This window comes from Sciurus vulgaris (genome assembly GCF_902686455.1).
Source record: "Sciurus vulgaris genome assembly, chromosome: 10".
NCBI classification, from domain to species: Eukaryota; Metazoa; Chordata; class Mammalia; order Rodentia; family Sciuridae; genus Sciurus; species Sciurus vulgaris.
The window spans coordinates 79,255,266-79,316,213 of NC_136470.1; the positions used below are offsets into that span (position 1 = coordinate 79,255,266).

Below are 60,948 nucleotides of genomic sequence, written 5' to 3' on the forward strand. Positions count from 1 at the left end.
TTTATAAGGAGTTGTTTTTAAATATAATTTAAACTATCAAAGCTACCAATTTCTCAGGGTTTTATATGCTAGAGTTACATATCTTATTAACATTGGATACATCTCTGCAGCCCCAGACCTTCCCTCTCTGGAACATTCTTTTCTCAGGACATTCCCACAGATTGCTCAGAACCCTTTCATGTGATGTCTGATACCCTGCCTCCTTTAGGGTAAGGTGTATCTATGCCATCATGTGGTTGGCCACTGCGGTTTGCAAAGCCAACTTAATAGCATGGGGACATCTGTTTTATCCTGTGTGCTTATGTAATAAAAGGCCCCACCAGGGTGAGCAATGCGCTTGGGATCAACGCGAACAGCACCTCACATCTGGGGCAGCTTGGAGGCTGGGCCAGCATTAATAAGTATAATAAAGGTCTTCTCCTCCCTAATGAGAGATTAGGATCTTATCCCAGATCAACCCACTGGATTACAGGCACAACTAAGACACAGTAAGTGGCATGAGCATTCAGAAACAGGGAAATAAAAGGCAGGCTGGCTACCCTGTCTGGAAACAGATGAATATATAGTAAATACTTTTCTAATATTACATTATAATGCATGACAATATAATATCTATGTTTGCAGACTTCATGGTCACTCTGTAGCAAAAGCTATTATTATATTGAGTAATCACTGAACGTCAGGAGGCACTGTTCTTAACGTTTCATCTGAATGAACTAAATTTAATTGTCAACCCTATGAGATGGGGACTATTATCCTTTCCATGGTAATAGAGCAGGAAACTGAGGCATAAAGGGATTTAGCATCTGGCCCAAGATCCACTGTTAGTAAGTGGTAGAGCTGAGCTTCCAACCCAGGGAGCCTCACTTGAGCTCACCACACTACCGCTACCTCTACAGGAGTACCAAAAGTCCTCTGACCACGAATAGCAGTTAGTAAGCAGGGATTTAGGGTTTTCTATTTTGCCTTTAATTTGTGGAACCACAGGTGGTATTGTAATAATCATTATAATTAGCATCTGGACACCCTTGGTACCTGAGGGGGATTGGGTCCAGGAATTCCCCCACCCCCCTAAGAACATTAAAATCTGAGGATGCTTAGGCCTCTTACATAAAATGGTGTAATATTTGCATATAACCCTACACACATCCTCTTGTGTACTTTAAATTATCTTGAAATGACTTGTAGTACCTAATACTATGTAAATGCTATGTAAATAGTTGTTACACTGTGTTTAGGAAATAATGACAAGAAAAAAGTCTGTACTATGTTCACTATAGACACAAAGTTTTTCAAATACTTTCCATTGGTGATTGGCTGGATCCATGGATGCAGAAATTAACTATGGAGGGTTGACTGTGCTGTTTTGGCAGCTTAGTCCTTACCACAGCCTAGGACAGCAAACCAAGTATTATGGTTTGGACATAGAATGTCCTGCCAAATCTCATGTTGAAAGCATGGTTCCCAATGCAGCAAGATTGAGGTAGGGCTCTGGGGCAATGATTGGATCATGAAATCTCTGACTGCATCAGTGAGATCAATCCACAATTCATTTGATGGATTAATCCATTAGTTGCTGAATGGACTACTATGGAGGTAGGACCTAGTTGAAAGAAATAAGTCACTGGAGCCATGCCCTGGAAGGGTTCATCTTCTCCCCAGCCCCTTTATCTTTCTCTGCTTCCTGGCTGCCCTAGCTGAGCAGTTTTCCTCCACCACACCCTCTGCCATGATGCTTTGCCTCAATTCAGGCCCAGAGCAATGGGACAGTCCAACCATGGAGTGAATCTTCAGAAACCATGAGCAAAACTAAATCTTTTCTTCCTTCAAGTTCTTGTCGAGCATTTTGGTCACAATGATAAAAAGCTACCTATCACACCAGGCAGGGACTATAAGCCCATTTTACAGATGAGTAAGCAGAGATTTTCATAGGATCACTACCTACCTAAGGACTGAACCACGTTCTTTGACTTCAAGAATCATGTGATTTTGCTAGGCCTGGTGGCACATGCAAATAATCCTAGTGGTTCGGGAGGCTGAGGCAGGAGGATTATGAGTTCAAGGACAGCCTCATCAACTTAGCAGGGCCCTAAGCATTTTAGCAAGACCCTGTCTCAAAATAAAAAAAAAAAAAAATTAAGAAGTCTGGGGAAGAGTCTCAGTGGTAAAGTGCTCCTGGGTTCAATCCCCTGTACCAAAACAAAAAAACAAAAAAACATGTGATTTTAACTCATTACTTGTTGGGTTATATGGTAGCCAGAATTCAAGATGGTGCCCGGTGATCTCTGAGTCTCTTGTTATTTCCTCCCATGCTAAATCAGACTCTCCAGTCTAACCACTGTGAGACGGTGGAAATGCTGATGTGTGACTTCTGAAGCCAGGTAATGAAAGACACAACAGCATCTGCCATGACAGAGATCTCCTGTATCACTCCCTCAGGAGGAAGTCAGCTGCTATATGGTAAGGACACACAGGCAGACATGTGGAGAGGCCCTCCTAGTGAGGAATAGAAAGAAACCTCTGGCCAACAGCCAGTGAGGGGAATTTCACAATAGGCATCAATTTGCCAACCACACGAGTGAGCCCCATTAGAAACAGGTCCTCCAGCCCTAGTTAGATGACCACAGCCCATCTGAGGCCTTGACTGCAATTGCACGAGAGAACTTAGGCCACTTCCACCAGACTAAGTCACTCCTGAGTGCCTGGCTCACAGAAATCATGAGCTAATAAGTGTGTATGCTATTGTCTCACGCCACTTTGACATTTTTAACTTCAAAAAATGTTCAGGAATGCCAGGTGCAGGGGTGTGCACCTATAATCCCAGCAACTCAGAAGGCTGAGACAGGAGGATTGCAAGTTCAGTACTGACAAAAAATTTTTTAAAAGAAGAGGAAATTTGTCATGCAGCTACAGATTACAAGTTCCAACTTCAATAATGCTGACTCTGAGTAAGGTCATTAACTGGCTATGACCAGAAAACCTTTGAAGTACTCTCTTGGACTCAGTTTCTTCCCCAGCTTAATAATAATCTAGTTCATTTTGTGAGTCATTCTTGAGGTAAATAATTTACAACTGGGTTCAGAGAATGCTCTTCTGGCACACATAGGCTACTTTAGGCCAAACCTGCATTAAGCACCTATATTTGAGGGGCATTTCATTTGTGTATTATCCACTGTATCAACTCATGAAGATCTGATTGAGAACCCTCGTAACAATAGCCCACAAATGCTCACTGAACTTCACTATGTTCCCTGCTCTGTGCCAAGATACCCAAAGAAGGAGAGCCTTTGCTAACGCTGAATGGCTCACCAGAAATACCTTTCCTTACTCCACACCTACCATACCTGTGCCCTGTCCAAGGCCCATATCACTTGCCCCTGAAACTTTCCCAGGCAATTTCATGTGACACTGCCCTCCAGGTCACCCAGGCAGGAGAAGTCTCAGGTATTTGGCAGAGGTGTGGTGGTACATGTGTAACAACCAACTCTCTGGGAGGAAAAAGCCTGTCTTGATATTTGTGATGTCGACCTTTCTACCATTGCTGATGGAATGCTACCAACATCACATCCCTAAGTGCAGATTTGGGAAAAGATGTACACAGTCAGTCTTCTAAGCCAGTGCCAGCTGTTCCCAGACACCCCTGCATTTCTGACACCTTCCTCTTCCTGCCTATTACTTTGAAATATCCTTAGGACAAATCTCTTCATTCCCAGCATCTCTCCCTCAGTCCAGATCTGGGCTCACCTCTTGCCTGGGCTATCTCGAGAGCTTCTTCCCGGTTCTCTCTACCTCTAGACTCTACCCACCCCTCTATCCTCTAATCTGCCACTGGGCGAGGGCTCCTACATCATCATCTCATGGCACCATACCATCCATCCTGTGTGTCCTACAAGTCCAAGGTTTTCAATGAAAAGCTCAAAAATGTTGGATCTACAAGCTCTTAGTGACTGACCCCTGTCTACCTCTCATTTACACACACACCTCACATCCCTCGCCCCAAGGAGAACTCTGAATAACCTAGCGCTATTCATGTGAGTTTCCTACAGCCTGAAATGCCTTCTCTCCAATCACAAATCTCACTCCTCTCCTCCTTCTGGGCTCATTAGCACGATCCTCTTCCCTCTAAGCGCCTCCCTGAAGCCCCCTTATCTCCTCATTCCAGTGGCGTTTTATTGGAAGCCCAGGTTTACTGAAAGCTCGCTTACCATGGGGAATCTTGGCCAGTTCTTTGTACCTCTGACTTTCTCTCCCTTCCCAAAGCCACAGGCTCCTTGGAGGCCAGACCTATGACGAATTTCCTACTCTTCAGTGCCTAGCACCGTGGCCTGGCTTTGGGAGGATCTAGAGAGGGAAGAGGTGGTATCAGGAGGAGATCAGCGGGGTGAGGTAGTGGAAAGGGGCAGAGCCAGAGACCTCGCCTACCTAGGAAGGCTCCTGGCAGAGAGGACACAGTTCACCGAGGCGGAGGTGTGGAAGGAGAAGAGTGAGGAGCAGGAGCCCTTCCAGAACCCTCTATGGTGACAGCAGCTCCCAGAACTGCCAACACCTTCCATCTGTCTTCCATGTCCCTTTTTCCTGAGACTGAATGTCCTACTCTCAGGAGTTAAAACCCCACCCCTTAGGTTCTGTGTCTTTTATATTGCTTCAAATTAGATAATTAAGGGCTCAAAACAGGCCACAACTTAATCACGTGTTAAAGGCTCTGGTCCAAGCCCTAACCCTGAACATTCAAACTGAAGTCACTGATCACATGCATTGTGTCTAGAATTTCAGGTAACTTCCTTAAAATAACTGCAAGAAAATGCCCTTGGCATGTTAACTCTGCTCCAGTTACAAGGAGACCTGGGCAAGCCTCTTGGTTCTAGTTCATTTAGCCATCTGAAAAAGGAAGTTTGTGACCAGATGATCACGAATACCTTTGACTGTGATTCTGAGCCAATCCCCCACTCTATGCCCTAATTTCCTCACCTATAAGTGAGAATAATAATCTATTTCCATTTCAAAAAGCTGTTTAAGATTAAATTAAGTAATGGCTATAAAAATACCATTGTAAGCCAACCCTAAAATAATAGTTTTAATTTTTAAATCCCATTAGTTCGTTAAAAATATTTTATAAACATTCTTGGATAATTTAAGTCATTGCAATACAATTGTGGGTATCATGGTGAATGTTAATTTAGGAGGAAAGCAAGAATTTATTAGAGGTAGGTAGAGGACTTGGGCACTTTTCCCATGGTTGAGCAAACTCAAGAATCAGACCACATCTAGCTGGGTGTGGTGGCTTGGTTCTGTAATCCTAGTGACTTGGGAGGCTGAGGCAGGAGTATGGCAAGTTCAAGGCCAGCCTTGGCCATTTAACAAAACCCTAAGCAACTTGGTGAACCCAGTCTCAAAATAAAAAATAAAAGGGCTGGAGGTGCGGCTCCGTGGTAAAGCATCCCTGAGTTCAATCTTCAGTACCAAAAAATAAAAAGAAACCAGACCACATCTACTGGGTGCATTGGGGATGGACACTGTAGATCAGGCCTGTGTTGATAGGTTTTTTTTTTATTGCTTTCTTATTCCCAAGTTCTACACAAAGGACTAGTCATTTAAATCCAGGGATGCCTGCTTATTCTAAAGCTTATCCTGAATGTTCAGTCGTCCTTTTAACAAATGTACTGAAGGGAATTAAAGTAAGTCATGCCTGTTTGCCTTTCCCAGGTAGAGCATAACTGGGCCACTCTAGTACTGCAAAGTCTCCTCTTTCCATCTTGGTTATTATTATTCAGCTCTTCAAAAGCAAGGTCAGGATTCTGAAGTAAGCCAGGTCTCACTTTGATCTTCAAGAACACGGCCACACTCTGCCCAGCAGCCTTCATCCCCATGTCTCCAAGCACAATAAAAGTATAATTAGGAAATCTTTTGAGTGTCCTTGAGAATAGGCACACCCGGAGTGATTGAAGCCAGGGACAGCCTGAGGAGTCCAAGCCACTGCACAGCTTTGGCCTGAAAATGATTGCCAACCACTACTCTGAACTGCCAGCCAAAGAATGAGACCTCCTTTACCTTCACTTCATAGGGGAGCAGAGACACAGAGACAGACCAACTAACACAGCAGCTTTTGTAAATGATGTTGGAAGTGCAGTTTCTGTTTCAGTCCCTCCATGTGAGGTTTAGAACGAAAGGTCCAATCCTAAGTAACTCACTTTTTCATCAACACTCAGTTGCTTATACTACACAGGTGGACAGCAGCAGATGAGCAGATGGCCTATCTCCAGGCAACTGTCTCTGGCAACCATGTAAAAACCCCTGCTGATGAAAGATACGGAGTAAGAAAGAATAACTTACATCTCCCACCACCCCAAATGCAAGAGTTAGGAAATGCACCCAGTCCACCAACCAGCAAATCAAGGAAATCTTTATTTCTGAAACACATCCCATTAGAAAATAGGCATGCAAGAAAAGCCCAATGGTGCTTTTGTGAAGGGACTAAATTATATTAATAGCATATTATTCTTATTATAAAATCCTTTATATTTATACCTTATTTACAAATAAAGAAGTATTTTTCTCAAGATTGACAACTGCTGGTACAGTCACACTTACTGGTATAACATTGAATTATTTCTATATCTGTTAGTAAATAGCCACTGGCCCAAGCTCCCTAGGGTGCACCTTCTTGTATCACCCAGCTGGCATGTTGCTCCTCTAGGAACCCTCCCCACAACACATGCATACCTGTCCACAATCCTGGAGTCAGAGTTAGCACCTAGCTGAGTAGGGGCCCCAGGACCAATGGCAGGCCCCCGTCGGGGCTGATTTCATTCACACTAGGGGGCACGTGAGTACCTCCCTATCGCCCCGCCTCTCCGCACTGAGGTGCTGGGGTGGAACACTCAGCCAGGTGCCTAGGCTTTGCACCCCACAATCAACTCTCTGGCTCGGCACTGGCCCTAGTGTGGGAACACAAGCCAGGCTGCCCCAGAACAGCCACGAGGCAAACGCTGAGCGCCTGGCCAGGCCCTTCTTTAACTGAGGGAGGAGTGGGAGACATCCTCGGGGACTAGCATTTAAACGTGGCCTCTTTCCCCTCGGCTTGGCCCCAAAGCCCCAGGTTAGGTACCTCTTAAAAACTAGAAATAATGACACATAACAGACAAATGGGCAAGTCCTTAACCTGCTGTCTGCATCCCTTTCCCTCTGTTCAATCCAATGGAGAGAGATAATGACCTATCTTAGGTTTAATTAACATCTGGGCTCTGCTGCTGGGAGATTCCCAAACCCACGTCTCTCTGTAATTGCAAACCTTTATTTATTCGGCCACTTTGATGACAGCCACATAATGGAGCAATGGCCCCAACCCCACCCACTGCCTCATACCTGCCAGTTGTCAACCTCCCCTCCTTCCCCCACCTGCTCCTCCTGATTACTCTCCTGCCCATCTACCCCCCATTCCCAGTGCCTTTACCTACAGTCCCTTCTGCCTGGCCATTCTGTACTCACAGAACACTCAGAATCAGGAGACCTGGACCCTGGACCCAACTCTGCCCATTACTTACTCTACCACACTTGAAGTCCCCAGCAGTTTGCTTGCATACAGTAAATGCTAAACATTTGTGCGTTGCCTAGTTTTTTGCTCCTTTCTACTCTTTAATCCCTAGGTCTCTTCTAAAAATTGAGTTACTACTCCTGCTCTGTTTGCCTCACTAGGTGGTTATCAGGAGAGAAACTGAAAGCATCCTTTATTAGTTCAAAGATGCCACATACACAGAAGAGTGACTTCCTCAAGAGAGAGGCTTGGAGCCAGCATCACAGGCAGCCCCAGTGCCTAGTGAGGCCACCCCAGTCCATGGTCTGGCCTTCAGTAATGCAGGTCCTAAGGAAATGTTGGGTCTCCATCCTCAAGATGTTTTGGGGGAATCCCAGGAAGCCATTAACAAAGGACGCAGCAGGCTGTGCTGCAATGTGCAGGCCCGAATCCACTTCTGGAGCTTCCCCACCCTGCTCAGGCACAACCCAAGCTTGGCCTCCAGGTACCTCCAGGACCACAGGGATAATAACTTCTCACAATTGGTACCACACTTTTCCATAAAAAGTGGCTTATATTCATAAACTCCTTTGAATTGTGAAATGTGAAAAGGTAGCATAAATGTCCCTATTTACAAATGAGAACATCAGACCTCAGAGAATTGCACCACTTTGTGCAACACCACCTTGGAGCTCTGTTGAATTCGTGCAAGCCCCACCTCTGAGTCGGAGCCCAGGGATTCTCTTCCGGGTGGAGTCAGCCTCTGAAAGAGATGCGACTAGGTCCCTTTGCTTTCCTTTTTTTTTTTTCCCCCCCTCCCTTTCTTCTTTCCTTTGATGGTATTATCTTTATTTCAATCATTTACAGATTTATCACTAAAGTTATCAAAGGATAATAATTATAATAAAGTAGTGTTGCATTCCATTAATACCCTTACTAGAAAATTTCCCATCATTAGGTACCCACAGGCCTTTTAAAACATGCCATTTTAAATGAAAATATTCTTAAAATGTGCTATACAGTTGTTGATTTATTTTTAAATTAGATTAGTTTATTGCAAATTTAACATGCTAACAAAAATCCAACAAGAGCCCTATAGTGCCAGGAGTGGTGGTTGCACACCTGTAATCCCAGCAGTTTGAGAGGCTGAGGCAGGAGGATCCTGAGTTCAAAGCCAGCCTCAGCAAAAGTGAGGCTCTAAGCAACTCAATGAGAGTTGCTCTCTAAATAAAATACAAAATAGGGTTGGGGATGTGGCTTAGTGGTCCAGTGTCCCTGAGTTCAATCCCCATTACCAAAAAAACAAAACAAAAAAACACAAAGAACCATGTAGTATAGTCACATGCATCACATAACAATGTTCTAGTCAACAAGCAACCACACATCAGTGGTGGTCCTTCAGGATGGATCACCTAGTAATGTCCCAGTATTCTTAGTTTGTGTAAGTACACTCTATGATGTTCATACAATGATGAAATCACCCCCCAAAATTACTTGTCAGAATATTTCCCCATCATTAAGTGGCACATGGCTGTATAATGTAAAAGTCCACCTACCCTCACACCCCACACCAGTGTGAAGATTCAATAAGTCAGTAGAGGTGCTTCTGACAGGGAACTGTGAGGCTCTGTCAGACATCTTGTGTGGCCACAGCAGGGGATGAAATTCACCTTGGGCCTTCCCAGAGCACAAAATGACCACTCTCCCATCTGTCAAGGGCCCTCTCTTATCTAGGGGAAAAAAAAAAAAAAAAAAAAAAAGTCTTTACTTTTCTTAGGTGTCTGGGCTTCCAGGACTGGGGCAGTTGGATCCTCCATGGAAGAGAACATGGGCCTCCCCTCAAGGGGCTAGTTCTGATCAAAGAAGTGGAGCAAGGGAACTATCCTGGAGGCTTCTGTCTGCCCTGCACACTGAGAAGAACCAACCAGCTTGTTCCCCACATCCTTGCAGGGCTGAGGGAGGACCAAAGTGACAAGGCACAGGAAGAGAAATCTCATAACAACTTTCCAGGAATGAGGGCTGCCCTTCCAGGATCTGGTCAGGGGGAGAAGAAATCTGCTTCCAAGGTCTGCAGGAATTAAGGGATTTCCCTAGTGAAGATGGCCCACTTGGAACATTCCTTCTGGTCTTGAACTAATCTTTTCAACATTTTTTTTTTCATTAGAAGTTACTTGAACCCTGGGGTCCTATTCCAAATTGCCTTTAGGACCAAGTGCAAACTAGATGAGGAATGTTTCACAAACCCTTATAAATAACCAATTTCCATGATCTTCCCAAAGTCTTAGCTCATAGGACCCTGGGCCAGTGGTCATAAAATTAAAACAGGATTAAAGACTAGTTATTTTTATGTTGGACTAATTCAAGTTGTTGCTTTCAAGATCATGCAGATGTCCAGTGTATAAGCAGACTTGGTATGACCAGGAATGGCCCCTCCACCATGTTGCAGAGCTCCTGTCCCTTTCCTCCAAGCCCATTTCCCGTTCCTTCTGAGAGCATGGCTAGACTACATTTTCCAGCTTCCCTTGCAGTGACATGTATCCATGAAATGCGTTCTGACCAAGAGAATGTAGGCAGAAGTTATCTAAAGCACTTCTAGACCTGTCCCAGTAAAGCCCCCTAAATGGTCATGTACACCCCTCTCACTGTCCATTGGAGGACATGTCTTTGGCTAGATGCAGGGAGACCCAGAGAGAATTCTGAGATCTTAGGGTAGGGTCAGGACATTTTTTTCTTTAAAAGGTCAGATAATAAATACTTCAAGCTTTGGGCTATATAGTTGTGTTAGGCAGCTTTCTGTCACTATGATAAAAATTCTAAAATAACTAATTTGGGCTGGGGAGATAGCTCAGTTGGTAGAGTGCTTGCCTTGCAAGCACAAAGCCCTAGGTTTGATCCCCAGCACCGAAAAAAAAAAAAAAAAAAAACTAATTTATAAAGAGAAAAGGTGGACTGGAGGTATAGTTTAGTGGCAGAGTGATTGCCTAGCATGTGTGAGGCCCTGGGTTCAATACCCAGTACCACAAAGTGCAGGGATGGGGCACAGAGAAAAGGTTTATTTTGATTCACAGTTTTGGAAGTTCTAGAACATGATCGATTAGCCCCATCACTCTGGGCCTGTGGTGAGGCAGTACATTATGGCAAGAGCCATGGTAAAGCAAGGCAAAGAAAAAAGGAGGAGGCTGGATCCATGATCCCCTTGGAGAGCACGCCCCACCAATGACCTGAGGACCTCTCACTAGGGCCTGCCTCCTAAAGGTTCACCAGCTCCCAGTGGCTTCCCACCCTGGAGACCAAGACTTCATATGTGGGCCTTTGGGGGACACTTACCTGAAACATAGCAACAGTCTTTGTTGCAACTGCAGTTGGCCCTCCACATCCTCAGTCTTTGCACCCAGGAATTCAACCAGCCAGAGATCGAAAATGTTTAAAAACAAACGAGCAATAAAAGATAATAATGCAACAATTAAAAAAATACAAATAAAAACAACATAGTACAACTATTTGCATAGCACTTGCATTGTATTAGGTATTAAAAGGAACTAGAGATGATTTAAAGTATGCTGGAAGATGTATGTAAGTTATTTTTGAACTAACTACATCATCGTATATAAGGGACCTGAGCATCCTGAGATTTTGGTAGCCATGGGCAGGGAGGGTCCCCTGGAAACAATTTCCCTTGGATACCAAAGGACAGGGACAACTGTATTAAGCACTGCTATTGTAGGGCATAAGCAGCTGTAGGCAATATGTAAATGAATGGGTGTAACTGTTCTAATAAAACTTCATATACAAAAACAGCTGAAGGCCCAATTCGTTTGAGAACTCTTGCCCTAGAAAATGGTGGAACCACAATATAAAAGGTGCTTGAGTCCCTGACAGAACTGAGAGTATTCACATTTAATATTGCATAGGAAAAAATAAACCTTCATTATGTCAAGCCAGTTAAGAGTATGGGATTTGTTAAAGCAACTACTATTCTTGACCCTATTTAATTATATCCACCATACTCTATCCTTCTGCCAAGTTTTTGGATCAGGAAATGGACCAAAGAGAAAAAAAACTCAAATGTTCTTATGAAATGCACTTGAGGAGTACAGGACTGGAGTAAAGTTAGAGGTAGGAGATTTTCCAAAATAATACCACCCTCCCCCGCTGACACACACACATGCAAACCCTCTGGAGAACTGTGCTTCTTCTAGAACATGGTCAGGCAATTTTGTGACTCTGCTTAGAGCCTTGGAGAAGACCCATATTATGGTCCAAAAGGATGACCATCTTCGTGAAGACCTCTGTGACCACCCAGCCCCATGGGTGAGGTGGCTGTCCTTCTGCTGTGTGCCCTGATACTCTATGCACTTACTGATTATACTTTTTTTTTCAATGTTGGGAATGAAACTAAGCTTGGTAGGTAAGCACTTTAAGCTACACCAGCAGCCCTTGATTATACCTCTTTTTATGTTGCATAGGTATTATATGTTTTGGCCTTTTCCACTCTATTATGAGCTCATGAGAGCAACCTCTGCTTGTCTCCCCAGGTCTGTGCATTTCCCACCACACTGGCCTGCTTCCTCCCCCAACCAGGATAGTACTTGGCCCACAGCAGATACATTATAAATGTGTCTTCATTCAAAAAGAATAAAGATTTATATAGGTTAAGGTCAAAATTGCCTAGGTTACAGGTAGACAACTATATCAGTTATCATCCACACTAGAGATCCTCCTGGCTGTTTTATAATTACATGAGGACATCAGACAGCAACCATGACTGTCTTGAACAAGCTGGAACCCATTATCACCACAGCCATAGACCTCTTTGGGTCATTGTCTTCAGCAATATAAAGTATTCCCAGAGGGATATGGTGGTTGTGATTAGTTTAAGGACCCTTTAAAATCAAGAACAAAGAAAACTCAGAGCACAATGGAAAGGAAAGAGTGATGTGCTTTGAAGTTTTTCTTGGCAGAAATCTGGGAAGATCAGCATAGCTCTCTTACCACACAGAGTTTTCACCGATCACTTCATGCTAATGCCAATCACAACAGCCTGAGTTTACAATACAGCTCATATTCATCCCTCAGCCCTGTCCCAGGCCTACACATGGGACAGACAGACAGACAGACACACACACACACACACACATGCACATTCCATCAGCACAAGAGAATACTCAGTGGACTACACATAATGTCGCCAAGAAACGTCCACAGAACTTCCACATTTCTAGAAAAAAATTGATCTAGAGAATTACATTAAGATCTGTATGCTTTTCATGGACATCTATTTGAGAGGTAAATGAAATCACAATTGCAAATATTTGTGGAAGGTTTTGGGGTGTGCATGTGTGTGTGTAGAGCATTAATTACTCTAGTAATACTGATCTCAGCTGATAATCAAAGGCTGACATAATGAATCCATTACGTGGAACAAATAAAATTTCAGCCAGAGAGAACAAGACAGTGACCATCCTCCTCTGCCACAGTGATGGACAAGATTGGTCTGGAGATGGCCACAGAGCCCATATGGATACCCTTTTATATTTATTTATTTATTTATTTTTGTACCAAGGGACTGAACCCAGGGGCACTTAACCACTGAGCCACATCCCTAGCTTTTTTTAGTTTTTTATTTTGAGACAGGGTCTTGTTCAGTTACCTAGGGCCTCACTAGGTTGCTGAGGCTAGTTTTGAACTTGTGATCCTCCTGCCTCAGCCTCCCAAGCATCTGGGATTACAGGCATGTGCCACCACACTCAGCAATACCTAACATTTCAGAAATTTCAACCAGTCTTCCACCTACAGTTTCCTACTCTTAGTTGATTATTTCCTCATTTTTGCATGTTTTTCCATGTTGGGCTCTGGAATATGTTTCATGGAAAATGTCCCTGCCCAAGGACACATTAGAGCTACAGGGGAGTCCCTCTGAAGCTCACCAAGCCCATTATGTTACTTCAGTCTGAATGTTCCAGCAGCAGCCTCTCCTTTCCTGTACTGCATTTTATACAACAGTTATTCATCCAGCAGTGTTTAGATTTTGACCCTCAGAACAACAGAGAGATAGTTTGGTCAGGCATTAGAATCTTTATTCAACAGAAAGAACTGACCCCAAAAGGAAATTTGTAGAAGAGTAAAAAGTTACTATGTGTGGAAACCAGGACAGAACTAAAAATGGGTCTCAAGTTCATTTCTCCTTCGGTTGGACCTTACAGCCTCACCTGCAGAAATACTGACGACCACCCCACATCTGTTGATTAACATTGGACATTTGCCAGAACATGGGTCAGAGGAATGGAGTAGCAGATTTAGGGCACACAACTGCCAGGCCTAGTGTCATATGCTTTTAATGGCAGAAACTGGGGAAGCTCAGGAAGGAGGATCTCAAGCTCAAAGTCAGTCTTTGCAACTTATGAGACCCTGTCTCAAAATAAAAAATAAGAAGAAGATCTGGGGATGCAGATCAGTGGTAAAGTGCCCTTGGGTTCAATCCCTAGTTCAAGAAAACAAAAACATTATTAAGCATGTAGACTGAAATTTGCTTTGATCTCATCCATATGAATGCCTCCAAAAGGCATTCATTCTAGAAGCTTCTTTCATTGCACTAACTGCTGCAGATGTGAGAGAGGGAGGGTCCCACTTTCCATGATGTGTCTGTACATTTCTTTCAGACAAGCAGCGTGGTTTGGTCCAAATGCTACATACAAACTATAGCACCTTTTAAAGAGATGAGCTCCTCTACTCGACACCAGTGAACATTTATTCCTGGGAAGCAGGACTATGGGGACAAGTTGGCACAAAGACTAGAACAGATTTCTCTGCAGAGGAAGCCTTGGGGGAGGACAGGCAGCAACAGAGGATAAGAAACTCCTGGTGGTTTTGTAGATCTGTAGGTGGTACCTGGGAATCATTCACAAGCCCTGAACTAGAACATGAAGCTAAGAGTCTGCTAATGCAGGACCTGGTGGCCTTATCTACCCTCCTCCTAGAATTCATGTGACCTTGGGAACATCACTTTCTCTCCAAGCAGGAGTTCAACTGCAAGGTCGGAACTTTTAGGAATGTAGCTTATGGTGCTAGAAAAACATCTGTAATGTTATGAGAAGTACTCCCCAAACTGAAATGTTTCTTGCTGCCTACACTAGCTTCCTCCCACCATGGTGCCTGAAATACCCTTTTTATTTGGCTTTTACATCCTAGAGGCTTATAATATTCAAGAGTACCCTTATTTAAATGTCAATTCCCTGGATAGGTCATTTAGATTATCTTAGATATCCACTATAAACTTGAGGAGACAAAAAGGGGGATTTCACCAGTCGTGGGAGGGAAGAAAACACTGATCTTCACACACATACAACTGGCCCATGTACAGCAAGGCAATGGGGCTCCCTGCATTACTGTGGAGGAGATTCTGGAAGAGACTAGGGGGAATCAGATGTAATTATTATGTTCATATAGGAATACACCATGGTGAATCTCACCATCATGTACATCCATAAGAGTGGAATTCTAATTAGAATAAGTTATACTCCATGTATGTATAATATGTCAAAGTGCACTCTAAAAGAACAAATAAAAAACAACAAACAAAAAAGATAGGAGAGATTATTCAAGAGAAAGAGAGAGAAAGAAAGAGGGAGTAGGGGAAATTTTACACCTGAGTTCAGTTAGGTGTGGTGGCACATGCCTGAATCCCAACCACTCCAAAGCCTGAAGCAGGAGGATTGCAAGTTTGAGGACAAGCTGGGCATCTTAGCATGACCCTGTCTCAAAATAAAATAAAAAGGAACATTATATTGAGCAAAATAAGCCAAACTCAAAAGGTCAAGGGTCACATTTTCTCCCATATATGGAAGCTAGAGAGGAAAAAGGACAAGAAAGGTGGATGGAGGGAGTGATATCATGAAAACTGAAAGGAGATCAGTAGAGTAGAGAAAAGGGACTAGGGGAGGGAGGAGAAGAAGGAAATGCTAAATAGTGAAGATTGATATTGGCCAAATTATATTGTTATATTGAATACACGTATGACTATGTAACAACAATTCTCAACATGGTGTACAACTACAATGCACCAATAAAAATATGGAAAAAAGAACTAAGCATAAAAATATAAAATAAAATTAAAAAGGTTGGGGAGGTAGCTCAGTAGTAGAGTGCTTGTCTACCACCTCCAAGGCCCTGAGTTTCATTCTCAATTCTGAAAATAATAATTTTTTTAAAACCCGAGTCCTAACATAGGTTCTGCTATAAGCTTCCTGTGGCAATGTGCCTAAACCCTTTCTCTTCTCTGGGCCTCAGTTTCCCTAGCTGTAAAATAAAGGAATTGGACCTGAAGCTCTGAGGTTCTATCTGGTTCCCAGGTTCTGAGAACGCACAGGGAGAAGAACTCTCAGTGAGCTAATGAGGAAACAGAGGAAGGGAGACTCGAGACCCAGAATTAAATAGAGATGGGTCCTGGAGAGGGTCCTGTTGCAAGGTGCTGAGGAAGTGTTCCCAAGATTAGCAGCTCCTTCTTTGTCCAGACTTGCCTCAGGCAGGTTTTGGTCTCTGTTGTCAAGAGACCAAAACACACCACAGCCAGATGCCCCATGGCCTTTGATCATACACTTGGACTCTGCCAAGTTTTCTTGGACAGAAATTGGGCTACATCCAAACTAACATATATCCAGCCCAAAGTATACAGGAAAGAGTATGGAACCTGGAGTCAGGAGACTCAAGTTCTTACTGAGTGGTCCTAGGCAAATAATTTCACCTTTCTGGACCCTAACATGACCCCTAAGTTCAGCGATAGTCTCCATTTCAGAACGCACCATGGCCTCCAAGTGAAAAAGTTACCTAACAGGGGTCTCCTGCTCTGACTTGGCCAAGGGAACGTTATTTCCAAACCAGGTCTTTGTGAGGGTTCAGATATAAAAGGTCCTAGAGATAAGAATTGTTGGGCTGGGGTGTGGCTCAGTGGTAGAGCACTTGCCTAGCATGTGTGAGGCACTGGGTTCGATTCTCAGCACCACATATAAATAAATGAATAAAATAAAGGCATGCTGCCCATCTACAACTAAAAAAAAATTAAAAAAAAAAAATTGTTCCCAGAGTTCTGGAAAATTTCCAGCCCCTGGTCAGTTTCTTCTGTTCTGTCCCACTTGGGAATAGGGACAGACAAACACACTTGACTTCAATTTTCACTTTATTGAAAGCTTGCTATTGTCTAACCCAGTCCACCCATTATACCTATGGGAACCTGAGGTTGGAGAGAAGTGACTTAACTGGCTTACCTACTAAGAGAGTTCTGGACATTTTAGGGCCTAGACCCAAGTCCCTTTCCCTGGCAGACTTTGCACCATACCAAATTGTTTGGATCATTGGCACAAATTGGCTGGATTTAAGCAATAACCTCAGGGTTGGAATGAGCAGAAATAAAATTCTGAATCCACTCAAAGCCAATTCCAAATAAAATATGTGTCTCCAAACCAGGACCTTTTCCCCAGGTCAGAGAATTCCAAGGAAAGTGTTGGGACTTGAATCTACCTCATGTAGAGAAGTTGAATGAATCCCTATCATTCCTCCTCACCAGCTACACGTCCTTAGGACCTTACTTCCTCCATTTGGTGATGCCCTTGATGTGTATCAGACCTGTTCTCCTCGCCTGGATGGGATCACTTCTGGACTCCTTCCATAGCATTTTCCGAGTACCTACTAAGTGCCAGGTTCTGTGTTAAGTGGGTGAATCTGAGATGCCTAAGACACATGCCTGTCCTTGAAGAAGGTAGCCAAGCAGGAAGGTTACAGATGACTAATAATCATGATGCAATGGCAAGAGCTCCCCCACCCTCGATCTAGACCTGCTCTTCTAAGGCAGAGTCTGGCTAGACCAGATCTCAAGGGTGGAAGCAATAGGAGACCAAGTTCCTCTGGGGGTTCCACCCCACCCATCAGCAGGGTTCTCCCCCAGGAAGACGGAAGCCTAACCTTTCTACCCCCCCAGCATCCTACATCTAGTATATACTCATTCATACATGGTTGAGGGAGTGGAGTGCTAACAGCATCATAAATACTTATCATCAAACATCTACTGTATATAAAGCCTAGGAATATGAAAGAATAGGGGAAAGAAAGAACAACTCAACAGCCAGTTCCTGATATCCCGAAGTTTAACACTTGGTTATAAGTCCTAAAAACTAGAGGAATGTGGAAAAAAAAAAAACAAAAAACAAACAAACAAAAAAAACACATTAGTTTAAGAGTTAGACCTCTGGGTCTTGGTCCTTCCTATATGACCTTGTACAGGATACCACCCCTTTGCCAGTTCCTTCATGTCTAGGTGGCCAGGCAGGTTCAAAGCATGCATTACAGAATTGGTGTTGGCTAATGTCAGTGTGCATGGTTTGTTTTTTCCTTGAAAGTTTGGGCTTTCAGCAGGGCACAGTGGTGCACACCTGTAATCCCAGAGACTGGGAAGTCTGAAGCTGAAGGATCATGAGTTCAGGGTCAGCTTCTGTAACTTAGCAAGGCCCTAAGCAACACAGCAAAACCCTGTCTCTAAATAAAATATTTAAAAGGGCTGGAGATGTAGCTCAGTGGTTAAGATCCCCTGAGTTCAATCCCCAAATCCTCAAAAAGAAAAAAAAAAAAATTGGGCTTTCAGGTGATTTAATATCTGAGCAAGTTTTTTTCGAAAGGAGAAGAAATGATAGGAGAAGCAAGAGAGGAAAGATGTATTAACAGGAGGAAATGAGATGGAAGAGAAAAGAGGAGGGAGAGAGAGAAAGAAAGGAAGGCTATCAGAAGTTCATGGGGCTTAGAAAGAAGGACCTTTGCTGGTACTACTGAATGTTCCAAGAGAGAAAAAAGAACAAGTGCCAAACTCCAGGGCCACCTAGTCATTTAAATCACCAAAATGGTGGTGGTCAAAGTCACTCAAACTGGGTCACTTCTGAGCGGGCAGTGGGGATTTGGTCCCAGGAACCCAGGATTCTGAACAGGGGTGAGCCAGCAGGAATAAAAAAAAAAAAAAAAAAAAAAAAAAAAAAGGCCCCAACAAACAATAAAGCCAGATCCAGATGCGGCTGTGTGCAAAAAACCTTCTGCACGCCTGGAGCCCTGAGTAGTTTCCCATGTGTCTGACAGGCCCTGGCCTCAGCTCATGGCCCCAGCAGTCCACGCACTTTTCTTGCTCTGTCATGCATCACTTACCAGCAGATGCTAGGGCTGCTGATGCATGCCACACAGAGGAAAGAGGTCTGCTTATTAAATTACTAAATCCTGTTAGAAAAGAGGGCAACTTGCTCCTAATAGAATTTTTATGTTCCTCATGATCCTCAATGACTCCAATGAGATGTTTAAATCTCCATTGTGAAGCCAGGGATAGATTCTCCAGCCAGTTCACATTCCTTTCACCAGCGGAACCCTCAAATTCAACTCTCTCCCCTGGGAAGGAATTTTGCTTTCTTAGTATAACAGAACCTTTCTAATTTGCTTAAAATCTTCTGTGCTGAGTGTGGAGCAGTGAGAGGCACGTTTTCTTTACAGAGCATGCGTGTGCATGGAGAGAAAGTTCTCTGAAATGATGATAGTCAAGAGGGTCTGCCCTCCACTCCTCCCTCCTTCCCCTCAACATACATAACAAATGTCTGTGCTAAGAGGCTGACAAACGCCTGCTCTGCCTGCTCCATGGACTCACACTGCCACCTCGGCAACAGTCTCCTGTTGCTGGAACTCACTCCGTTGTTAACCACGAAGTCAATGCTGCATTGTTGGACACGAAGGATTAGTTAGACTGGGAAAGAATGTGCAAAGGGTCTTACTGCATTTAAAGTACCATCAGGTCACGTAAAGGAGAAACTCAGGAAGTAAGAGCTAAATTTGATGAGTCAACCAGACTTCAGGTGCTTTCTGGATTGTATATTTCATTAACTATTTAGTTTTGCTTTTGTCATACCACTCTTCTCCCTTGGAGTCCATAAGCAAATTAGTTTTTAGGTAATTTTTATTTTTCTTTCTTTTAGTTTGAAGCATCTCTTTTTACTCTGGTACAGTCCTGGAAGACTGAGGTGCAACAAGAGGTGAATCATATATCACCTTCGCATCTCTTCTAGAATTACATCTGTCAAGAGCCCCAGTGTGCAGTGGAGATAGAAACCAAAAAGCAGAGGGCAGAAGAGGAGAGAGGGAAAGCACCAGGGGTCAGGGAGGAAGAGAGCTGGTTGATTTGTACACTGCTTTTCTTCCTCCTCCTCCTTGAATCCCCCCTTCCTATTTATAAATGATATCAGAGGAAAAATCAGACTTTAAAGACAGTTGACTTATATTTATTGATGGTGTTGATTTAAATGTAATTTAACTGAGCTTTTTGACCAATCACCATACCCCTATCCACCACAGATGAAAGTCAACCTCAGCATTCTCACCTGACACATAAATTGGATAAGAATGAGGGCAGACACCCTGCCCCACTCCTAAGTATCAGCCATACTATCTCCACTGTTTGATGTCTTCATTGGTTTTGATCAGCAGAGGAGCTTGGCAAAGTGTGGAAATAATTGAAAATGTTAAGATCTAGTCCTACAGGATAATAATGGCCCACACAGCTAGCTGTTGATGTGGGTGTACAGATAGGCTTGGATTTGACCTTCCTGATCTCTACCTGGGCATTGAGAAGTATCATCCAAGTTGGGCATGGTGGCATACACCTGCAATCCCAGTTAATCAGGAGACTGAGGCAGGAGATCACAAGTTGGAGTCCGGCCTCAGCAACTTAGCAAGATATTGTTTCAAAATAAAATTTAAAAAGTCAGGGATGTAGCTCAATGGTAGAGCACCTCTGGGTTTAACCTCCAGTACCACAAATAAATAAATTAATTAAATAAATCACCATTCAACAATGTGTATCTGAGGTATTCAGGGAGAGGAATAGGGATTCTACCAAACCAAATATAAAAGAGTCAAAGGCCTGGCCATATCCCAAGCTCCTTAAGAAGACACTAAATATTTGTTAAAATATTCCCCTCCCATCTCCTTGGTGCTTTTCTTTTTCAAAGACAGTCTTATTCCTGAACCACTCCCACTAATTAGGGAAAAATAAATCTTTCACCCTCCCTTCCTCTCTGGTTTCTGTGAATTCCAGACTCCTTGGGATCTCTGGTTCTAACTGCTCAGAACACATTTATGACAAAAACAAAGTGAAACACCAGGGAAGTCCAAGGAGAGTGAGATCCACTTCTGCAACAGAGGAAAGGAGGTCCAAAAGGGCAAAGGGGTGGGGGGATTGCAGAAGGCACAGTTGTGGCATCATCTTATTACAACTTCCAGCTGATCGGGTGTAGCCCAACTAGAGACATCTGTTGGGAGTTTACAACAGAAACAAACACACAGGAAAAAATGAAAACCCTACAACACACACACCCAGACCAAGCTCTCTAGCAGCCCCTCTGCCTTGCCCTCCACAGCATTCCCACTGGGCCAGGCTGGGTTGTAGAGGGGAAGGAAATGGGCTCTGCAAGCCGCCTACCCACCCCCACCCCACCTGCACATGACTCATTCACACATGATTGGAACTTACAACTTTTCTCTCTACTTGGTTTTCCTCCCAGGAAAAACAGAAAAGGGCCCACACTTCAGAAAGCCCCATGGTGACTTCCTTTGGGTCTGAAGTTCATCTCTAAAACTCCTTGACTGTAAGGGAATAGATCATGCAGTGTCCTTATTCTTGATCATTAGGGTGACCCACAGAAGGAGGTGGCAAAACCTCAGCAGACATCAAAGTCACTCCTCCACACATAACCTAGAAGATATAAAAGTGGAAAATGGAGCTCACCCTGGTCTCTCCAAAAATTAGCTCAAAAGATGAAGGAAGCTCATGCTCAAACAACCTAATGAAGAATATGGAACACAATGGGCCCCAGACCAGCACGGAGAGTTGTGTGGTCCAGGAAGGTCCAAGACCATGCACAACTTGGATCTGAGCACCTCCTGTAGCAGTTCCATATGCTCACCTGTTCTGTTCTACTTTCCTCTTTATTCTATCCCCATGGCGTGCCAACAGAACCAGAGCAGTGCTACTCAAAAAATAACAAAATGTTTTATACACATTTCCATATATACAACTGAACAACATTTTACATGTTTCTTTTGCACAGCAAAAGATATATAAACATTCGGCTCTGAGAACACAGTATGTACAAAAAAAATGTCAAAAATACTTCACAACAGTGCAAAAATATTTTACACAGCATCATGGAGTGAGATATTTCAGGCAGGAGGAAGGTGTATGTGTCTCTAAAGGAAAATTCCTTTTTTAGATATTAGATGTCTTTAACTGTAAACAAAATGCCGCTTTCTTTCATAACACCCCCCCCCCCCAACAGTTATTTGAGGAATTTGGCAGAATTTCAAGAGTCTGAGTCTGAGGTAAACAGCCCAAGCTCTCTCACCAAAAAGAACTGAGGGCAAAAGGGTGGCATGAAAACCTTAAACATTGTGAGAGCAATTTTTTGTTTTAATGACATGTCAATGACAGGGCAAGGCCGCTCCCAGTGAGAGGTTGGGGAGGAAGTTAACCCCTCCTCCTCAGGCCTCAGCTGCTTAGCAAACAGGAAACTGGCCGACAGGCACCTCACACTGCCCTGCTGGACTTCGGTGGACCTTCTCTCACCACCACCCAGGAGGCTATCTCCCTGTCCTCCGTAGGGATTTCTTCCCTTTCACATTTCCACATCTCCGCTCGCAACCCGCAAAGCCAGCCGCCTCCAACAGAGCAAAAAGTGTTAGGGTGCAGGGTGAGGGTAAGGGCCATGGGAACCCAGGATCAGGGCCCCACGTGCCTGATTTCCCCTGGGTACAGGCGGGATAGGGAGATTGCTGGAACCACAGTTGAGGAGCCACTCTGGGGTGCCGGGGAAGCACCGAGGAGTCTGCTGGAAGCTCAACCCAAGAGGGGTTCGTCGGGGCTGGCGCTGTCTGCTGGACCAGACTTGTCCCCAGCGGTGGCGGAGGTTGCGTCTGGGCCCCCGCCCTCGATGGAGCTCTCGCTGCCAGTGCTTTCACCAGACAGCAGGCGCGTGACCCTCAAGTCTGCCTGCAGAGTGCGCACGTCGTTGCCGAAACTGAGCTCTCCCAGGTCGCTAATAAGCTGCGAGAGCTGGGCCTTCACGTCGGAGGCGCTGCCGGACAGCGGAGGTGGAGTTCCCAACCCGGGACTCAGCGAGACCCCGCCGCTCCCCAGCATGTCCTCGCGCCCATTCTCCAAGGTGTCCAGCAAGTCCCCACATTCGAAGTGCATGGCCACCACCAGCGCCCTCTGCGCCTCGGTCTCCCCCTCTGCTGGATCCCCTTCCCCCACACGATTCTCCTCCTCCTCCTCCTGCTCCTCCTCCTCTTCCTCCAGGCAGCCATCGGGGTGCTCCTCTTCCTCTTCCTCCTGTAGCTCCTGCTCCTGCTGTTCGCCCAGCAGGTCCTCGGTGATGGAGCCGAGCTTGGGCGCGCTGCGGCTCCGCTCCACCGGAGGCTTGTAGCAGCAAGGTCCGTGCAGAAGCAGCTTGCGCAGTGGCACTAGCGGGATAGTGTGCGCACCTACCAGCTCCTGCTGCTGGTGACGCGCGTCGTCCCGCCGCTTGAGGCGTTTAAATTCCGCCAAAGCGTTGGCCGACGTCTGGTACAGCAGCAGGGCCATGGCCTGGGCCTTCTCTGGCTTAGACACCAGGACGGCGTGGCAGCGCAGCATTACCGCTTTGTGCTTTAGCTCGTGCCGGTACACCCAGGCGAAGACCTTGGGTAGCCGCGCGTCTGCCACGCAGTAGGTGACGCGGTGCAGCAGGTAGAGGTGGCCCGGGCGGCGCAGCGCGCGCTCTTCGGCGTGCACCATGCGGATACCTTGCGCGCTCACCGTCAGCTTCATCTTGGTACCCTGACGGCCCGCCTCGCTCTTACTCCAGATCTTGCCCACTGCTAGGTCGGTGCAGCCGTCGCCGCGCGCCTGAATGGTGGTGGCATTGCCCAAGTAGAGCACGGTGTATGTGGGGTCCTCGCTGGTAATGTGCAGCTTCTTGCGCTTGGAGCGGAACATGCTGCCCACCCGGCTGAGCGCGCCTTCGGGGCACGCTCTCGCTAGCGAGCTAAGCGCTGAGTAGTGCAGGCTCACAGCGTAGCCTTTGGGCTTGGACGCCTGCCGCGGCGGCGCCTCGGCCAGCAGCTCGAACTTGTGTTTCTTCCACGGCAGCATCTCCGGAAGGCACCCGGGCGCAGCTGGGCGGCGGCGGCCGAGCGCGGGGTATGAACCCAGCTGAGCCACCAGCCCCGGCCGGGCTTGGCCCGGGCAAGACCGAAAAATAAAACTGCTGGGAGCGGGCCAGTGGTAGGGAGAGGGGAGCAGGGAAGAACAGATAGTGCTTGGAAACCCCGCAAGGGGTGGGAAAGAATTGTTCAAGGAAACTATTCGGCTTTGAGATTGTAAGGGTGGGGGGCGCACAGAATTATCCCAGCCTGGTCAAAGACGAGGGCAAAAAGTCTCAGGCAAGCAACACAATGAGAGAAAAGGGAAGGAGAGTGGAGCGGAAAATGTCAGAAAATAAAAGCTTGATACGAGTATAAAGATAAATAGGGGGAGCCGCGGCAAAAGAAACCGGGTGGTGCGAGAATATGCAGGGACTCCGGAGAACATGAACACGGCCCCCAGCCCCACACACAAACCCCGGGCCTGGGGCCAGAAACCGCAGAACTCTTCAGCAGTTTGCCCAGGGTCCAGTGCTCCCCACCCACTAGGGGTGCTGGAGACCGAGAGCCCCTCGGCCGGGTAGGTCCTGAAATCAGTAGCTGGTCCAAAGTGTGGTCAGATGATAGGTCCGGATGGCCGCTGCGGGCCCCGCGCAGCAGTCCCGCGGTGGCTCACTGCATCTTCGCTCCAGCTGGATGCCGGGGACTTGCGCTCAGCCAGCTCACTGTCCAGGCTAGCTCCACCACAACAGCGCTGGGCTCCGAGGTCGGGGCGCACGCATGGTCGGCTTCGGGGATCGCCGCTACCTCATTTCTTCTCTCCGGGGACGGTTCAACTCCACTCCCGGGCTCTCCTCGGTCGGCTGCCCGTCTTGCAGCGCGCCCTCTTCGGTCCAGCTAGCGGTGGCAGGCTCGCCTCACATCATTGCCGTCAGGGAGGGAAGATCTCGGGTAAATATAGGCCGGCGCGAACCATTCACCGCGCAGGGACAGGGGAGGAGCAGAGAAGAGGATCCTTTTGGAGCTGCGACGTCCGACGGTTTTCTGGTCTCTTAAAGGGACCAGGTTGCAGGCATTGGCCGAGGGAAGGAGAAGGCAGGTCCAATCTGGCAACTACGTATCAAATTTACCAACATCTCATTTATATACAGAACCCACGAATAACTGGGGTTACCCCGCAGCAAAAAGAACTTGAACTCTGACACTCCACCCCAGGGTGAATTGCAACTCACTGAACAAATGTATGTCTAGATCGAAACTTCTGGGGGAGGTGGTGGAAATGGAGATTATGAACTACAATTTCCTGTGGAAAAGATTTGGAAAATAGTCCCCCCCCCTCTTCTTTGATAGCTTTCTTAGAATCACTGGGTGCGGTTTAATATTATTTTCAGAATTATATTCGATTAAAACAGGCAGAGACTTGTTTTTGGTGGGGCTTTTTTTGTTTATTTTTTTACTTTCTTGGAGCCAGTTATTTACAGGTAAACATCTGGTAGTAAAAAGTGAGTGGTAAGATGACTAGAACAAATAATATTGTATAGAGTCAATAAATTAGAAGCTTCCTAACCCACCCCCTAGCAATAACCCTTCCTGCCCTCAGAGTAGAGCAATTTTCTGAGGTATGTACAATTTCTAAGTAATACTGTGTATGGTTAGACTCAGTTTACTTTGGCAGGCCTGACGTACAGTTTTATTATAGCATTGACACATTCTGAATGAGAATTCCTAGTAAAAATCCCAATGACTTTTTTTTTTTTTAATCTGAGTGTCAAACATTCTCCAATGGGAGTGATAATTGCATTAACCATTTTTCTCATTTGCCAACTGGACAATATGGTTTTAGTCATCTGACCAAAGCTGGCTAGTTGCTCATTTCTGGGCCCTTGAAACAACTCACTTACCTCTATGGTTTGTTCAGTCAAAGCAAGAAAATCTTCTAGTTGTAATGTGTGATAAATATCCAGGTGGTCCTGCAGCAAACTCCCTGGATCCTCACAGAGGCTGACAGTGGTCTCTCTTCACAGGCCCAGTCCACTGTGGATCTTGGATCTTCATTTCAGAACCACTGTGGCTTCTGGAAATTCCCTGGCCCTCTACATTTGCTATCTTTTAACCTTCATTTGAACTCTAACCCAGCTTTCTCAGAGTCATAGGTGCTAAATTACCTTTTGGTGCCAGGTCCTGAGCCAGAAGCAGACTCAAATCCCATTCCCAAGAAGCTCCTGGTCCAAAGAAGAATGTAAATGCCACCAAACTCTGAGCTTTCCCTGGAAGGTAGGTTTTATGAAAGTACCCTGTATCCTCTGTGACTGGTACAAAGAGACAGTAAATGTTTGTTGTTTTTGTGAATGAGATGTATGTGGATAAGATGACAGAATGGTCTAATGCCTTGAGAAAGACCCAATGTGCTGGGAGAAGAAAAGGTTCATTATGACAAGGAAAATCAGAAAAGACTCCATGGAGGTGGTGATGTTTAAAAGATAAACGGGGTTTCTCCAAGCAAGAAAGGATTGGAGCTGGGCGCGGTGGTGCACGCTTGTAATCCCAGCTGCTCAAGAGGCTGAGGCAGAAGAATCACAAGTTCAAAGCCAGCCTCAGCAAAAGCAAAGTGCTAAGCAACTCAGTGAGACCCTGTCTCTAAATAAAATCCAAAATAGGGCTGGGGATGTGGCTCAGTGGTCGAGTGCCCCTGAGTTCAATCCCTGATACCGCCCCCCAAAGAAAGGATTGGAGGGCTTTCTGGGTATAGAGGATGGCAAATTTATAGGAGTATGAAAAAGTGTGTACATGTGCAGAGTAGGATGGAGTTCAATGACTATAACGATGAAAGAAAAAGTTTCCTCATAATGCTTTTTGGGCCCTCCTACTCCCTGTACTCTCTGAAGAAAGGAATGGCCCTCTTACCACTGGCTGGACCCACGGTGTCCTTCAACCACTGCCATGATGCCTTGTTTCTCAGCTGCCCGATGGGTTAATGGAAGGATGCCAGACATGGTGCTGGAATGGAGTAGGACTGTTACAAACCATTAAACTAACATTAATTTCTCTTCTGCTCAGATTTCTGAAATGTCTTGCTGTGTCTGTGAAATAGACAGTGCCTTTTCCAAAGGGGAAAAAATTCTGGAAGAAACACACCAAATTAACCTGTGCTAAGTGATCTTTAGCTGGTCTATAATCTTGAAATCAAAACTCTACGAAAGCAGACATTGTATTTAAGTGGTTAGCATTTCTAACTGGCTCAGAGGATCAAGGTCCAGAAAGTTCTGAACAGAGAAAAGAGGGAGCAGTGGTGAGATCTAAGGCTTATGATTTCATTCTTTGCAGGAGGCACCACTATGGGATTTATGTGATAAAAGGCAAAGCAGGGGACTAGAGTGACAAGGAGGCATCCACTGGCCAACTGGGCCAGTCCTAGATACATAGTCCCTTGTGACTAGATCATGTCACGCCTCAACTGCCTTTTTAATAACAGAGGAGTTATTAACCTTGGAAGAACAGAAAGGTTCTAGGCAAACGTGAACACTGGATGTGAGTAATGCCTTGTACCTGTGCTCTAGACCCAGGAGGGAAACATGACAGCCTCCTCCTGGCTTGAGCCTGGACCAGCCTCTGAGACCCGCCTCATCTTGTGAAGAAGCTGGCTACCCCCATTGAAGGTACATGTCGCAACTAAAGTTGCATTTCCTCTGCTGGGAAAGCTGAGGGCACTGCTGATGAGATCTGAGAACAGGGTTGTTCCAGAACACAACCACAGCAGTCATTTGAGAAACGGGTCAGACCCTGAAGACTGCACTTTTTGTGAAACTGCCCCATCTACTGGTGACAGGCAGAAGTGCCACTTGGTGGGACAGTTTCTCATAAAACTGGACAAGCCAGTGGTTGAACTCAACGTACATCCAAGTCACAGCTGGAAGGAAATGCTGCTACACGGAGCCCCAGCCCATAGTTTAGCACCGGAGAGCCAGCCTTTTATCTCAAGAAAGGCTTTTGAAACTGCTTTCTGCCACTTTAAGTGGTGCTGATGCTCCTCCCTCTCCATCCCCCTCCCCCAACAGCCCACAGAATGGACACTGACTTCAGAGATGACAAATGACAAATCTGGAACCTTCAAAGTTGTTCAACAAACATTTTTGAGAATCTACAGGGAATGTGATATAGTTTCTAAGAATAGGACTGTAAAGAAGACAGAGGTGTTTGCCTTCATGGGATTTATAGCCCACAGGGAGGCAGAGAATCAACAAACAACTAATAAAATACCAGACAGTGATAAGGTGAAAAGGAAGCAGTGCTAAGACTGGAAGGTGGCTGGGGTTTAGAAGCATAGTCTGGAAGGTGTCTCTCTGAGCAGAGCTCCAGATGAGCCTGAGCCAGTCACACAGAGACAGGGGAAAGTACTTTGGCCTGTGTCGGCCTGTGTGGTCATCACAAGCCGGAGTGATGGTGAAAGATACACTTAACACTAAGTGTCAAAAGGAAAAAGAAGGTCTAGCAAACAGTGAAGAGACCAAAGCCTCCTTTATGGCAGGAGTGACCTTCAGCTAAGCATTGAAGGGTGGGCAGATTGCTGTTGCCAGGTGGAAGAAAGAAACTCAGAGGTAGAAAAAACAGCTTGCGCAGAAGGTAGTTCATGTGGGACACTAAATGACGGGCAAAAGTAGGAAACTCAAGCGTACTGAGTACCTGTATATGTCAGACATTGTGCAAGTGACGTCTGCACCAACCTCTTCCTTTTACAGGGGAAAGGAATAGGTTTGGAGGAGTTAAATAAGTTATTTGACTTGCCAAGATCTCCAAAGCCACTGATCTTTTTCATGCTTCGGTCAGGCCAAGGCCTGCCTCTCTAGCACCTTGAGTGGCAGGTAAAGGTTTCCTTTAAACTGGGAGGCACTGTAGGGGCTGAAGCAGGAAAGCACTATGATCAGAGGCAAAACTCTGAGCAGCTCTAATACACTGGGGGTCCCAGAGCAGGCTACTGCCCCTCTCGGGGCATTTGATTCTCTGTGAGCTGTGCGAAATTCCTTTCAGCTCTAAAGATCACAGGAAGCTCTGTTAGTTTCCAGGGACTTCCATAACTAATTATCTTGAAAAGAGGGGCTGAAAACTACAGAGCTGTGTCCCCTCACCCTTTGGAAGGTCAGCAGAAAGAAGAACCCTTCCTGCCTCTTCCCAGAGCCTGATGGTTGCCTGTAGTTCTTGACATTCCTTGGCTTATAGAAAATTCCCGTGCCTCCCTGTTCCTGTGGTGTTCTCCATCTGTCTTCTGTTTTGTTCGAATTTGCCTCTTCTCCTAAGGACAGCAGTCATGGGATTAGGCCCCACTCCAATCACTGTAATGTCTTCTTCTCTTGATTACAACTGCAAAGACACTTTTTCAAATAAGATCACACTGACAGGGCTGGGGGTGAGGACATGAACATCTCTTTTAGAGGGAAACCATTCAACTCAAAACAGAGGTCATGTCAGGAAACTGCAGGGGTGTGAGGGAGGACCAATAGAGAAGCAGGTCAGAGGTCTACAAACTCCTACCGTGTGACACATATCCCCGGAAATGGACTTGCTGTGCCCCTTGGGGTGGACTCTCTCCTTTTGTGAGCTGCTTGCTTAGAATGTTTGCCACTAGGACAACACCCAGGCAGAAATGCAAAGGCACTAAAAGGAAACTGAAATAAGAGAAGCCACAAGCCTATGAGAGCCTTCTCATCAGTGCCACCAAGGCAGGGCCAGGAAAGGACTAGATGAGTTTGTCCCTTCTGAAGGTAAAGGGAGGAAAAATCATTACCTCTGCATGGTTAGCTTTAAAACAGAAACTCTGGGCAAGAAACTCTGGGGCTTAAAAAAAAAAAACTGGTTATTTTTGACATTTTTGTTTGTGACAATGGTAACTCGTGATGAATGAATCTGCTTCGTGGTGGTTGACAGTACCCTCAACCCTCTCGTGGCAAAGAGGGCAAGGCGTAGTCTTCTTGAGTTGCATGGTGAAGGCACTGGTCTGCTCCTGCCAACCTAGCACCCTAGGCTGTCAGTATTCCCCTGCTATTTCAGATACCTGGTTGAAAGGCAGTATAGTAGCATGATGAAGAAGGGGACATGTCAGGGTCAAGAGTCTGCCAAGCACCTCAGTGATCATCCATCCAACACCACGCTTATGCATTAACCTCACTTAGAACATCCTGAAACTCGGTTAGGTTGCCTTCACTTGAACAGCCCCACTGGCAGATGGAATGTCCAAAGCTGCATATTCCATCTTGAACCACTCTAGTTGTAAGAAGTTTCAGGCTGATTAAACCTAAAACTGCAACTCTGTGGTTTCTCCCATGTATTCTGGTTCTGCTTGCCTTTTGTGTGCTCCATCTTCTCCCCCTTCCCTTTGGCAGTTCTGAAGGTAAAATGGAAATGGTCCTCACATAGCCCTGGTGTCCTCCCCAGGCCAGTCATACTTCCATCACCTTTGCCTCATACAACATGTTTCTGCATTCCATCCTCATCCAGATCGATATGCTAAGGCCTATTAATGTAAGTAGAATGACTTAAGGGGAGGGGTCATATTTAGGGACAAAAAGCAAAGCCCTGGCCCTTGGAAGGCCTGGTGGTGTAGGGTCTACCATGGGAGTTCATTGCTCCACTGCTGATTTAAGCTGCTAAACATTGTCTGATCACTACTAAAAATGTAAACTCATCAGGGCAAGAAGTTTGTCCATGCTGAATCTCAGTGCCTAGTACAAGGAAGGAAGGAGAAAAGGAAGGAAGGAAGGAAGGAAGGAAGGAAGGAAGGAAGGAAGGAAGGAAGGAAGGAAGGAAGGAAGGAAGGAAGGAAGGAAAGAAGGAAAGAGGCAATTTCTATTTACAGATTTTAGAGGTGTTGATTATTAATCCTTCTTCTAGCCTCCTTTACTTTGTTTTACTTTGCTTTATTTTATTTATTCTCAATTTCTACAACTCAAAGTGCAGAAAATAATACCCTTTCTTACTTGACTATTGTGAATGACAAAAGTAATTGCAAAGTCTCTGGGAATAAAAGACCCTCTATATTCCAAATATAAGAGTTAAGAAAAACTCATGGGCATAAATCCAGAACACAGAGTCCTGCAACCTGTGTCACCAAAGCCACAGGCTTTTGACATTATTCTTGCATGTGCAACTTGCACAAGTGGGCAATTGATGTTTGAGTGCCGTGACTCAACCATTCCAATACCCACCAATGAATGTCTGCTGAATTACTGAATCTCACTTGTGTGTGAGAATTCACCCATTTCCAACAGGGATAAACTGAGAATGACAGAAAATCCCAGGGAGTTTCCATGCTGGGTCAAGGACTCTCAACAGAGATATTCTATTTTCACAACTCCTACCTATGCAAACTGCTTTCATGTCATTGCAGAAGGAGGTGGTATAGAGAATGAGAGTGAAGAGGAACAGGACTACATACTTGCCTTGGAACAATTTTTCTGCCACTGACACACTTTTGGCTGAGGAGTGAAAGGCAGTCCAAAACAGAAATCCATTGACTCCTCTCTCCCCCTCCTCAGGCAAATGTGGAGCCCAGAGCTCAACAGAGTAGAGTTGGGTTGGCAAAGACTGCTCCAAAGTTTGTTCTTCGGTGTGAGTGTCAGGGTTTGAACACTGATCAGATGAGATAAATCGAGCAGTATGCAACACCATGAATGAGGAACACCGGCCATCACTATTTGGAGCTGGATGTAAGGCTTCCAATCCCCAAATCAGTGTAACCTCCTCTAGAAGACAGCTGTTCAGAGAATTCTGGCTCCAAAGGAAGGGTTCAGTTATATGGGGGATTGGGAAACTCTGATCAGTCTTTCAGACATAAGCCTGATGAATGAGCATTTCCATCGGTGTGACAACATGACCAGGGGTGTTTGGCTGGGTTGTGTTGTTCCCGTGTGGGTAGAATCACTTATGCGGTTAGAGGGCAGGGATCTGGGCTCACTCATCTTTGCAACCCCCTCACTACAGCTTCAGCCAAAGCCTTACTCAACCCTTCACCACAATCATGCTCTCCTCCTCAACCACACTTTATTCCTTGATCTGGGTCCTGTGATCTTGTCTCATCAGCACCCCCAATTGCTTTCCTCTTTGCCCTTCTCACTTAAAAATTAATTATCCAGCTGCATTATTACCTGCATTGCTCAGTTGGTGGGAAAATATTGTACAGTTGTCCCATTAATGAATGGACAGCAATCTTGCAGCATTATCTCATTTGCTATTTTTACTGGACAGGAATTATGATTATCATTATTATCTCTATTAACCAGATAAGAAAACAGAGACTCAGTTCTTTGAGTAATGCCTTAGAAAAATATTCATCTATGCTTCACATTTATTTGTCAACTGGGAATAATTTCTGCTAGTTACTCTTACATTTGACTCCCCACCAGTCCTAATTAAATTATCACTGTTTATTTGATCAGGATATCTCAGAGCCCTTACATGAATGACAACAGAAACCCAAAGTGTTCACTTTCTCAAAATCCTGGATGATAAGATCTAGAAAAGGAAATTAGGGTAAAGCCTTAAGTTAGTGGTTGAGCTCTAGGAGGAGATGGCACATTTCTCTATACCATCTGTTGTTGTTGTTGTTGTTGTTGTTGTGTTTTAACATGTAAAATCTACTTGATTTTATTTCTTTGAGTTAGTGATATCGTTAACCACTCAGCTCTGGCAAAAATTTCAGGAGTTTCTCAGATATTTTAAAGACATACAGCTTCTAAATTGACAAATGGGAGAAATTATGTTCTGGTGCATTCCTTTATTGGTCCGTAAGCACTGCCTTCCCAAAGTCTTGCCAAGTACTACAGGGCTTGTCAGCAATCCTTTGGGAGCTTCCCACAGTTCCCTCCAATTAGGTTAGAGCTAGCAGTGAGGTGTAGCACACAGAGGCTTGGCAGAGAATCCAGGAATGGGTGAGCGGTATGTTTCCAACTCTGCCTGCTGCTAACTTGCTGATTGAGCTCTAGCCAATTCACTTCAATGTCTTTGCCTGCACTAGAAAGGAGTGGACTACTACTCTTGCAATTCAAGCATAGCATTTGTATTACCTGTAAACTTGTTAGAGCACCAGGTTTTACGCCAGATCTTATGAATCAGAATCGTTCTGTTAAAGAAATTTCCAGGGAATTCATATATACATTAAATTTTGAGAAGTACTAGATGAGATGGCTTCTTGATTCAGTGATTTTAGTTTTTTTTTAAACAGGCAAAAATGTATACATATATGATGTACAGTCTGTCATGTTTTAATATGCCAACTAACTAAATTTGAAATCTTGCCAAACTGGAAATATTCAACTTTTCGTTCCGAACTCCCATTCAGGCAGGGACTTTTCTCTCCAGTTCGCAGCTAGGGAATCGTAGGTAAACAAAAACGGTACTTAGTAGCAGGGTTGAACCTCCACGAGTCCACAACTAGGTTGAAAACCAGAGCTAGAAAACTCCTTCCACCACGCGCCGCAGAAAAGCCCCCTCATTGGAGTCTCTAAAGGAAAACAGGTAGGAGTCAGTGTGCGTACCTTGAATGCGAATGGCCATATTTTCCAGTTGTCCTAGTTTCCAGCCGGATGCTGAAGACTACAGAACAAATCTGGGACGTACCATTCTCTTGACTAAATCATTCTATTCAAATTGAGACATTCACAGAGATATTCATAGAAAAGTTCCAGAAATTATCTTCAAAGTTTTTTCTATAATACTGGAAAGCTCTGTATGTATAAAGAGCATTATGGAGCAAGTTATTTCGCTTTCTCCTCTCTACTTCGGGCCTGACCTATTTGGGCTCGCCCAAACGTAACTTCCTGAAGTCGAGCTCTGAATTCCGGAAGCCGCACGCGCTGGGGAGGTTCATACCACCACTGGGTTGATATGGGTCGGAGGAAAACGCTGGGTAGTGGGTCTTTGGGCCGGGCCCTTATCCGCCATCAGACTCAGCGGAGCCGGAGCCACCGTCACACCGACTCGTGGGTAAGATAGACACTGTCATCTTTCTTACTCTGTTGTTTCGACATCCTGAGTGCTACAAAATTTGGGCTCAAAAGTCACAGAAATTTTGCACAGGTGATGCCTAAGCAGTTTTCAAGGATGAGTAATAGTTTTTACCAGACCGAGAAGTAGGTCCTAGCAAGGCCTAGGGCCCAGAGGAAAAAGCCTGAAAGCAGACCTGGTGTGATGATGAGGCTGGAATGAGAAGGTGGAGTCCTGAATACCACAGTGTCTTAAATACGTGTGATTTTCGCTCTAGAGGCTGTGGGAATGCTTGCAAGATTCTGAGCAGGAAAGAAAACTTTTTAGAAAATGGATTGATTTAAAGAATTGATCCTCCAAAACTGTTGGGTTACCATGAATAATACAAAATAACCGAGATCTGTGCTTCCCTTTTCTTCTTCTCCCTGGTGGTTTAGCTCAAAGATGAACTTTTTATTTCCAAGATGTGACAGGACTAATTTTTCCCTAGGCTTATGGAAGACCCTTAAAAAGTGAATGGAATGGTTCAATTTGTTTTTAACATTCTAGTCATTTATTGTCCACCGTATTTGAGAACATAATTGAGTGATCAGTAAGATCCTGTGCTAAAGTTATTTTTGTCCCTCCTGCGGATTTTGACTATCCACGTGCCACTATAACACCATCCGACTTACAAAATTAGGCTGCAAAGTAATCTGCATACAGTATATATCTGTTCCAATTAACTCTGGACATTATATTACTGATAATTTTTATTGATTTGGAAGGAATTCGTTATTAATGTATTAATGTAGCCTTTAGAAAATACTGAGGAAATTGAATGTAGATTCTAATCTTTATTCTAATATTTGCAGATTCTGTGACCCAGGGCAAACCACCTAAGCTTTGGACCCTTAACTTTTTTGTTTTGTTTTATTTATTTGTAGCTGTACTAAGCACATAGCTGATGTTTTATTAAACCGTGAGTTCCCTCTGGAAATCAGCTGAGTAGTTTGCAACTTTTTTTTTTTAACCTCAGAGAAAAAAAGAAATATTAGTATTATATGTGATAACTTTTGTTTCAAGATTCTCTTATTTCCACTTTACAATAATTACTAGCACTTATACACTTTTATCACTATGTGAGTCACACACCTTTGGGTCATTGTGTAAAATGTATTTCTTGTGGTCTCTGTCAAAAAATAGTGATAACTGGCAGAATTGGACAGTCTGGATTCAAATTCTATATCTACATAGTTTGAAACTATAGGTAAATTATTTTATGTCTTTTAGCCTCACTTTCCTAATCAGTAAAATGAGATACAATAAAATTCACTTCAGAAGATTCTGAAAATTTAATAAACGATGAAGAGAAAGTGTTTATCATGAGATTAAAAAGTGCTCATTTAAATGCTGATTGTTAGCTGTACAGTTTTTAAAGGGGCTAAACCACCTCAAGATCACAGAACAGTTGCAAAGACATTTAGAGCCTGTTTGAACTTCAAGAGCAGAAGAGAACTGATTTATTTCTTATCCTGTATTTTATTCATAGTTGCACACAAGTGAACTCAATGATGGCTATGATTGGGGTCGCCTTAATCTTCAGTCTGTGACTGAACAGAGCTCTCTTGATGACTTTCTTGCAACTGCAGAACTTGCAGGAACAGAGTTCATAGCTGGTAAGTTGTTTATTGCTGAGTGTATGTAACACTAGTCATATTATCATCTTACTGTCTAGATACAAGTAAGTTTTACTGGGAAGTTTTTGAGACCCTGCTGAACTCATAAATGGTATAATTTTAAACTTCAGATTATACTTCATATCAAGTTCAAGAAACTCAGTCTCTCATAGTAAAAAAGACCAGTTAACTATATGGCGTTTCTCAGAAATCATTTTCTGATATCATTATTAAAAATAAAATTGTATCCGCACTGCTGTTAGACAGTTTGTGGGTTTTGTTTGGTAGGTTTGTTTTGGTTTTTTTGTTGTTGTTGTTTTGGTGCTGGGAATTGACCCAAGTGGTGCTTAACTACTGAACCACATCCCCGACCCATTTTTAAGAATATTTTTCTCTTGAGACAGGGTTTGCTTAAGGCCTCACTAAGTTAGTGACGCTGGCCTCAAACTTGTTATGTCCTCCTGAGTTGCTGGGATTTCAGGCATGTGTCACCATGCCTGTCTTGACTGTTTTTAAAGCACCAGCCAACAAATTTCTCCATGCACATAATTTTAGTCACTGCTCTTTTTTTTTTTTTTTTTTTTTTTTTTTTTCCTACTTAGGAGTGCACCTGGCACAAAAATGGTGTAATAAACTATTATTTCTACTCCTCTTGTTGTTACTGTGTCTTATAAATGTTTGTTATGTTGTTTAGCAAATCATTCTTCATTTGTTCAAATACCTTTTTTTTTTTTTTTTAACATCTACTCTCAGACATGGTACCAACTACTCAGTAAAAAGATAAATTTTGTTTCTGCAAGATTTTGTTTTGGGACTGGGGAATGAGATTGACCAGATTATGTTATGTGCATGTGTGAATGTGGCATAATGAATCCCACTGTTATGTATACTTACAATGTACCAATTTTTTTTAGAAAATGACTGAACCAAAAAATAAATTAAAAAAGATTTTGTTTGGGGTGCTATGAAAGAAGTCTGTAGAAGACAATAGGATCATAAAAGATGGAGTTAGTAATCCCTTCTATCTAAAGGAAGACAGGTCAGTCAATGAAAGCCCTTACCTTGGAGCTGAGTCTTAAATGTTGAATAGATAATAAAAGGACAGAGGAGATAATACAGGAACCCATACACAGGCAGGCAAAGGATTCAAGGCAAGATGTGAGGTATCAGCTTATTTTACTCAGAAAACAATTAGAAGTTTGACTTTACAGACACAGAGGGGCAGGATGTAATGAGCACAGACACTGAGGAGGTGGACAAAGGGTAGATTCTGAGGAGAATAGAGACTTAAGGGAGACTTTAAAGGTTTTAAGCAAGTGAACAACATAGTTTTCGATTTCATTGTGTAGTGGTTTTTGATTAATTTGTTGTTTGGAGTCCCCCCCATTTTATTTGGTTATGGTGTACACAAGTTTTTTGTTAAACATATATTTTGTGAATTGATTACCAGTTTCAAAACTAATGAGCAGATCCATAACCTCACTGGTTGTGTGTGTGTGATGAGATCATTTAAGATCTACTTTTTTAGCAGATTTTAAGTATATGGTACAATATTGCCAATTATAGTCACCATGAGGAACATTAGATCTCCAGTATTTATTCATCCTAATTGAAATTTTATACCCTTTGATCACCATCTTCCTATTTCCTTCGCCCACAGCTCCTGATAACCATTCTACCTGCTTGTATGAGCTAGCCTTTTTCATATTCCACATATTAGTGCGCTCATTCACTATTGTCTTTCTGTGTCTGGCTTATTTCCCTTAACATAATGTTCCTCATGTTCACTGTTGTTTCAAGTGTCAGGGTTTTCTTCTCTTTTTTAAGGCTAAATAATATTCATTTGTGTGTGTATACAGTTGTCCTTGATATCAAAGATGGATTAGGAGACTTGCTTTAGTCAATAAGAGAAGCAAGTCAGAACTGAAGTAGAAGAGTAGAGAAAAAGAATAGGAACAAGAACATTGGAAGCCAAAATAAACCAGACTTGATGGGATGAAGTAAGTGAAGCAGAGTAGAATCAAAAGTAAAGCACTGAAATCTCCTTAAACTAATGTGTGGAAACAAAATGTGGTACACGTATACAATGGGATATTATTTGGCCATAAAAGGAAGAAAGTTCTGATACATGGTGCAGCATGCATGAGCATTGAACCATGCTTATTAAAAGAAGCCAGGCATAAAAATCACATATTATATGATCCCATATATATGAAAAGCCCAGAGTAAGCATAGCCACAGAGACAGAATAGATTAGTGGTTACCTCAGAGGGAATGGGAAGTAAGTATTAATAAGTAAAATTTTGTCTTTGTGGTGATGAAAATGCTTAAAAAATTGATTGTGGTAACAGTATATAAGTATATTAAAAAATCCTTAGTAATCTTTGCCAGAACCGTTTTAGTGTATGTTAATTAAAGGGGGGGATGTGTGTGTGTGTGTAAGTATAATCAAACTTAATATTAGTATGTCTGTCGGTTATGGTTGTCGCTGGCTCTTTGCGGTTCCAAAATCTGTGGATATTTGTCACTGCCTGCAGCAACAACTTGCACGGGTCTTATGGGTGGTGGAGTGGAAACTGAGGCACTTCTATCTTTCTCTTTGGTGCACTGCTTTCTTGCTTGTTCATTGAGGATAGAGGAAATGAGGTTTACTTGCTTTGAGAGGAGAGAGAGAGAGACTTTGCTTATCAGAGAGAGAGACTTTGCGTAAGAGAGAATCTTTGCTTATCAGAGAGAGAGACTTTGCTTAAGAGAGAAACTTGCTACGCCTTAAAGTCCTGCATCCTGTGAACTAAGGGTACGTCCACCCAAGGTGCCCTGGTGATGCATCTCAGTTCTCCGTTCCGCGATCTGCCTTCCGCCGCTGCCCCTACTCACTGCTGTGTTCTTTCTTCTGGCTTTTTTGCTAATGGCTGCTGTGGCGTGTCTTCTCTGGCTACTGCCGCGCCGCGTGTCTTTTGCTACTGCTTTTCTTCTGCTAATGGCTGCTGTTGCATATGTCCCTACTAGCTACTGCCGCGTGTTTTTCCCTCTGGCTGCTTCTAATGGCTGCTGTGTGTCCCTACTCGCTCCGCCTACGCTTATATCACCTCCAGGAGGCGGAGAGCAGGGCCACGCCTCTCACGCAAAGATTAGGTGAGACACTCCGAGCAGGCAATTAGTGCTGGAGAACACATGTGCATACATTGTGTGCGTGGACGAGAAAATCACCTGAGTGTGCTTATGTCAGTTAACCTCCTCGCTGCTGATGTGATCAGGCGCCATCCCGGCGCCGCCAACATGGCACAGCCCCCAATATGTGGTGTGGGGTGAAAAGACAGCATTTCGTTTGTCAGGAGCTGTTAAGATTTTGAAGTACATATCCTGTGACTTAGCACGTCCACTTCTCAGTATATGTTCTAGAGCAGTGGTTCTCAAACATTAGCAGCAGAATTACTCAGAACACTAGTTAGTGCACAAACTCCTGAGTCCTTTCTCTAGAGATTTTGAGTCAGCCAGTGTGGGTTGAAACCTAAGAATTTTCATTTTTAACAAGATCCCAGCAGATACTGTATTTTGACTTATGAAACCTTGGAAATTAAATGTTCCAGTAGGACAAAAATGGCCAAACTGTGGTATAGACACACTGTGAAATTCTGTGTGGCAGTTAAAAACAGTGAATTAACTCTTTGGATATTAATTTGAAGGATCTCTAAGACCTATTGTCACATGAAAAGACCAACTTGCAGAATGATGTATTAGGGGGAAAAAATGGTGCGTGTCATATGGTACTATTTGTATTTTGTAGAAAACTGATCAATCCATATATTATGTGAATATTAGAAAAAATATTAGAAGGTCACACATTTAGCTGATAACCTCAAAGAAAGGAACTGGAATTGCAGGGATGGAGAGAAGATTTGAGGTGAGTCAAAGATAATGTTTACAAGTATTGATTTTTTTTTTTTTTTAACAAGGAGAGTTTTGTATGATGTAATTGTATAATTAATGAGTTTTTAAAAACATAAAATAGAGATTAATGAGATGGAGCAAAGTTGAGTCTGGAAGGAGATGGGAATAAAATAGGATCAAAAGCAGAGTTGGAAGCTGGGCATGGTGGGTGGCACACATACCTATAATCCCAGCAGCTCGGGAGGCTGAGGCAGGAGATTTTGAGTTCAAGGCCAGCCTCAGCAACTTAGCAAGGTCCTAAGCAACTTAGTGAGACCCTGTCTCAAAATAAAAAATAAAAAGGGCTGGTGATGTGGCTCAGTGGTTAAGTACCCCTGAGTTCAATCCTGGTTTAAAAAAAAAAAAAGCAGAGTTGGACAGATAAGCTTGTGCAGGGGAAGGAGCACAGCTTCTTTTAAGACTGGAGAAAGGAAACCTGAGATGGGTGCATACATGAAGTGTATAGGTAAGAGGGTGCTGCTGGACACAGTGCCACATGCCTTTAATCTCAGTGACTTGGGAGACTGAATCAGGAGGATTACAAATTCAAGTCCAGCCTGGGCAACATAGTAAGACCCTCTTTCAAAATGAAAAATGAAAAGGACTGGGAATGTAGCTCAATGGTAAAGTGCCCTTGGGTTCAACCCCAGTACTGAGAGAAAAAAAAAAAAAAAAAAAGGAGTGCATATCCAGTAGCTTCAATTTTTCTCTTCATAGACGTCAAGGCTATCTTTTGGGAAAGGAATTGAGCAGAGGACGAGTAGGGACCTTCAAAAGAATAATTTCCATTGAGAAAGAGAAGAGAAGGCAAAAATATAGAAGGATTTCTTCTATGGGAAATCCCACAGAAGCTATTTCGGAGCCCATACATTTGCAGTGGCAAGTAGCTGCATTATCATGTCATTTCTTACAGCTGTGCACACAGCATTGCTACCGAAATGAGGAAGGGGAAACATAGTTGGAGTTGGAGTGTAGGTGCAGTGGGATGAGGAACTTTATAGTTTGGTTAGAGAATGGTTGAAGGGATATACTATGCAGTTTTAGCCAAATAGGGAAAGAAGCGAAGCTACAAAGTGGGTGATGGTCTGGATAAAGAGCACGGATCAAAGAGCACCAAAGTGTTTGCAGAGCATTGACAGAGCCAAGTGAGAATGTTGGTGGGGCAGACTACCATGAAGAAGTTAATGTAAAAGAAGCATCAAGAGCATGGGGCAAGAGTTGTGTTTTGACTGCTTTTGAGGATGACATGGATAAGAATTGTGGTTGGGTTGACTATAAAACAAGTTATTGGGCTGTGCAAGCGCCTGCATGGCATTATGGTGATCTGATAAAGGCAGTAGACTCAGCCTAAAGGTAATGAGGAATGTTGCTGAAGGTGTTCTGTTATCTTTGAAAGAGAACCTTCCCTACTATTTCAGAAGAAAGCTTGCTAGCTTCTCAAGTGCTGGTCACCATTGCCAGTGGATGCTGACTAGGTGGTGGCTGTGTGTGGGGAAATAAGAGAGTTCTAGAGCAGCTCGAGAACAGGTAGGGGCAGAGCCCTAGAGTAGAGGTCTCTAGTTCATACGAAGATTTGACTTTTTACTTATTTATTTTTTAATTTCTTGATATAGTCACTAATGGTGAAGACTGATCAGAAATATCTTATATAAATTACAGTAGTGTAGAAGTTTACCAATTCTAACTGCAGCAAGTCTTTTTCCCTGAATCTTTGCCTCCTCACCAACTCCCAGTGGCTTAAAATTATTCTCCATATATAAAGTGAGGAAATTAGTTGTCCTGAACCCTTATAGTCCCTTCCCGTTCTTACTTTTTTGTTTCCATGAAATATTCACCATATGTAATTTTATAAAATCAGTACTTAAAGAAATGATGACCTTTTTGAAGAATGCTTGATTTCTCTCTTTTGATATAAAACTTCATTTGGAAATTGTAATTTATTCAGGGATAGAAGAATCTAAAGGTTTAAATTCTGTTTTATGCTCTCACATTGTTAGTTTTCCAAGTTTATAAAAATGTATTTTAGATTGTATCTTAAATAATAGTATTTTTCTTTTCTGTGAACAGAGAAGCTTAATATTAAGTTTGTGCTCCCTGAGGCTAGAACTGGACTGCTGTCTTTTGAAGAAAGCCAGAGAATTAAGAAACTCCACGAAGAAAACAGACAGTTCTTGTGTATACCAAGGAGGTGAGTTGAGTAAGAACTTAGATCATTACAAAGCATACAGGGCAACTGAATATAAAATATTCCAGTTGTTCACATTTTTCATGCTTCCTTTCCCCAGCTGCCATTTTCAAATTCCCTGTTTTATTTTGGTAACTTCTATATGGAATTTTTTCCTCTCTGATTATTTCAGACCAAACTGGGACAAAAAAACTAGCCCAGAAGAACTTCAACAGGCAGAGAAAGATAACTTCCTAAAATGGAGACGTCAGCTTGTCCGGTGAGTGTTATTAGACTCTTAAGGATTTGTCTTGAAACCCTGAGTTCAGGCATTTGGTGTGCTTGCATTGCTATTTGCCTTTTGAAGTCTTGATTTCTTTAAAAGGGAACACTTGAAAGTGTTCTACTTGGAAGTCCATACTGTTACATGTGCAAACACAGCTGGGTGCCTGTGTATCTTTGCACAAAGATGGTAAGTTGGTTGTTCTGTTCACTTCCTGTCCTGGTTTCCTTTCATTCCCCTATGTAGCCATCAGGTTCCCTGCAGTTGATCACTGCTGTCCTGAGCATTCTTCCAGGAATTGTGAGAGAAATATGTGATTTTGCGTGAGAGATAAACTTTCAGAACTTAAATAGGTTACAGATAAAATTTGAATTTGGTGGAATATGATATGAATAAATTTTATCACTATATTGATTCATCAAGAGGCATATAATAACAATTCATTGATACTTGTGTACTTTATATTTTAATGTAATGAATTTGGACCTTTATACTTAAGATTGTTCTATTATAATCTGGCAAAGATATAAATTTCTCATTCTAAAGCCAGGCTAGAAGAGGAACAAAAGTTAATATTGACCCCTTTTGAACGAAATTTGGACTTTTGGCGCCAACTCTGGAGGGTCATCGAGAGAAGGTGAGTAACCATTTTCTTTTGTGTACTAAAGACATTATAGTTGTGTTGTTAGATTTGGATATTGATATATGCTCATGTGCTCTGGGTTTAGGGGGAATGGGATTAAATTATACAAAGAGCTATAGAGAATTATAAAAAACTGAAAACATGATAGTATATTTCTTTTAAAATACAGTGGGTTTCTAGAGGAGTATATTGACTGGTGTGTAAGAACAGTGAATGTTTTCTGTAAGGTGAATTCTGAAGCATCTGTATTGAGTTCTTTGAGTAATCAGAAGATATGGGCATAAAAAAGGGTTGGTCCTTAAAAAAGAGTAATTTGATAAGTTGAGAATGGGAATTTTTCATTCTTTTCCATGTAATCCTGAGGAGAATTCCTGATTATTAGAAGTTAATCATCTTTCTCTAATGTCACCTCTTTAGTGTAGTTAGAAAGATTTTGTTTTACTCTTAAGAGTTTCTGAATTATTTTCAAGAACTCCATAAATGAACTTAATATTCGAAATATTTTTAACATTTTTAAAATATCGAATATTAAAATATTCGATATTTTTAACAAGGAACCTTCTGCTATAATTTTTTTTTTTAAATCCAAGAAACAGGATACTTTGTTAATTCTCAGAAAAGAATATTCCCACATATAACATCATTACCAAGAAAATAAGAGTTGAATTAAATTTGTAAAAAATCAATTATTTCTTTTAAGGGTGATGAAAACATTCTGAAATTAGTGGTGATGGTTACAGAAAGGTGTGGATATATTTAAAAATCACTGAATTGTACATTTAAAAGGGTGAATTTTATGATATGTGAATTATGTCTTTTTTTTTTTTTTAAGTCATTTAGGTGCCTTACCCCTTACATTCCAGAGGCAGATAGAGGGCTGATAGGCTGACCTCTGTGAAGAGGTCAGAATAGTAAAGTGTAAAAAGGAGAAGCTTGCTGCTGGTGGCAAACTCCACACAGGCCCCTTTCACTCAGTTAGGCTTGAGTGAAGCCAGGGAAACCCAGTATTGTTCTCCCTGGGAACTTCTGCAGAGCAGAATGGATTCACATCTCCTTCAATGCTTCATTAGCAGTTGAGGGTGTGTACTGCTGAGAATGAAAAAAATTCTTTTTTCCAAAGAGAAATGGTAACACACTCTGCAATACTTCCCCCTCAACCCCTACCCTCATACTTATTGTTTTTATTTTAGATTTTCTCCTACTTTTATATTTCCTGTCTTTCTTCTCTGTTCATTTTATTCTGGTTGCTGATGTTTAAGTACAAAGTGTTTCCCACATGTCTAGTAATGTTTTTTGTCTACTCTTATTTATTTGCAACACTGGGGATTGAACTCAGGGCCTCTTGTACACTACACAAGCACTCCACCACTGAGCTACATCCCCAGCCCCATCCCTTCATGTTTAAGAATGAAGCATTACAAAGCTGATTGATCACCTCTCTGAGGTGACTGGGCAGGGATCAATTGTATTTGGTTGGAATATCCCAAGGTGTTACTATCTGTTGGTCAAGTCCAGTCATTTTCTTAAAGTGAAGAATGATCTCCTTCTGGGAATGGGACCAGATGGAGTGGTATGATCCAGGAGACAGGGTATGCTCACAGTTCAGTGTGTAGGCTTATGTTTCATTTCCTTTTTTATATATGACACCTGTTTCTCACCTTCTGTGCCTGAGTCCTAGTCCTAGAGCCTCTTAGGTTCATTTTCTCCATAATAAATGCTAACCCTCTACTGTTGGGGTGAGGAATGCGAGCTGTGGGCTGGCTGGGCAGTTGCTTGGTTGAATGGAACAGTGGAGCCCACCAAGGAGACAAGTGGGAAGTAGATTCTGGTCTCATACCTCATGCTCTCTTCTAGAGAGGGCTGATGTGAACTTTCCTCACTGGTTTAGTATTTCTTAGTTGCTGCTGTTCTTTCTTTCTCCTTGTTCTAACGAGTTTCATCATTTGCTTTAGTTTTTTAAATTTTGAGAGGGAGCAGAGGCAGTGTATGTGTTCAGTCTTCCATGTTCAACAGGAAGGCCCTTGACAAATTTTATACCCCTAAATTAGCAACTGGTTTCCCTGAGGTAAGTCCACACTTGTTCAAACCCCTAGCTTCAGTTGGATTATAGAAATACTTGCTCTGCTATTTTTAGTGATTTCTGTCTCTCTTTTTAATAACAACGTATTTCTAACTCAGTTTATATCACATGGAAACAAAGTGGAGTTACACAGGAACGTTTTTAATAAAGTGACTACTACCACATCTTGAACAGGAAATATTTATTGATGACTTCTCTGCAGCAGATGTCTCCTGTTTGCTAACAGGCTGGCTAAGCCATCTGCCTCTGTTTTCAACAGTAGTTATCAGAAAAGATTTGATGTATAATATGCCATTGAAATGCAGGAAACTGCTGAGGCACTGGGGGCAGTACACTGTATTCCAGTAAGATAAGGCGTTTCCACTGTGTTCACAATGCTTCCTGCTACATAGGTGGCACTTCGAATCCTAATTCAGCACATGAAACAATCCAGCTTAAAATGTCTTCTTTTCCTTCTGGTGTTTCAAAACCATTTATCCTGTTTTCATGTTCAATATGTAGATGGAATGTTTATGGGCCTTATTAGGCTTTGTCCATTTTTTTGCAGATATTCAGCTTAAATTCAGTTTGCAAGTGAGATGTTACCTTAAAAAGGAAATACTGGGACCAAGTTAGGGAACTTAAAAACTATTTGTCAAAAATTAGCAAATCTGTGAATTTGAATCACAAGATTACGCTAAAATTTTAACTATTGTGGGGAAAAAAACCAAAGCATTTTCATTTATCAAAGCCCTGCTCTAAATGATAATCTGATTCCTTGATATTTGGTATGATTGCAGAGAATTACCCTAGAAAAGGTTGGTCAATCAAATTAGAATTTGGGGAGAGCGCTGTAAGATGGTGATAGCTCTGCAGCTTCTCTTTCTGTTGGCAGTCGCAGCCTCACAGCCAGCCCTTAGAACTTCTTGCTAGCCAGAGACTGGAAGAGGGAGGTAGGGAGGCACTTCCCAGAGAAACAAAGTTTTTTCTAAGAAGAAAAATGTTGCAATGCCATGCCAGCCTGTTGGAGTCCCTCTAATTTGTGAGGGATTCAAGGGCTACAGCGTTTTCTTATGGCTGCATATTCTTCAGTGTGATGGAAGAAATTGAAGTCATGATTCCTGCTTCAGTATGGCAACTTAAATTGGTATTTTGCTGTTTTGTTATTTAAGCACATTCTTAGAACTGTTAAATGATTGTTGGCTAGGTATAAGCTCTGTGGTAGTCCTGGGTTTAAATAGATAATTGACTTTTCTAGAGGTACCTGTCAGCAAGTGATTTATTAGCTTTCTTTTGAAGCTTTAACATGAATGAAAATTAGGAACTGAATATTTAGTAAATTTCACCTTGGAGTGGACTATGTGGAATACTCTTTCATCTCATCAGGAGAGTTTAATAGAAGTTATAGTGGAAGTTTAAGCCATGAAATGCCACCTGAGCCTGTCTGAGCCATGTTAGACTAGTAGAATGTTATGGTTAAGAGCATAACCTCTGGTCCTAACCACCTGGGTTCCTGTTCTGGCTCAGTTGCTTATTAGCTGACCTTAGACATGTTATTTAACTGTTCTAAGCCTCAGTTTCCTTGCACAAACTGGGAATAATTGTGCTTTTAAAAATATTTGTCAAGTGCTTATTATATGAAAAGTGTTTGCTGCTCTTCCTTCAATGTATGGGCCGCAATCTTTCCACATCACAGTGATTAGAATCTCTCATTTATTTATTTATTTTTTTCCTCTAGTGATATTGTGGTGCAGATAGTAGATGCTCGAAACCCACTCCTGTTTAGATGTGAAGATTTGGTAAGTAAAATTCAACTTAGATGGGAATAGAAAAGACAGTAGAATTAATCAGACATAACTTTCCTATGTTCATATAGGAATACATCACCAGTGAAACTCCACATCATGTACAAGAAGAATGGTATCCTAATTAGAATAAGTTATACTCCATGTATATATAATATGTCAGAATACTCTCTACTCTCATATATATCTAAAAAGAACAAAAAAAATAAAAGTTCAATTTAACATCCTTGGAGGAGCAAAGAAAGGACAGCAGCACTCAACAGCAGTCACTGTAGGCAAGCATTCTGTACTCGTTAGCTTTGTTTATTTAGGTCTCTCTCTCCTCCCAAGGTCAGGAGCTTGCATAATACCACTGTTTAGACAGATGTTTTCTCAATTGTTCCATTTACAGGAAGGCACAAACCACTTGCATGAGTTTTCTAGCTTTTAGTTTAGAAGCCACTTTATTAATAGACATTTGACAGTTTTCCCATTTTTCAAGAGAAACCAATGGAAATAGCATTTACTTATTTTAGCATATTCCATTCATTTCACTTTTAAATCCATATTGTTAAGTTTTTCCCTTCTTAACACCTTTCTTATTACTTCCTTGGTATTTTGTAAGTAAACTCTGTTTATAAAATGCCTCAGGATGTAGTAATAACTAAGGTGTGAGGATTACATGAAATGACATATTACAGATTTTAACTAATAAAACACTGTACTGTATGTGAAGTGTTCATATTTCAGTTTGAGAACCATAGTTACACAGATTTTTTAAAACTGATCAGTAACAAAAATCTTAACGGTAAACTTCTTTTCAAAGCTTACTAAAAGATGGATTAATAGAATGTACCAAGATTTACAATCTTCAAACTAGAAAGTGATTTAACATGGTGGGGGGGGCAATTTAAAAACCACTTTTATTGAGGGTCTTTAATATAATTTACTAAGTTTTTACTTGTTGAACAGATCTTTCTAATGTCCTTGTCTTACCTAGGAGTGTTATGTGAAAGAGACAGATGCTGAGAAGGAGAACATTATTCTGATAAACAAGGCTGACTTGCTGACTGCTGAACAGCGGAGTGCCTGGGCCACATACTTTGAAAAAGAAGATGTGAAGGTTATTTTCTGGTCAGCTTTGGCTGAAACTGCTCAACTGAATGGTGACTCTAAGGTAACCTGGGGTACTTTTTCAGGGTGTTTTCAGGGAGGATTCTGATATCTGAGTAATGTGCTTTATTTATGTTTTGTTTTCCCTTTTAGAGATTTTTGGGAACTAGTTTTTGTTTTTCAGGGTTTTTCCCTAAATACTAATATATTAGTAGGATGACCAATAAAAAAATTAATCACAAAATTACTTTCTTTGTGGTTTTCAAATAGTCTAACATCTCTAGTGTTGCACACTGATACTTTAATTTTTTTCTTCTTAAACAGAGAGTTTTATAGGAAGTCTCATAATGACCTTGTAATTACTTTTAAGAGGTGTTAGAACAAGAGGATGTAGTAACTTCTCAGTGTTTGATCAGAATCCCTTGACTTTGTTTTGAAAACAAAAGAAACTAACCCTAAATTTAGATAAACCGTTTTATTTCCTTTATCTTTTAACACAAATTTTATAAAAACGGATTTTTTCCTAATAAAATAATAACTATGGAAAGAAGTTAATAAACTCTTAAGTCTGGAAAAGATTTACAAGTAAATGTTTTTTTCCCTAGCCTTTCTTTTCTCCTGTCTCTGTCAAGTATCTATTAACTTTTGGTGGATGTGGAGCTAGGTTCTCTGATTACAGCGCCCAATCAAACAGTCATTACCTCTCTGTGACTTCTTTCAATGACAAGGTCCCATTGTAGCGCATTCCTTTTTAATCTCGAAATTCAGAAAGTTCTTCCCCTTAGTGAAGCTGTGTTAGCCCCCTTAATCTTCGATCTGAGCACTTGTCGTGTGTCCTCTTGGTTCCCTCTTCTACCAGCTGTATATATCTGCTGTTAAATTCTTCGTAGACACCACCTCTGGAGCCCCCATCCTGAATGCCTATCCATCTGTGTCAGGATTTTGGTTAAAATTGGCAGTATTACTCCAGATGCCAAGGGCATATACAGAAAAGCTCACGTTTTCTCATCAGGATACTCTCATTAATTCATACTTTTTGTTTACTTCATCCCCTATCAGAGGTTTTATTACACTGTTGGCTCATTAACCTGTGACTAACTGAATTCCTCCAAATTTTTTTAAAAAAGAGACCATTCCATTTTTATGTGTGGAAAAAGTTTGTTTTTACCTCACCTTGGAATGGTAACATTAATGGTGTGAGATCAAGGTAGAGTTTGTTTTTTTTGAAAGCGCAGTTTGCTTTTCTCTCATTCTAGCTTTGAATCATCTGCAGGCTTTGAATGTTTACCTTTTTCTATATGGTCTATATATTCTTCCAAGTCATTGATAACATTGCTACACACAAACCAAAGATAGGAGTTCTGTGACCTTTTAAATCTGTCCTGGAAGTAGTGTCTTGAAGAAGTGTTTAACTAAATATTAATCATTTTATGGTTCTATCTTGATAAAACAAGTTAAAATTCTATTTTAAAAAAAAATGTAAAAAGGATTAGTTTCTGTATCTTCGACATTCTTCTAAGTAGTAGATTCCAGAGAGAACTGGAATTGTTTACATGATGTGTTCTCAGGGAACCCTGGATGCTTCCTATTGACGTCTGTCTTATTTTTAAGGCTCATCAGCTAATTTGTAGATTTTTTTCAGTTTTCAGCCTATGCATTAACAGTGCTTGGCTTACATATATTCTTTCTGTCTTTTTAAAAATTAGGTACCATTTGCTCCTCTGAAGTCTTTTAAAATCTCTTCTCCATGATTTCTCAGGTTGTGTTTTCATATCTGTAACCATATCTTATTCAGTATTAAATATGAGCTTATTAAAAATGACTTGATGTTTACTGTTTTCTTGCCTGTCTGAAGAGTTTGGTTCTTCCTCTAGTTGTCCAACCCTTTCTTATTTAAATATATGTGACTCTTTTTAGTCAAATATTATTCTCCGGGTCATCTATTAATAATTGAATTGTCCCCAACGGATTGACTTTATCATTCTTTTTTAAATTTTTAACATATTTACTACAAGGTCCTTTTGTTGCTTTTAGCATTTTTCCTGCAGCTGAACTGCTTCTAGCACACATTTGACTATTACTCATTCTAGCATTATAACTGCTTAGAAATGATATACAAAATTTGTGTCACTTTCAAATCTCAACCACATCACACTCTTAGGTAAGAATTAGTGCTACTATAGATCTTCCTATTTCTGCTTTGTTGTCAAGAGGGATTAAGAAAAATTAACACACCCTTGAGTAGTAAAAGATTTTTATTTTTCATTGATAATCAGTCATCCACATCTGGCATGAAGTTTTGCCACTCCTGCATTTCACACATGAATCTCTGCTCCATGGTACTTTTTGACTAATTAAAGGCACTTAAAAGAATCACAGGACTGGGAGTGTACCAGTGATAGAGCAGTTGCCTAGCATGGGCAGGGCCTTGTGCTCAATCCCAAGCGCTTCAGACACAAAGAATACCTGTTTCCTTAGACATCCAAAAATGTAAATGAAACTCAGATGTTTTGTTGTTAATGAAAAATGCTTTTATTCTACAGCCCATTGCAAAGTATGTACTGCCAAAGAGTTCATCTTAACATAGCATTTTCCCCCTGCTTTGAGATTTATTTTAAATTAGAGAAATAATTCACTCATTTGCACAAAGTTCAGATCATCCAGAAATGCATGTGATAAAAAGTGAAGATCTGCTGCTCCTGTCCTCCCCAGAGGGCACCCTGTTGGTGATTGGCTGCGCATCCTTGCATGAAAAGGCTTGCTTTCCCTCCTCCTTGTGTTTACCTTTTCCAGTCTTCATAACTTTTCTTGTCCTCTGTTCATCTTACATAACCAGCTCATTGAGTAGCTTCACTTTTGGGTAAAGTGCAACTGTACACTTCTGAACTTTTGTGGTTTGTTTTTTTTTTTTTTTTTTTTTTTTTTTTTTTCATCAGGAACAAGTGAACAGAGATGCTGGAGAAGCCAACACATCTGAGTCTGAAAACTCCAGTTTTGAGGAGAGTGAAATTTCACACAGGGAGACTGACCATCTCCCAGACAGGGATTGTCTCTCACTTGATGATTCTTCTAGTGATGAAGATGATAGTGAGTATGAGGACTGTCATGAGGAGGAAGAGGAAGATTGGCAGACATGCTCAGAAGAAGATAACTGCCCTGATGAGGAGTCCTGTGCTCAGGGCTGGAAGGAAAGCTGCACTGTGGACTCTGAGACTCAGGGCAGGAAAACCCCACAAAGGAGACAGATACACAATTTTAACCACCTGGTGTCAAAGCAGGAATTACTGGAGCTCTTTAAGCAGCTGCACACTGGGAAGAAAGTGAAAGATGGGCAACTTACTGTTGGACTGGTAAGACGAAATACATCATCAAACTATTACTGCACAAGTGTCTTTATTCCCCATCCTTTGTTAGCTACACAAGGACTAGAAAGAGCAGTAAGTCTTGTGGCATCATGAGGAACATATCACCTTATTGCCCACTGGCATCATGGAATGAGGCACTATGCTGGCCAGAGCCTAACTTGAGGAATGAACTTCCTCAAGGCTTATATTAGTTACACACTAACTATATTAAATATATTCTCCAATCTCCTTCTAGTTCAACTCTTACTGACATGTGAATTACCAAGAGAGTCTAAAATGAAAGTGTTTAATATCCACTTCAGTATTCTTTTGGCATTCTGTGATCCTTGCCAACTTATACTGTAAATGTTCCAGATGCATATTTGGGAAAATGTGTTTATGCAACTAAAGCATCTGTCATGTTTTCCTGGCCAAGATGTTGGGATTTTCCCAAATATGCATCTGGAACATTGACAGGTTTAGAGTCCTCCAGCTCTTTAGTTACATGCCTGCATACTAAGTGTGGTTAATCCTAATTATGTTTGAGCCGTCTTTGGCTCTACTCACCCTACTCCCCTGGCCCTGCAACAACCACAAAAAAAAAAAAAAAACTTGCTTAAAATGACTAAAGCAATTGATATTTTAGTGTGCTACTTAAAATAGTTAATGTCTCTGGAATCACATACAATTAATTATGTGTAATTCCCAGTCATGCAGTAGAACTAACTTACTTGGATTGAACATTGGAAAAGTTCTTTAATTTCTTGGGAGTTTTAAGGCTTTATTCTATGTATTATCACTAAAAAATAATTTCTGCATGCATCAGAAAGCCCAACTTCTCTACAATTGTTTTTCATTTATGGAAACAATAAACAGCCTCCCTCATTTTCTGAATGTCTTACTCTAGAAATGCTGAAAATAGGGCTGGGGATGTAACTTAGTGTAACACTTGCCTAGCATGCACAAGGCCCTGGGTTCAATTCCCAGTACTGCAAAACAAAGAAACTAAACAACCTCAACATAATAAAATCCATATCTGAAAAAGTCACAATAGAAGTCCTAAGAAAGATGACTGGAATTGTAACTCAGTGGTAGAGCATTTGCCTAGCATGTGTGAGGCCCTGGGTTCAGTCTTCAGCACCACATAAAAATAAATGAATAAAAATAAAGGTATTGTGTCTGTCTACAACTTGAAGAAGAAAAAGAAATCCTGAAAAAGCTTAATTTACCCTTTCTATAAACATCTATTGATCATCTCCTACAGACCAGACATTCTGCTGGACCCAAACTAAACAGTTATTGAAAACTTAAAATGACCATATTGTGATTTAATGTCTGTCTGGTGCTCATCTTCACCTCCTTATGGAAGATGCAGTGGAAGCAGTGAAATGCCTGGAAATGGGGCAGTGAGGGAGGGCTGGGTATAAAGCAGTGAGGTTTACTGTAGGTTAACAACAAAAGCTATAGAAATACGATTTGTATAGCTTAACTATTCTTCACTGGAGATGAGGCTGAATAAACCCACCACAGGAGGAAAAAGAGTCAAGGAAAACACTCTAAAGCATCTATTTAAAATAGTCTTCTAAAGTATTTCTACAGTAACCAGATCTGGTCTTGCCACCATTTATGTACTATCTTTGGGTCTTTGCCTGTGCCTGTTCAGTAATTTCTGAGTCTTTTCCAGGTGGGCTACCCTAATGTTGGTAAAAGTTCAACCATCAACACCATCATGGGCAACAAGAAAGTATCTGTATCTGCCACACCAGGTCACACCAAGCATTTCCAGGTATTTCGATAGCCCTGTGCCACTCACATATGGCTCCTCTTTCCCTTCATCTGTTGTGTATCCAACATAAACCTCTTCCTTATCTTTCAGACTCTCTACGTGGAGCCTGGCCTATGCTTGTGTGACTGCCCAGGCCTGGTGATGCCATCCTTTGTGTCTACCAAGGCAGAGATGATTTGCAATGGAATCCTCCCAATTGACCAGATGAGAGATCATGTCCCACCAATATCACTAATATCCTTTCTGCTCTGGAAAAAAACTGGTTGTTTGGCACATATTGGAGTTTCAAGGATTTGGAGAGGTCATTGCCTTTCAATGGTATTTGAAGGATTCAGGTCTAATATTTTAAAGATACTAAGTAAAATACTAGTGACCTGCAAACGTTTACACAGTAATAGCATCAGAACTTCAGTATTAGAACCTCATCTGATTTCTTCAACCTGTAAAAATGGAAGAATCCCAACTTTAGATTCTCAGCCCCAAGTTGCAAACCTGTATAATATTGCCATTTGACTATTTGAGTGACCTTAGAAAACTTGATTAACCTTCTGAATTCTTACCCTTTTCTATGAAATGGGAATAATATCTACTTCACAGTTGATTGGATTTAATCATTGTAATGTTTATCGACTGCTGTATGCTTTCCGATGTTTACTAAGTATTATTTAATACTCATAAGTCAATCCTTGAGGCAGTTATTGCTATTATTCCTATTTCCTTGTATTTGAGAAAACTGAGACACAAGTTAAATCATTTGCCCAAGATCTCACAGATAGTAGTACGTTAGGAATTCCACTCCCTCTCAGCACTATGAGTTAAAATGTGAAGAAGCATCAAGGATAGTACTTGGCCATCCTAGATATATAAAATACTCAAAGGTAGATCTGTTGGGAACTTCAGGACTAGGATTTTACCCTACTTAGAAGTTGACAGGGAGATCTGTTAATGCCCTATGGATGCTGGCAGAAGACAGGAGAAGACTCCCTGAATCCATGACCCACCAACCTATTAGCTTGTGTGGAAAGTCACAGGTCCTGCTCAGTGCTTGACAAAATCCTCAATGGCTGCATTTAAAACTGTACCTTTTATTTACCCTGAAATTTTTTTTCTATAAAAAAAAAGAGAATTTATCCAGGCTTTTTAAAAAATAACATATCACTAAAATAGAATACTAAACAATTGTTATAAAGAATGTACTACAAATAGCAACCTGCATAAACCTCAGAACACTGCATATACATAGACAGTATGGCACCATCTTTGTAAAAGCTTATCTCACAAAACAGTTTATCTTGTATTCATAGGTATGTGTGTGTATTAAAGTGAAAAGCGGACTGAAGGATGGTATCCCAAACTTGGCTTGGGGCAGCAGGGGAGACTGGTATAATGATTTAAAACTTAAATTTTTTTAATACGTCTGTTTTTTGTTTTTTTTGTTTGTTTGTTTGTTTTAATTTCTGTTTTGTTTGTTTGTTTGTTTGTTTTTTAGTATCAGAGATTGAACCCTGGGGCCCGAGACCTTTTCATTTTTTTATTTCAAGACAGAGTCTAAGTTCCTGAGGGTCTCATTAAGTTAAGACTGGCCTTAAACTTGCAATCCTCCTGTAAATCATTGGGATTGCCAGCAAGCACACAATAGCCAGCCTTGATATAATTTTACTATTGAAAGTTTGCTATTCTCATTACTTGGGAACAGAGGTTTTAATATTTATTTATTTTTTTATTTTTTGAGTCTGTTAATCAACAATAATATGTATTAAGCATTTAAAGCAGGTTAGGCTAGATACTGTGGAGGATAACAGTCATAACTAATTGGCTCCTGCCTTTAAAGGATTATCAGTTGGGGATATGAGGTGTGTACATGAATATTATAAGTGACCTAAGGAAAGTACAGATAAACTGTAGATTAGACAAGAGAAAAAACGTCATCTGCATAGTTGAGGCACGAGGAACCAAGATACCCCGTGTTTTATACCTTAATTAGGATTAACTAACAAATTTATAGTTTATTTACAATCTTGCTTTTCTAAAGTGTCATCTTTAAGGTCTGTTTTGGAGATTTTTTAAATAGTTCATTTGGAAGGTGATAATTGGTACATAAAATTTTGTTTAAAAATAAAAACTGATTCTTTAATGAAAAACTGTACTATTTGGAGAGAAGAAAGGGTGCTCGTCATATAAGTGTTGAAGTACTATGTTCTTAGCAGCATGTTTTAGATGTCATGAGGAGGAGGTGGTCAGTTCAAGAGAATGGATTCCTTGACTGGTTTACGTATGCCAGCATATTCCACGACGTGTTTTAGAAGCCACTTATGGCATCAATATCATAAAACCTAGAGAAGATGAAGATCCTTATCGACCTCCAACCTCAGAAGAATTATTGACAGCTTATGGATGTGAGTTGTTTTCTGTTTTAAAACATGAACAAAAAATAGCAAGATGATTAATTAATAGAAATTTTGTGGGGTTGTGTGATGCAGGCGATTGAACCCCAGGTAAGCATGTACTCTACCACTAAGCCATATCCCCAGCTATTTTATTTTTTAATATTGTAAATATTATTTTTTACCTCGTACTACTTAACAAAACCAGTAAAAGAAAGGCCAGTATGTAAAAACAAATGACTACACACTATGTTTCTGAGATCACTGTCTGCAGTTCCATACAGAATAAAGTCTCGTAGTAAATTTTAAAAGGCGTTGCCAAATTACTCTAGTTTTGCTTTATATTTCTTTAGATACTCATGAAGTTGAACATCTTCTCCTATGTTTGTTGGCCATCTATACTTCTTCTAATTACCTTTTTCTGTGCTTTGGTTTTGTCTTAAATGATTTAAAGGAGGTCTTTGTTCTATGCACACATGTGTTTGTTTTCTCCTAGTGTTTACTTACCATTTTTTTTAGCCCTATGTAAGTGGACAGTTTTAATGAACCATCTTTTCCCCTTTAGATTTGACTCAGGTTGATGTTTTACTTGGGAAGGCTTTCCTTATCCCCCAAAAATAAACTGCGTTCCTGTAAAATTTTTTTTTAACATTTAGGTTTTTAATTTACCTAAATTTATTTTTTCATGTGATGTAGATTAAGATTCTAAATACTGCCAGGTGTAGTGGCACATGCCTATAATCCCAGCAACTTGGGAGACTGAGACAGGAAGATCACAAGTTCAAAGCCATCCTCAGCAAAAGGAAGGCACTAAGCAACTCAATGACATTTACTCTTAAATAAAATACAAAAAGTAGGGCTGGGGATGTGGCTTAGTGGTCGAGTGCCCCTGAGTTCAATCCCTAGTTACCCGCCCCTCCCCACCAAAAAAAGTTTCTAAGTACTTTCTTCTCAAGGGAATAAGCGAACACCCAGCTAGTATGTGCGAGAGCTGAGTTTCTAACACAACCTATCTGCCAAAGCCTATGTTCTGCCATGGTCTAATAATTGAATAGTATTAAAGGTACCTCTATGATATGTTTGGGGAAGTACCAAAAAAAAAAAAAAAAGTAGTTGTATCATGAAATAAGAAAGCTTTCCCTATTGCTTTTGATTTTGCTAGTAATATTCTCAAGTAGCCTCCCTGAATAAATATCTAAGATCCAAGGGATTGAATAAACAACTAGAATACAGAGAAACTGAATATATCTTTCATAGTGTGGTGATAGGTGATTGTTAAGATATCAGATACAACTACATAGTTTATTCTGCATTAGCAAATTTTTTAATGCTAAACAAAATATATAATGGTAGTGAATTAATTTTTTAAAACATAGTGGTAAGCACGCTTAGTTAACTAAACATTACCTCAATTATCTTTGTGATAATCTGTCTTCTCATACTGTTCATTTATCCCACAGATATGCGAGGATTTATGACAGCACATGGACAGCCAGACCAACCTCGGTCTGCACGCTATATCCTAAAGGATTATGTCAAGGTAAGTTAATCCTGGTTTTTTGTTTTTGTTTGTTTTTTTACTTCTGAATAAGTAAATATTTTCTCATATACTGTGTTCTTAACTGATTGCAACCTGTTAAGTTATAAGGAGTTTTTTTTTTTTCATTGAGATGGGGTTATAACTAGGGTTATATGAGTTAGCCTCATATAAATTATGGAAGTGACTAATAACATACTATGAAAGGAAAGATGAAGATCTTTGAACACCTGTTATCGATGAAATTTATTGATTTATGCATCTTGTGTTTCCATTTCTATAGCCTTTTGGTTGTTTCCATTGTGACTCTTATTACAGTCTTCCTTATGGTAACAGCTGTTTGCATGCCTTTCTTCCCATGCTTATCTAGTAACGGTAGTAAAAATAGCTAGCATTCATATCAAAGATAACTTACTTAGGAGTTGTAAATGTTTTGTATATATCTCATTAAAAATACATAACAAAATCAGGCATAGCAGTGCATACCCATTATCCCATCTACTCAGGAAGCTAAGGCAGGAGGACTGCAAGATCACGGTCAGGCTAGGCAACTTTTAAGAGCATCTTAAAATAAAACATAAAAGGGTTGGTACTAGGAATTGATTGAACCCAGGGGCACTCTATCAATTCCTAGTACCACCTCCCCCGCAAAAAATGAGAGAGAGACAAGAAGGTTAGGGGAACAGTTTAAAGGTATAGCACATGCTTAGCATTCTTGGACCCTGAGTCCAACCTTCAGCACCACGAAGGAATGAAGGAATAAAGGAATATCCAATCCTCAGCACCATAAATATAAAAGAATGAATGAATAAACAAGTTTATGAGGATTATTACTGTCATGTTACAAGGTAGAAAAAGCTATTTCGGATTTTCTTCATAAGTAGAGATTAATCATATGTAGCTCAAGAAATTCTGGGAGATTCATGAAAATAATGCTTGTTTTTATAATATATGTATTAAAAATATCATTAAGCTTAGTGCGTGGTACATAATAAACTCACAGGAATTGTTATGCCTTAAGTTTAATTCATTATAAAATTAGCATTACGAGACCCTGATAATAAAAATTTGTGAGAATTTGGCTTTATTCCCGGGAACCCTTCCTTCAAGGCCACATCAGTGGAGTTCTTGGAGCCTAGAAATAAAACTGGGCAACCATGTTTTATTGACTTCAGGAACAAAGTAGTTAATACTATTTGTATGGAAAATTATTTATTTACTTGCCTTTTTAACTGTGGAGAATGCAAAGATGAGTAGACAGTAACTTTTAAGGCATCTTATGGTGGAAAGACGCACACGTGGACCCAGCAAGCAACTGCAATTCCACATAGAAATCTAGGAACTGTCTTGGTTTCAGAATTCTAGCCTGATGCTCCCATTAGTACAGTAACAATTGTCCAGTTGTGTCCTGGTTTTTGTTTTGGAAAAAGTTTACAAAAGAATACTTAGAAATGCAAACAAAGAAGAAAGATTTTGTTTAGTCTGGAGACCATGGAAGAGCACCGTCTCTAGAATGCTTACATCTTCAGCATTGGTGTAATAGAGTTAGGACTCTTCAGTTGCAGTAGACTAAAACTCAACTCAGCTGGATCAAATGCAGAAAGCTCCCTCAGTAGGTGGTTGGTGGAGATGTCTCCTCTGAAGATTTTTCTTCTGGGGTAGCACATATGACACTTAGGACGACACTGTTATCTTCCATGTTCTTTGTAGGGGAAACTACTATACTGCCATCCTCCTCCTGGAAGAGATCCCGTGACATTTCAGCATCAACACCAACAACTCCTAAGGAATGAAACAAATAGAGATGAAATAAAAACACAGCCGGGTGGAAATAAAAAAACAAAGCAAATTGAAAATGTAGTTGACAAAACTTTTTTTCATCAAGTAAGTTTTTAACTTTCTCTAACTTCTGATCCCCAACACATTTTTTATAACAGTAAAGATTAAGATATTCACATACTGTAAAAGTTCACACTCACCCATTTAAAGTGTACAGTTCAGTTATTCATAGTATATTCAAAGAGTTTTTCAACCACCACATCAGTTTTAGAATTTTATCACCCCAAAAAGAAACAGCATGCTACTGGCAGTCACTCCTCATTCTCCTTTCCCCACAGCCCTTGCCAACCACTAATGTTTCTGTTTATATAGATTTGCCTGTTCTAGACATTTCACATGAATGGAATTATATGCCATGGGATCTTTTGCAACCTACATTTTTCACTTGGCATTATTGGTCAGTTTTGGACATTTTCACTTTTATGACTATTATAAATAATGCTCTGAATGCTTCTGTACAAGTTATATGGATATATATTTCATTTCTCTGGGGTTTATACAAAGGAGCAGGATTGCCGTGGTTAACATTTGAGGTACTGCCAAACTTTTTCAAAAATGGCTATTTTACATCCCCCCAGCATGGTATAAGATTTCTAATTTTTTTACATCCTTGTCAGTACTTACTATTTTCTGACTTTATTTTAGCCATCCTGACATATGACATGTATCTCAGGTTTTTGAGCTGCATTCCCTAATGACTACTGATGCTGAGTGTTTTCATGTGCTTATAGGCACATGCATATTTTCTTTGGAAAAATACCTGTTTTTATTGAATTATAAGAAGTCTTCATATATTCCAGACATAAGACCCTTATCAAATTTATGATCTGCAAATATTTTCATTCCCTAGTAGGTTGTTTTTTTCTGAGTCAACATTTCCTGTGATTTAAAAAAAAAAAAAAAAAAAAAAAACTTATTAAATATATACAAAATATTCAGTAATTAATGTTAACTTCAAAATATGAATGACTTTGGTGGCATATGCCTATAATCCCAGCAATTTGGGAGACTGAGGCAGTAGAATTGCAAGTTTGAGGCCAGCCTCAGCAACTTAGTGAGACCCTATCTCAAAAAAATAAAAGGGACTGGGGATGTAGCCCAGTGGTAGAACACACCTGGTTTCATTCCTCAATTAAAGAAAAAAAAAATCATAACATTAATTGCTTATATCATGTCTACTGTAGATAGATCTGTAGGTAGTGTTTTAAAAGACAGATTTATATGCAGGAGAGTTAAATCATAGATTTGTACCTACTATATTTTTTAAGTGCTTTTAAGTGACTACTACAGCAAAAAAAAAAAAAAAAAAAAAAAAATCAGCTGTATCCAGAGAGTGGTTGGATATTTATCTGGTTCTTTATATCTTAATACGGTGCCTCACATAGTAAGCATGTAGCAAGGCCATGTATAAGAAAGCTGAAAACTTACCACTAATTTTATTTTATGTCTAACCTTTAGCCTAATATTTACTATTACACAAAGATCATGGGATAATTCTTTCCATTTGCAGATCATATTGGATTAATTTTTCTTACTAAATAAAGCTAAAATTTCTTTATATAGTCAATGTCTAATTTGGGTGGAGGCAGGTTAGATTTTGATAAGATAAAGATTTCCAGAAAACAACTGATGCTATGAATTTAGTTATAGATTGCATTTGAACCTATGTGACTAAATGAAGTAAATGAGGGAGAAAATGAGGAAAATGAAATGATCAAAGTGAATGTTGGGAAGCTTAGCATTTAAGGGATGGAGGGAGAAAGAGAAGAAACGTGATATGTTCAAGTTTATCTTGAAACGATCCATAAATGGTACTGTGTATGTTCGTCAAAGGAGACAGCCTGCTGGCACCTTGTATAATGTCTTTTATTTCCCAGGAGAATGTGAGAGCTTTGACCAAAGGGGTTCAGGCTGTGATGGGTTATAAGCCTGGGAGTGGCCTGGTGACTGCAGCTACTCTGACCTCGGAGAATGGAGCCAGGAAGCCCTGGAAAAAACACGGCAACAGAAATAAAAAAGAGAAAAGTCGTAGACTCTACAAGCACCTGGATATGTGAACCTGTGCTGCAACAGAAGTGGCATCTGCACTGTGCAGATGGAAAAGAACAGAAGCTGCTTGTTGCCTCTGGAACTTTTTCAAGGCTCTGGTGCTGTGGAATGGCCCCTGCTCTAGTGCAACGCAGCCACACTCACCAGTCTTGATGTCAAGACAGAAGGGTTCCTGGAAACACCGGCTCTGACTCGAGCAGCCAGTGGAACCCCAGAAACATACTCCTGTAGGAGGCTGAACTTCAGATGAGGGAATGAATAATGTGTATTTGTTTGTGTAACATATATACAAATGCATATTAATTTGAGTTGGGATGTTTTTGAAAATATACTAAAATTAAATTGTCACTAATTGATGTTTTCATTCATTTAAGTAGATTAAATGCCAATTGGACATTCCATGATCTTTTAACAGTTGTAATCAATTAAAACATGACTGGAATTTGAGGTGGATTCTTTTGAGGACATTTATTTGGATTAGTAGTGTAAACTTCACATAAACACCCAACACATCTTTGATGTGGCACAGGACTGGGGGGCTGGCATATATGGTTTTTAAAAGCCCCTGGGGAGCTTGACTTCCCACATTGAAATCACCATCCCCTGAGCCAGTCCTACAGAGGGAAGCATATGTTGCTACTAACCCATCTGTAGAGAGCCACATAGTGGGAGAATAGTTTATTAGTTTTTATTTTAGGCACA

The 60,948-nt window shown here is 41.4% G+C and overlaps 2 protein-coding genes across 3 annotated transcripts; one reads left to right on the plus strand and one right to left on the minus strand.

The window, feature by feature from the left end:
* Positions 1-21,550: 21,550 nt before the first annotated feature.
* Positions 21,551-24,642, minus strand: FAM43A (family with sequence similarity 43 member A). Its single transcript, XM_079100594.1, has one exon. It carries the CDS (start codon positions 23,709-23,711, stop codon positions 22,416-22,418), a length of 1,296 nt encoding a protein of 431 aa, XP_078956720.1. The 5' UTR covers positions 23,712-24,642; the 3' UTR covers positions 21,551-22,415.
* An 8,874-nt stretch (positions 24,643-33,516) lies between these two features.
* LSG1 (large 60S subunit nuclear export GTPase 1) lies at positions 33,517-60,699 on the plus strand. 2 transcript variants are annotated; one of them, XM_079156225.1, is made up of 14 exons: positions 33,517-33,673; positions 35,205-35,331; positions 41,329-41,449; positions 41,619-41,705; positions 42,259-42,345; positions 46,149-46,209; positions 47,195-47,371; positions 50,244-50,657; positions 52,336-52,437; positions 52,528-52,671; positions 54,710-54,833; positions 56,282-56,361; positions 58,069-58,246; positions 60,078-60,699. In XM_079156225.1, the coding sequence occupies exons 1-14, from the start codon at positions 33,575-33,577 to the stop codon at positions 60,122-60,124; spliced, it is 1,848 nt and encodes a 615-aa protein (XP_079012351.1). In that variant the 5' UTR covers positions 33,517-33,574; the 3' UTR covers positions 60,125-60,699. The 2 variants fall into 2 exon arrangements, with proteins under 2 accessions (XP_079012351.1, XP_079012350.1); XM_079156224.1 differs by having other exon boundaries at positions 58,069-58,242; positions 60,075-60,699.
* The last annotated feature ends 249 nt before the right edge of the window (positions 60,700-60,948 follow it).

What these genes read in the sequence shown, in the direction of transcription:
- FAM43A (XM_079100594.1), bottom strand. Translation starts at nt 23,711, where the DNA reads ATGCTGCCGTGGAAGAAACACAAGTTCGAGCTGCTGGCCGAGGCGCCG.
- LSG1 (XM_079156224.1), top strand. Translation starts at nt 33,575, where the DNA reads ATGGGTCGGAGGAAAACGCTGGGTAGTGGGTCTTTGGGCCGGGCCCTT. An exon ending in AACTGAATGGTGACTCTAAG is followed by an intron (nt 47,372 to 50,243) that starts GTAACCTGGGGT and finishes TTTTTTCATCAG; the next exon opens with GAACAAGTGAACAGAGATGC. An exon ending in ATTATTGACAGCTTATGGAT is followed by an intron (nt 54,834 to 56,281) that starts GTGAGTTGTTTT and finishes TTTATCCCACAG; the next exon opens with ATATGCGAGGATTTATGACA.